The sequence below is a fragment of the Mercurialis annua genome, linkage group LG7, assembly GCF_937616625.2.
Source record: "Mercurialis annua linkage group LG7, ddMerAnnu1.2, whole genome shotgun sequence".
Lineage (NCBI taxonomy): Eukaryota > Viridiplantae > Streptophyta > Magnoliopsida > Malpighiales > Euphorbiaceae > Mercurialis > Mercurialis annua.
The window spans coordinates 22,664,809-22,736,897 of record NC_065576.1 but is presented as its reverse complement, the minus strand read 5'-3'; positions in this window follow the sequence as shown (position 1 = coordinate 22,736,897).

Genomic DNA, 72,089 nt, shown 5'->3' with positions numbered 1-72,089 from the left:
TTAAATCGCTAAAAGGTGAAACGTTTGGATTTGTTTTATAACGTTTGTAAACGGCTTGCTTAAATCGCTAAAAAGGTGAAACGTTTGTATTTGTCTCGTAAAATTTTAGACGTTTGGATTGGTTTCGTAACGTTTTAAACGTTTGGCTTAAATCGCTAAAAAGACGAAACGTTTGGATTTGTTTTGCAACGTTTCTAAATGTTTGGCTTAAATTGCTAAAAAGGTGAAACGTTTGGATTTGTTTCGTAATGTTTGTAAACTTTTGGATTAAATCACTAAAAAGGTGAAACGTGTGGATTTGTTTCGTGACGTTTTAAACGTTTGGATTGGTTTCATAACGTTTTAAACGTTTGGCTTAAGCCGCTAAAAAGGTGAAACGTTTCAATTTGTTTCGTAACTTGTGTATACGTTTGGCTTAAATCGCTAAAAAGAGGAAACATTTGGATTTGTTTCGTAACGTTTTAAGCGTTTGGATTGGTTTCATAATGTTTTAAAGGTTTGGCTTAAATTGATAAAAGTAGAAACGTTTGGATTTGTTTAGTAACGTTTCCAAATATTTGGCTTAAATCGCTAAAAAGGGGAAACATTTGGATTTGTTTCGTAACATTTTAAACATTTAGATTGGTTTCATAACATTTTAAATTTTTGGCTTTGTAATACCTCGTGTTTCCAGTCACGTTTCTTGATGGTTTCGAGTTCATTTTCCTCGTGGTTTGATTTGTTTTGGGTCTTATTTTTGTTTCGGGTTGCTTCGGGTTTGTTTGGGCGTCGAACCCGCCCTTTTCGGACTAGATCCAGAGGTGTGCGACCGCACACTAGGGTTGTGCCCACACACATCACTTAGGATGTGTGCGCCCGCACACCCCCGTTTTTCCGTCGTGCTGATATGTATATAAATAGACATGTTCAGCGACGTTCCTTTTCTTTTTTCTAAAACCCTAATATTTACACAAACCCTAGCCAAACTTTTCATTCAAAAACACTCAGCAACATCAATCCTTTCATTCCTTTCCAAATCATTCTCTAATCCTGTAAGTATTTCACGTTGCTTTTCTACATATTTCAATATTGTATCGTAACGCGGCTTAATAACTTTTGTTCTTGGTTGTACTAGTGTCGATCTGAGATCATTTTCTTCGTTTATCGGTCCTTATCACCCTCGATCAACCTCGCGTGTTAATTTATAAATTGGTACATTGAAATCCTTTCGTTTAAGAGCCGTGCGGTTCCTCGCTTCTCATTCGTGATTACTGCCATCCCTTGTTGTTCATGTTGCTGCTGTTATTTGGGTAATTGTTGGATGTTATAATTTTCGTTGCTATTCTTAAACTGAATCGTTAGTGTACGAGATTGAATTACATTCATTCTTCTTCATCCTTTGTCGTTCTTCTTGGCAGCATGAACATGGTAACATGACTCTTCATGTTTTGAATGTTTATGGGTATTTTGCTGATTAAGTTATATAAGCTGAGGTTTTCTTTGTTTAAGATCGAAGTATAGTTTACTATTAAGATTAACTTATCAATTCCTTGTGATTGATTGTGGGAGTGAAGTTTAGGATTCAAATGAATTGGGTATCTAGGTTGGTAATGATTTGTTACATACCATCTAGTTCATGCAAACCCTCATATTGTTTGGCTTTTGGAAATGATTTCCATATGATATAATGAATGATTGTATAGCTCATGCTTTGTTGAAATTTCAAATAGGAAACAGTTCCAATTCAAATCTATATGGCAATTTTTATTTCTATTATACTATGGTTAACGCTACTTTTCTAAACCTAAAGAAATTATGTTTGATGGGTTATAATTATATTTGTCCTCGTTGATAATTTCTATGTCGGGATGTTAATTGTTTTATAATCCTTAAATCGGATAATTACTTGGGTAATTGTCGTATTACAAAAGAATGGTTGATACACCAAAGTGGCTAAAGTTACATTTTAACTTTTAAAACTTTTTTTAACTTATTTAGTTAAGTATTTGATTGTAAATTGGGTTACTTGGTTTTAAAGTTATTGAGTTCCCTTTTTAAATTGATTATTATTTTATCAAGTTGTTTTTATAATTATAAACTATGGTTTATAATTTGGATAATATATTATTTTATCTAAGCGGTTTTTCGAATTATAAACTTGGGTTTATATTTTGGTATAGCTTTTGGGTTGGGTTAGACTTTGGTCGCCCAACAAGTGGGAAGAAGTTTGGTAGTTTTGATAACTCGGTTGACTCACCGATATGGATTTTAACTTGGGTTATTATTTAATAAATGTTTAAATAATATTTATTGAACAGACTTTAAAGTGAGAACTCAATAAGCTTGACCTGTTGATGACCGTACGATTGTTTGAGTATTGCGTTTACTCTGATTGGCATTACCCTAACTTGTTGTTTGTGCTAGTCTTATGTGGTGTCTAGTGTTCAATAGAGTTAGGGTCTGTTTTTAATAATTATTTGTATTTGTTTAGAATTGTCGACTGTTCATGCTTTTGAGGCGAACCGAGTTTAGGCTGCTTGCCAGGAGTTTTCACGTGGATTAGCAAGAAGTGATTTTATATCGCTATTTACCGCTTTATTAAGTAAATTGTATTTTTTCATATATATATATATATATATATATATATATATATATATATATATATATATATATTGCATAAAACAGCTTTCGAACAGTTTTCAGCATTATGGATCTAAATTGGAAAGGGCTACTCTATGGGCATCATCGAGACTGCGTGCGCACCGGTATGTGATTATATAGTCTTTGAGGTAGGTTAGAGATACGTCTCACATAGTGAGGTCGCCGATGGAAGATATGTCTCCTGGGACTCATGTATTTATTTTAGTGACAGTCGGGGATCGGTTATGGAGATACATTTCACCGACACGACAACTGGATTTAGATATTTGTGGTTTAGGGTTTCAATACTTATCCATATTGATAAATTGCTTTACAAATGTTTAAAGTGTTTTAAAGGTTTTCACTTAATACATGTAGATAGTTGTATGAACTCATCTCAGTATATCTGACCCTTTGTTTTCCCAACTTTTACAGGGTTATGATTTAAGCGAATCAGCTAGTCTCTGATTCTTTATTTCCTCAGAGGTCTTAATTTATTTTATTATAATTATTGAACTGATTTTACTCTTAGACCGCAGTAGTAATTAGAAGTCTTACTTGTTATAGTACTTGTTGTCAGATTAAGTCAATTGCATTATTTGATGTTTTGGCATTACTATAATAACTTGGGTTATTAAATATTTATGCCATGTTGGAGGCTTGGAGTTGATCGAGCATTTAATATATCATGTTGTATTTTATGAACTGCTAGAACTAGGCTGAAGTCTCGCTTGCCCCCAAGCATTGGTTTCTTGCAGGTTTATGTATTTGTAAGGATATCCGTAAGGCTAGCTACGGGTTTTGGTACACCCATACCCATACCCTAGCGCCGGTCGCCATCCATGAAAATGGGTCGTGACAGGCTTAAGTCGCTAAAAAGGTGAAATATTTGGATTTGTTTCGTAACGTTTCAAACGTTTGGATGGGTTTCGTAATGTTTTAAACGTTTGGCTTAAATCGCTAAAAGGGGAAACGTTTGGATTTATTTCCTAATATTTGTAAACGTTTGCCTTAAATCCCTAAAAAGGTGAAACGTTTGCATTTGTTTCGCAACGTTTTAAATGTTTGGATTGGTTTCGTAACGTTTTTAACGTTTGGCTTAAATTGATAAAAAGGTGAAACGTTTAAATTTGTTTCGTAATTTTTGTAAATATTTGGCTTAAATCGATAAAAAGGTGAAACTATTGGATGTGTTTCGTAACATTTTAAACATTTGGATTGGTTTCGTAACGTTTTAAATGTTTGGCTTAAATTCCTAAAAAGGGGAAACGTTTGGATTTGTTTTGTAACGTTTGTAAACGTTTGGCTTAAATCGCTAAAAAGATGAAACATTTGGATTTGTCTCGTAACGTTTTAAACGTTTGGATTGGTTTCGTAACGTTTTAAACATTTGGCTTAAATCGCTAAAAAGGGGAAACGTTTGGATTTGTTTCGTAACGTTTCTAAACGTTTGGCTTAAATCGCTAAAAAGGTGAAACGTTTGGATTTGTTTCGTAATGTTTGTAAACATTTGGCTTAAATCGCTAAAAAAGTGAAACTTATGGATTTGTTTCGTAACGTTTTAAACGTTTTAAACGTTTGGATTGGTTTCAAAACGTTTTAAACGTTTGGCTTAAACCGATAAAAAGGTGAAACATTTCGATTTGTTTCGTAAAGTTTGTAAACATTTTGCTTAAATCGCTAAAAAGGGAAGATATTTGGATTTGTTTCGTAACGTTTTAAACCTTTGAATTGGCTTTATAATATTTTAAACGTTTGGCTTAAATTGATAAAAGGGGAAACGTTTGGACTTGTTTTGTAACGTTTGTAAATATTTGGCTTTAATCGCTATAAAGGAGAAACTTTTGGATTTGTTTCGTAACATTTTAAACATTTGGATTGGTTTCGTAACGTTTTAAAAGTTTGGCTTAAATCGCTAAAAAGGTGAAATGTTTGGATTTGTTTCGTAACGTTTGTAAATATTTGGCCTATATCGCTAAAAAGGTGAAACGTGTGGATTTGTTTCGTAGCGTTTTAAACGTTTGGAGTGGTTTCATAACGTTTTGAAGGTTTAGCTTAAATCGCTAAAATGGTGAAACATTTGGATTTGTTTTGTAACGTTGTAATCGTTTGGCCTAAATCTCTAAATAGGGGAAACGTTTGGATTTGTTTCATAACATTTTAAACGTTTGGATTGGTTTCGTAACGTTTTAAATGTTTTGCTTAAATTGCTAAAAAGGTGAAATGATTGTATTTGTTTCATAACGTTATAAACGTTTGGATTGGTTTCGTAACGTTTTGAAGATTTGGCTTTAACTGCTAAAAAGGTGAAACGTTTGGATTTGTTTCGTTACGTTTGTAAACGTTTGTCTTAAATCACTAAAAAGGTGACACGTTTGGATTTGTTTCGTCACGTTTTTAAACGTTTGGCTTAAATCTCTAAAAAGGTTAAACGTGTGGATTTGTTTTATAACGTTTTAAATGTTTGGATTGGTTTCGTAATGTTTTAAACGTTTGGTTTAAACCACGAAAAAGGCGAAACGTTTATATTTGTTTCAAAACGTTTGTAAACGTTTGGTTTAAACCACGAAAAAGGCGAAACGTTTATATTTGTTTCAAAACGTTTGTAAACGTTTGGCTTAAATCGCTAAAAAAGGAAAACGTTTGGATTTTTTTCGTAACGTTTTTAAATGTTTGGCTTAAATCACTAAAAAGGTGAAACGTTTTGATTTATTTCATTTGGATTGTTTCATAAAATTTTAAACGTTTGAATTGATTTCTTAACATTTTAAACGTTTGGATTGGTTTCGTAACATTTTAAACGTTTGGCTTAAATTGATAAAAAGATGAAACATTTGGATTTGTTTCATAACTTTTGTAAATAATTGGCTTTAGTCGCTAAAAAGGTGAAATGTTTGGATTTATATCGTAGCATTTTAATCATTTGGATTGGTTTCATAACGATTTAAATATTTTGCTTAAATCGCTAAAAAGGTGAAACATTTTGATTTGTTTCGTAACGTTTTTAAACGTTTAGCTTAAATCGCTAAAAAGGTGAAACGTGTAGATATGTTTGGTAACGTTTTAAACATTTGGATTTGTTTCGTAACGTTTAGAAGGTTTGGATTAATCCGCTAAAAAGGTGAAACGTTTGGATTTGTTTCGTAACCTTTGTAAACGTTTCGCTTAAATCACTAAAAAGGTGAAACGTTTGAATTTTTTTCGTAACGTTTGTAAAAGTTTGGCTTAAATCGCTAAAAAGGTTAAACGTGTGGATTTGTTTCGTAATGTTTATAAATATTTGGCTTAATTCGCTAAAAAGGTGAAACGTTTGGATTTGTTTTGTAACGTTTTAAACATTTGGATTAGTTTCGTAACGTTTTAAATATTTGGCTTAAATTGATAAAAAAAAGTGAAATGTTTTGATTTGTTTCGTAACATTTGTAAACATTTGGCTTAAATCGCTACAAAGGTGAAACGTTTGAATTTGTTTCGTAATGTTTTGGATTGGTTTTGTAACGTTTTAAATGTTTGGCTTAAATCGCTAAAAAGGTGAAACATTTGGATTTTTTTCGTAACTTTTCGAAATGTTTGGCTTAAATCACTAAAAAGACGAAATTTTTGGATTGGTTTTGTAACGTTTTAAACTTTTGGATTGGTTTCGTAACGTTTTAATCGTTTGGTTTAAATCGCTAAAAAGGTGAAACGTTTGGATTGGTTTCGTAACGTTTTAAACGTTTGGCTTATATCTCTAATAAGGGAAAACGTTTAGATTCGTTTCATAACGTTCGTAAACGTTCGATTTAAATTGATAAAAAGGTGAAATGTTTGGATTTGTTTCGTATCATTTTAAACATTTGGATTGGTTTCTTAATGTTTTAAATGTTTGGCTTAAATCGCTAAAAGGTGAAATGTTTTTTTTTCCGTAACATTTTTAAACGTCTGGCTTAAATCGCTAAAAAGGTGAAACGTGTAGATTTGTTTCACAACATTTTAAACGTTTGGATTGGTTTCGTAATGTTTTGAAGGTTTGGATTAAACCGCTAAAAAGGTGAAACGTTTGTAAACGTTTGACTTAAATCGCTAAAAAGGTGAAATGTTTGGATTGGTTTCGTAACGTTTGTAAAAGTTTGGCTTAAATCACTAAAAAGGTTAAACATGAGGATTTTTTTCGTAAAGTTTGTAAATATTTGTCTTAAATTGCTAAAGAGGTGAAACGTTTTATTTGTTTCGTAACGTTTTAAACAGTCAGATTGGTTTCGTAACGTATTAAACGTTTGGCTTAAATTGATAAAAAGGTGAAATGATTGGATTTTTTTTCCTAATGTTTGTAAAGGTTTGGCTTAAATCGCTAAAAAGGTGAAATGTTTTAATTTGTTTCGTAACATTTTAAACGTTTGGAGTGGTTTAGTAACGTTTTAAACGTTTGGCTTAAATCGCTAAAAGAGTGAAACGTTTGGATTTGTTTCGTAACTTTTGTAAATGTTTTCCTTAAATCACTAAAAAGATAAAACGTTTGGATTTGTTTCATAACATTTTAACCGTTTGAAGTGGTTTTGTATCGTTATAAATTTTTGGCTTAAATCCTTAAAAAAGTGATACATTTGGATTGGTTTCATAACTTTTTAAAGTTTAGTTTATATCTCTAAAAAGGGGAACCGTTTGGATTTGTTTCGTAACATGTGTAAACATTTGGTTTAAATCGCTAAAAAGATGAAACGTTTGGATTGGTTTCGTAACGTTTTCAACATTTGGCTGAAATCGCTAAAAAGGTGTGAAACGTTTGGATTTGTTTCGTAACATTTGTAGACGTTTGGCTTAAATCGGTAAAAAGGGAAAACGTTTGGATTTGTTTCGTAACGTTTTAAACGTTTGAATTGGTTTTGTAACGTTTTAAACGTTTGGCTTAAATGCTTAAAAAGGTGAAACGTTTGGATTTGTTTCGTAACGTTTGTAAATTTTTGGCATAAATCGCTAAAAATGTGAAACTTTTGGATTCTTTTTGTAACGTTTTAAACGTTTGGATTGGTTTCGTAACATTTTAAATGTTTGGCTTAAATCGCTAAAAAGGTGAAACGTTTGGATTTATTTCGTAACGTTTGTAAACGTTTGGCTTAAACCGCTAAAAAGGTGAAAGGTTTGGATTTGTTTCATAAAGTTTTAATATTTGGATTGATTTCGTAACATTTTAAATGTTTGGCTTATATCGCTAAAAAGGTGAAACATTTGGATTTGTTTCGTAACGTTTGTAAATGTTTGGCTTAAATCGCTAAAAAGGGGAAACGTTTGGATTTGTTTCGTAACGTTTTAAATGTTTAGATGGCTTTCGTAACGTTTTAATCGTCTGGCTTATATCGCTAAAAAGGTGAAACGTTTGGATTTGTTTCATAACGTTTGTAAACAATTGGCTTAAATATCTAAAAAGGTGAAACATTTGGATTTGTTTCGTAATGTTTAAAATGTTTGAATTGGTTTCGTAATGTTTTAAACACTTAGCTTAAATTGATAAAAAGGTGAAACGTTTGGATTTATTTCGTAACGTTTGTAAACGTTTGGCTTAAATTGCTAAAAAGATTAAATGTTTGGATTTGTTTCATAACGTTTTAAACGTTTGGCTTAAATCGCTAAAAAGGTAAAACGTTTGAATTTATTTCGCAACGTTTGTAAACGTTTGACTTAAATTACAAAAAAGTTGAAACGTTTGGATTTGTTTCGTAACATTTGGAATGGTTTTGTAACGTTTTAAACGTTTCGCTTAAATCGCTAAAAAGGTTAAACATGTGGATTTCTTTCATAACGTTTGTAAATATTTGGCTTAATCGCTAAAAAGGTGAAACGTTTGGATTTGTTTCGTAACGTTTTAAATAATTGGATTTGCTTCGCAACGTATTAAACGTTTGCCTTAAATTGATAAAAAGGTGAAATGTTAGGATTTTTTTGTAACGTTTGTAAACGTTTGGCTTAAATAGCTCAAAAGGTGAAATTTTTGAATTTGTTTCGTAATGTTTTTACGTTTGGCTTAAATCGCTAAAAAGGTGAAATGTTTGGATTTTTTCGTAACTTTTCGAATTGTTTGACATAAATCACTAAAAAGACAAAAAATTTGGATTGGTTTCGTAACGTTTTAAATGTTTGGATTGGTTTCGTAACGTTTTAATCGTTTGGTTTAAATCGCTAAAAAGGTGAAACGTTTGGATTGGTTTCGTAACGTTTTAAAAAGTTTGGCTTATATCTCTAATAAGGGAAAGCTTTTAGATTCGTTTCATAACGTTTATAAACGTTTGATTTAAATTGATAAAAATGTGAAATGTTTGGATTTGTTTCGTATCATTTTAAACATTTGGATTGGTTTCGTAATGTTTTAAATGTTTGGCTTATATCGCTAAAAGGTGAAACATTTTTTTTTTTCGTAACATTTTTAAACGTCTGGCTTAAATCGCTAAAAAAGTGAAACGTGTAGATTTGTTTCACAACATTTTAAACGTTTGGATTGGTTTCGTAACGTTTTGAAGGTTTGGATTAAACCGCTAAAAAGGTGAAACGTTTGTAAACGTTTGGCTTAAATCGCTAAAAAGGTGAAATGTTTGGATTGGTTTCGTAACGTTTGTAAAAGTTTGGCTTAAATCACTAAAAAGGTTAAACATGTGGATTTTTTTCGTAAAGTTTGTAAAGATTTGGCTTAAATTGCTTGTCACGACCCATTTCCATGAATCGTGACCGGCGCTAGGGTATGGGTAATGTAGTACCAAAAACCGGTAGCTAGCCTTTCGGTTAACATACAATTATAATAAACCTGCAAGAAAACCAATGCTCGGGGGCAACCGAGACTTCAGCCTAATTCTAACAGTTATAATATATTCAACATTTAATATTATAAATACTCGTTCAACTACGAGTTTCCAATATGGCATAAATAGTAAACAGAGTAAACAGTATAAACATGCCAAAGCAATATATCCAGTCGGACCAATCCGACAAACAACTATTATAAAATAAAGACGTCTAGTCAACTACTACGGTCTAAGAACAAAACAGTTTGATAGTTTTACTAAAATAAATGAAACCCTCGAGGAAAGTAAACACGGAGATCATCAAACTCTCTCAGATCATAACCCTGGGAATAATTGGGAAATCAATGGGGTCAGATATACTGAGATCAGTTTATACCACTATTTACATTTATCAAGTGAAGAACCTTTCAAACCGTTTAAAACATTTAATAACGATATTACGAATAATAGTTGGAACCCTAATCCACAATTCTAAATAATAAACATAATCCATTAGGCCTGGTCCCGAGAGCTGAGCTACACCGAGTTACCACTGACCACACTTTTACCATATCCAGAGTCCCGAGAGCTGTGCTACACCGAGTTACTCTATTTGGTTCCGAGAGCTATGCTCACATCGAGTTACCACATTTCCATATATACCTTACCCAAATCATTACCGGTGCGCATGCAGTCCTAATGATGCCCATTAGGTAGCATGTTCCAACTAAGAGCCATAATATAAAAACAGTTCGAAATATACGTACAATATATATTCAATATTAAAATAACAATTTACTTAATAAAGCGGTAAATAGTAAGTACAAACTCACTGCTTGCTAATCCACGTGATAAACTGGCAAGCAACTACTCCTGGTTCGTCTCTGAAGCACGAACAGTCGACGGGTCTAGACAATATAAATAATTATTAAAAACAGACTCTAACTCTAGAGAGTACTAGACACCACATAGGACTAGCACAAATAACACGTCGGAATATAACAATCCAGAGCAAGACAAAATACCCAATAGGTAATAATGCCCAACTAATACAAGTCAATTGAGTTCTCGCTTAAAAATCCATTTCAGAAAATATTGCTTAAATAATAATTAATTTCAATCTCAAAATAATGGGTTAGCCGAGTTACCGAAACTGCCAGGCTAACCTCAAATGTCAGGCGACTCAAGTCTAACCTGACCCACACAATAATAATCCAAAATTATAAACCATAGTTTATAATTTAAAAATAATACTCATTTGATAAACAATAATTTAATTTCTTAAAACGGAACTCAATATCTTAAAATCCAAGTAAACAATAGTTACTAATAATTTACTTAACTAAAATAAGTTAAGAAAATTAACTTAAAGCTAAAACGTAAATTTGCCAAATTGGCACGCCAAATCTATAATTAAAAATTTAAACAATTACCCAAGTTATTATTCATTTAAAAGATTATAATAGTTTAATATAATATAAATAAATAAAAATGATTTTATTTATAATCGATACTAATATTATTTTTTAGATTTAAAATAATATTATCAATTAGTAATTAGGAATTAAAACGATAATTGAAGGTCCGGTTTTAAATCGGTATTTAATCAATCAACAAACTCAAATTAAATATAATTTATCATTAAAAATATTTAGAAGGATTAATTAATTGGAAAATAGTGAGCAAATGGCCCACTCATCATTTGAATGGTAATCAATCTCGCCACTATTAACCTTGCCAGCACCAAACAATATGAAATCATCAAATAGCAGTACCATACAAAATATGAACAATCATATCTCAAAGTTCCTTCAGCCATAATAAACCCCAAACCAATATAATACCTAATCGGTTTTTAAAAAAAACAAAGCTCACAGAAACCAATCAATCCTTGCATCTCAAGACATCACAATCCCAGATACTTAATTAACTAAATTTGGACAGCAATAGAAAATAACCAAATATGGTAGCCGACAATGATGAGAAAACGAATTGATGGGATTATCACAACTAAAGCAATTTGATTAAACGATAACACATGATATTCTAACCTTAGAACAACATAAAATCATTGTCAAAACATCAAGAAAAATCGGCAGAAGTCAAACAATAACAAGGCAGCCACCGTGTTCAAAATGATAAATCGAAACGACGATGAAACGCGAGTTTGGTACGTATCGTATGGAGAACAACTAGCTTGACGATTGAGAGATGGGATGAGGTTTGAATTGACAAGCTAAACAGTGCCTAATATTAACAAAATTTCATGCTCATGAGATTTCCAGAAAACGGCAGTAACAAGAACACTAAGCGATGAACTAAACGGCATCAAAAACAAAGAGATTTCAACGTACCAATTTCATAATCAACACGTGAGGTTAATCTAGGGTGATAAGGACCGACGAAACGAAGAGAACGATCTCAGATTGATACTAGTTCAATGAAAACATAAGTTAATAAGCCGCGATACGGTATCGTATTGAAATATGTAAAAAGCAACGTAAAATAGTTACCAGATTTTAGGTGAATGAATGGAAAAGGGAAGTTATGATTCCTGAGATTTGTTTAGAGAAGGGTGGCGGCTGAGGTTTTGTAAAAGATAATGAAAGTTTAGGTTAGAAGAAGACCACGTGAAGCAGCAAAATAGCATGTTTAAATAAATAGGCTTGAAGGAGATGATTGCAGAATTAGCATAATTAAATAACAAATTGTATGGGCTTTCTTTATGGCCTTTTATGTTATTAATAAAAAAAATTGGGCCTAGTTACATGGATAATAAGGCATGGGGTTTTATTTTGCATGCCTGGATTATACATTCATTGATTTTATTAATACAAACCAAACACGAATCGAACCACGAACAAATTAACGAACGACTCAAATAAAATTAAATAAAAGTATTTAATAGTAAAAATAAATTATTTAAAACTTGACGGAATGCAAAAATTATATTTAAAAATGAAAAAAAAAATAATTTAAAAATACGAGATATTACATTTTTCCCAACTTATTAAAAATTCGTTCTCGAATTTAAAACAAAAATACTGACGTATAACATAACGAAAAGTTTTTGTAACAAGCTGAACAAAACGCACCTAATCATCGTGAAACCTCAAAATATTCTTCCACTAAGTAATCACAAAAGGAAAACCATAAAGTAATTTAAGCCCTATTGAGTTCCATTTAAAAACATAGTCCGGAAATTTTTTCAAACTATTTTGTAAAACAACTTAAAAGAAACAAAATGGTACTTAGCCGACTCAACCAAGACTTCCAAGCTTACATCATGTATCGAGCGACCAAGTCTATCCTGACCCAAGAAAACACAATATAAACCAATGTTTAAAAACCAGAAATTCATTTTATAAAACAACATGAAGTTTGAAAAGCAACGAAACGCAGCATTACTAAACTAATCAACAATTTTCCATATAACGATCGATCTTACAGATCACCAAAAGCCTCAATACTAACTTCCTCTTAATCATAAAACAATAACCTTTCCAACTGAGATCACAATTACTCTTTACCGGAATGGTTTTCCAAAACCAGTTCGAAACTCATCTAATACAAGATCAAGCACCAAGCTCGACTACAGTTTTTACAACTATAAATCCTATCATCAAACAAGAATACTAAAAAACACCAGTTGATAAATTCTTGCGTTCTACAACATTTAATTACTTCCATTTATAAAATCTCCATAACAAAATAATCGATAACAAAACCTAATAAACTTCAGATAGTATTTCAGTTCCAAAACAAACATTATAATAACCATCTAATCCTAACGATTAGTACCAACTCGATAATACCATTAACTTGTGAATCATAAAACACAAAAACTCATATCGCAATTCAAAGAAAATCGAACCTCTCCCATGATAACAAAATTTCTAAATCAGTGATAAACAATATCCATCAAATGACTCTCCCAATCACTCAGAAACATAACGCTACGACTACATTGAAGATTGACTGCATCTGACAACTTAAAAATTTTGTCTCTCACAACAAGGGCTCAACCATGATTAGAACGATATACAAACATTACAATAATACCATCAACCAACAAAATCGACCGACCAATCTTGGCTGTCGAAACCTATTAACCACGAACCTCGATTCTCAAATCACCTAGCTCATATATCCAAACCAAACTTAAATTCACAAAACTTATTGTTCAATCAATGACTATAACCTCATATACAACGAAAGATCACTACGACCAAATCACCTCGATCAGATGGTTGGTTATGCTCAATACCTACTCCTGGGGGTATAAAATCTTTTTATACACAAAACATTTTATACTCAATTTTCCACCCTGTTTAAAAGACTCTACGTCCTACACCTCTCTTTTCATTCAAAATTGAAATACCATTACTGTTGAAAAACCATCGGTTTTGCAAACCCTTGAAAATTTCCAAAATATCTACATTTTAAATTCGAAATGTTTCCTTATTTTTCAGTAAGTTTGCAAATTTATAAGACTGTTCGACTGGCAAAATTGATGTTCTCTTTAACCAAACTTGCTAAAACACTTTTTAAATAGTTCATACTTTTCTCGCAAAAGTCAAATTGTGGCAAAATCCTCCATATTCGAAATACATATAAATATATCAAGATATTAAAATTTAAATCGTATCTAAATTTTTTGCTCTTAAACAACAACACAATTGAAGAAATCGCTCAAGCGAAAAATTTATTATCTCTTTTTGAATCAATTTTGACAAAATTTCTCCCTTTCCTTAGAAAGGTAAAATAAGCAATGTAAATCTCTTGTTTATAAACAAACCTTTATATCAATACACCAAAATACTTTGGACAATTTTAATTCTGGAAAAATAAAGTTTCTTTTAAAAACATAGTGTGTACACGCACATTAGCATAACTAATATCCTTAATCCATAAATCCTTTAATCACAAATCGTAAATTATGAAAGCTTTCTATCCTAAAATACTCTATACCGTACTTAGCACAACTATATCTCGAGCGCAACCTCAAAATCGTTCTTACTCATAACCACAAGATTCTGATTCTACAGACCAATAGCTCACAACGTAAACGTCCAATAACCATCACCATCATCACACAGTATTTGTCTAGCTACCTTTCGGTAACAGTTTCAAAATCATTTGAAATCCGACAACTTTATAAATACATTTATCACAATGTGACTCGCGAGCTCGTTTCAAAACATATTTCTCAAAACACTTTATCGATAAAATCCGTTTTACATAATTGTGCGCCAGGGTGATGACATCTCTCATCCCCAAAGAGTTTCATCCAAACGTAATCATTTCTATGCACGTGATGAATGTACTATTATGTATGTATCAATTTTTTTGTTTATCTTTTATTTAGTGAACATACTAAGTGCTCAATGCAATCCTATTCGTGACATTCAAAATGCATGTTCTTGATATGTCTGGGCACAATTACATGTTGAAAATATTTCAAATATTTAAAAATTCAACCTTTGAAATCAGCTTCTCAATAAAATATTTGCTAGACGTTACACTATGTGAGATGTGCACTCGATAACCTCAAAATATTTCTCAAATTCCTTACTTGTAACCTAGCAACACTCGATGTTATATAACAATTCAACCTAAAAATTCTGTTACAACTCTTCCGCATAAATATCCGACCAACCTCAACTCTAATTACAAATCATTCCCAAGGAAATAACACATCAAATACGTTCCTATTAAATTTTCCGCCAGCTCCTGCATCGCATCCTCAGACTTTGATGGAAACACCAGTGTATTAATACACTGGTCTATCTTGTCGGTTCAGAGTTTCCAATTTCCGTTTTCGGATAATCAGAAATCATCAGCCAAAACGAGGGAATATTTTCTTCATCTTCCTCGATATCAAAATTCAAAGATTTTGATCCATAACAACAAAATAGCAAACCCAGCTTATCCCCAGTTGATACTATATCAAAACGGGGACTGAACAAAGTTCGACTCACAATCAAACCAAACATCAGGTATTTATATCATAACCGTATGAAATAAATCATCTCACGTGCTTCTTCGCATGAAGAGACGAAAAAAATACACTTAACTTGTCCAACAAGTAAGCGAATTATACAATGCAAATCAAAAGCAAAAAAATATTATGATTGCTACAAATCATAAACCACATAAGTGTTGCCATTAAGCAAAAATTTACCCAATCATATTTTATGGACGAAGTTAGGACATGTTACAATAAGCTTGAATCCTTATATTAAAATCTACTTGCAATAATATCATCTTTTAAGAATACACTTCAAAATTCATTTTGAAATTTAAAGTCACTAATAAAACTTCCAAACCTTGTTGAGCCCCACGGTTAAAACAAAACCACAATTTGTAAAAGTCTCTTCTTATTAATCAGTTGCTTTAAAACGGATACCCAAATATCTCAAACAATAAAATCATCGAGCTAGCCGAGTCATTACAAATACCAAGCTCAAGTCCTAAATTGGGTGACCCAAGTCGAACCCAAAACAATCGTTTATAAAACGTATTCAAAATATTTGTAAATTTGGAAAAATATTTTAATAAAATTTTCCATCCTAAAAAAAATTAGAGATCAACGTAAACCAACTCTAAACGGTAAATTAAAAAAAAAATTCAAGTGAGAAATTTTTGATCTCGAACAACCATTTTGTAAATCCCAAAGATTCAAAATACATTAAAAAAAATCCTCTTTACTAGCAACTTAACTAAAAATTAAAGTTTTAAAGAATTAAACTCAAATTTCTCTTTAATTCTGTGCCAAAACACAAATCAAATAAAACTAATTTCCTCAATGAAAATCCTTAAAGCAACATGTGGTAAAACAATGGATGACCCTCAAACACGTTTTATGGCTTAACCCAAAATCCCTTTAATAGAAAAATAAGGCTAACGCCCAACATACGATCACATTTAAAATCAACAATCGAGGTCAAAGCCAAGATGTACTTTATTAATTAGGCAAAAGCAATTCAACGCATCATGTAAAATAACTGTAACCATACCATATATTCTAAATCGTTTCAGGCATAAACGCCAAAGTTTATCAACCAACATCATACCTAAGTATGAGTTTTAGAAAAAATTACCAACCTAAGATTTCCCGAGAAATCGAAAGAAATAGTAATCACCCAAGTAAAATAACCTCAGAAATATAATACAACAATTAACATCCAAGTGAAATAAATAGTCAATCATAGCATCAATACTAATCAAAGACTGACAGACATCACCAATAGCATGTAGGCTGAAAGTTTAAAAACAAAAGATGACGTTTTAAAAGACAAGACACAACTCCTACTTCCGCAGTAGTTCTTAAGACACGACATCCACTTATCATGCCAAAACACAAAACATATAACATGCATAAGGCCTTGGTTTGAAACTAAAGCTCTAATACCAAGTTTATCACGACCCATTTCCATGAATCGTGACCGGCGCTAGGGTATGGGTAATGTAGTACCAAAACCCGTAGCTAGCCTTTCGGTTAACATACAATTATAATAAACCTACAAGAAAACCAATGCTCGGGGGCCACCGAGACTTCAGCCTAATTCTAACAGTTATAATATTCAACATTTAATATTATAAATACTCGTTCAACTACGAGTTTCCAATATGGCATAAATAGTAAACAATATAAACATGCCAAAGCAATATATCCAGTCGGACCAATCCGATAAACAACTATAATAAAATAAAGACGTCTAGTCAACTACTGCGGTCTAAGAACAAAACAGTTTGATAGTTTTACTAAAATAAATGAAACCTCCGAGGAAGGTAAATACGGAGATCACCAAACTCTCTCAGATCATAAACCTTGGAAAAATTGGGAAATCAATGGGGTCAGATATACTGAGATCAGTTTATACCACTATTTACATTTATCAAGTGAAAAACCTTTAAAACCGTTTAAAACATTTAATAACGATATTACGAATAATAGTTGGAACCCTAATCCACAATTCTAAATAATAAACATAATCCATTAGGCCTGGTCCCGAGAGCTGAGCTACACTGAGTTACCACTAACCACACTTTTACCATATCCAGAGTCCCGAGAGCTGCGCTACACCGAGTTACTCTATTTGATCCCGAGAGCTATGCTCATACCGAGTTACCACGTTTTCATATATACCTTACCCAGATCATTACGGTGCGCACGCAGTCCTATTGATGCCCATTAGGTAGCATGTTCCAACTAAGAGCCATAATATAAAAACAGTTTGAAATAAACGTACAGTATATATATTCAATATTAAAATAACAATTTACATAATAAAGCGGTAAATAGTAAGTACAAACTCACTGCTTTCTAATCCACGTGTTAAACTGGCAAGCAACTACTCCTGGTTCGTCTCTGAAGCACGAACAGTCGACGGGTGTAATACCCCGTAAATTTTTATTAAAACTTTACGTGAAGTTTTAGTACAATTCGGATCGTTTTCGGTTTCGGTGTTTTGATTTTGGTTGATTAAGATAGGGTTAGTTCAATTCTTGATTACGCTTGATTTAGATTTTTTTTTAAAATAAAAAAAAAGAATTATTCTTGTTTTGGTTTAAGGGTCTCGTTTGAGACCCTTAAACAAAACGTATGGTCTTGTACGAGACAAAGGGTCTCGTACGAGACCCTGTGAAAAATGTGGGCTTCTCGTACGAGACTGAGTGTCTCGTACGAGACCTTAGGCTCAGCCTTGTTTCTTTGCGTTTTAAAACGTTGAAACTCAGCCCTTCCTCCATCTATATTTAAACGTACAACTTCACGTTTCTTCCTTGTTTTCTCTTTAAAACCTAAAGCTTCATCGTTAAAGCAACCTCAGCTGCCACCCTTTTCCCTTTCAAACTCAGAGATCATAACCTTCATCATCCAATCCCCATTAGATCCAAGTTACAGTAAGTTGTTCTTCTATCTTTCAACTTGTTCTTTGTTTTCGATATCGTCAAAAACGGTTCTTGAATTCTTTCTCGTTGAATTAGCTTAAGTCCGATTATTCTTTGACGGTTCGCATCGACTCAACGTTCTCTTCGATCCCTACATTTCAGAATCATATACGGTACGTAAAAATTCCTCCGTTTGTCGTCGTTTCGATGTCGGTTTGTTCATGCTTTAACTGCCGTTCCTTGGGTCTGTTATGGCTGATCCTTTTTATGATTTACTATGAATTTTTCTGTTTGTATTTCGTGGTGGATTAGTAGTTAGTAATCGAGTTAAGCTTGTGGTCGTCGGATTCGACCATAAAAATCTATCGTCACCGTGAAATTGCCATTGACTGTGACATGTTCTTGATCTCATTCTTGATAAATACGTGATGTTCTAAGGATGGTTACATGTGATTATTTAGAGCAATCTTGACCTAGGTTTACTTGTTTGTTTCTTTGTGATTCATGGTTTAAATTGATAGCATATATGATTCTAGTTCATGATTCTAGTTCGTGGTTGTTGGCGGGATGATATTCTGTTGAAGAAGAAGAGGATGGCCAATTGGCCAAGTTAGTCACTAAATGATTTCCTTAAAAACAAGTAAATCCCTTAAGTTGATTCTAGCTATGTTATTATTTAATAATAATTTTTCTAATGTTTCAATTTAAAATTACCACTTGAATACGATAATTATTTTTATAATCTAAATTAATATAATTACTCGGGTAATTATATTTAATTTCGATTGATATGTCAATTTGGCTAATTTGCGGTTTAACCCCTAAAAGTTTCAAAAAAAAACTTATTCAAGTTAAGTTTTACCTATTGGATAACTTTTTGGATTTTACTTATCCTATAAATCAGTATATCGGAAAACGAGCAATTAAATTAATTTCGAATATCGAATTAGCATGAATTTGGCTAAATTACAATTTAACCCCTGAACGTTTTTATAACTTATTTAAGTAAGTTTTTGGGTTAGTAACTTTATACTTTGTTTTAATTATAACAAAAGTAAATAATTTGATTTCGGGTATCTAATTGGCTAAAGTACAGTTTAGTCCCTAATTGGCTAAAGTACAGTTTAGTCCCTAAACTTTATAAGACTTATTTGATCAAGTTTTGGGTTGTAACTTAGGTTACTTAATTTGCAAGATATTGAATTCCACTTTAAAATGGATAATTATTTTATTAAATTATTTTAATTTATAAACTCGGGTTTATAAATTTAATAAGTTTTATTTTGGGTTAGACTGAGGTCGCCCGACAAGTGGGAAGAAGCTTGGTAGTTTTTAATAACTCGGCTGACTCACTAATATGGATTTTAACTTGGGTTAATTTAAATTATTTTACGAATCTATTTAAATATGTTTCTATGATTTGTACTCTATAACTGGGGTTATATTTAGAATGCATTTAACATAAGTGTTTATTAAATGTGGCTTGATATTGTGTTGTGCTAGTCCTATATGTGGTGTCTAGTACTCCTTAGAGTTAGGCTCTGATTTTAATGATGATTTTAATATTTTATTTAGACCCGTCGACTGTTCGTACTTCAGAGGCGAACCAGAGTTAGATTGCTTGTCAAGTTTCACGTGGAATAGCAAGCTGTGAGTTTATATCTCTATTTACCTCTTCATTAAGTAAATATTATATTTTGTAAATATATATGTACAAGCAGCTTTTGAACTGTTATCGGCATTGTGGATTTGATTTGGAACGTGCTACTCGATGGGCAGCATCGGGACTGCGTGCGCACCAGTAATGATTATGGTATTGAGGTAGGTTTGAGATACGTCTCACCTTAGTGAAGGCAGCGGTGGAAGATACGTCTCCTGGGCTCACTATTTATTAAGTGATAGTCGGGGATCGGTTATTGAGATACGTCTCACCGACATGACAATGGATTTAGAATTATGGTTTAGGGTTTCACTGATAATCCATAATGAAAATGTTTTATTAAACGTTTTAAAAGGTTTTTAACTTAATAAATGTAAATGTTTATATAAACTCTACTCAGTAAATCTGACCCTGTTGTTCTCCCAAATTTTTCAGGTTTATGATTTGAGCTTTGGTCGATCTCCGTTTCTTCATTCTCGGAGGTTCTTATTTTATTTTCAGAATAAAAGAGTTGAACTATTTTAAACTCTTAGACCGCAGTAGTAGTATCAGTTTAATCATGTCTTAGTCTTTTATTTCTATTTTAAACTATTGTTTGTTGGATTGGTCCATCTATTATATTATCAGCTTTGGCATGATTACAGTGTTTATGGTATTTTATATATTGCCATGCTGTTGAGATTATTTGAGATAAGCGTACTTTAAATATATGTTCCTTATATGTACTGCTAGACTAGGTTGGAGTCTCGGTTGCCCCCGAGCATGTGGTTTTATGCAGGTACATTGTTGTATATGATATTTGTCTGTTATCTGCAAGGCTAGCTACGGGTTTTGGTACGACCATACCCATACCCTAGCGCCGGTCACGATTCATGAAAATGGGTCATGACAACGGGTCTAGACAATATGAATAATTATTCAAAACAGACCCTAACTCTAGAGAGTATTAGACACCACATAGGACTAGCACAATGTACCTGCTTTTGCCTTAAATTGATAAAAAGGTGAAACGTTTGGATTTGTTTCGTAACGTATTAAACGTTTGCCTTAAATTGATAAAAAGGTGAAATGTTAGGATTTTTTTGTAACATTTGTAAACGTTTGGCTTAAATAGCTAAAAAGGTGAAATTTTTGAATTTGTTTCGTAACGTTTTAAACGTTTGGCTTAAATCGCTAAAAAGGTGAAATGTTTGGATTTTTTTTCGTAACTTTTCAAAACGTTATGCTTAAATCACTAAAAAGACGAAATTCTTGGATTGGTTTCGTAACGTTTAAAACGTTTGGATTGGTTTCGTAACGTATTAATCGTTTGGTTTAAATCGCTAAAAAGGTGAAACGTTTGAATTGGTTTCATAACGTTTTAAACGTTTGGCTTATATCTCTAATAAGGAAAAACGTTTAGATTCGTTTCATAACGTTCGTAAACGTTTTATTTAAATTGATAAAAAAGTGAAATGTTTGGATTTGTTTCGTATCATTTTAAACATTTGGATTGGTTTCGTAATGTTTTAAATGTTTGGCTTAAATCGCTAAAAGGTGAAACGTTTTTTTTTGGTAACATTTTTAAACGTCTGGCTTAACTCGCTAAAAAAGTGAAACGTGTAGATTTGTTTCGCAACATTTAAACGTTTGGATTGGTTTCGTAACGTTTTGAAGGTTTGGATTAAACCGCTAAAAAGGTGAAACGTTTGTAAACGTTTGGCTTAAATCGCTAAAAAGGTGAAATGTTTGGATTGGTTTCGTAACGTTTGTAAAAGTTTGGCTTAAATCACTAAAAAGGTTAAACATGTGGATTTTTTCCGTAAAGTTTATAAATATTTGGCTTAAATTGCTATAGAGGTGAAACGTTTGTATTTGTTTCGTAACGTTATAAACAGTCGGATTGGTTTCGTAACGTATTAAACGTTTGGCTTAAATTGATAAAAACGTGAAATGATTGGATTTTTTTCCTAATGTTTGTAAACGTTTGGCTTAAATCGCTAAAAAGGTGAAATGTTTTAATTTGTTTCGTAACGTTTTAAACGTTTGGAATGGTTTAGTAACGTTTTAAACATTTGGCTTAAATCGCTAAAAGGGTGAAACGTTTGGATTTGTTTCGTAACTTTTGTAAACGTTTGCCTTAAATCACTAAAAAGACAAAACGTTTGGATTTGTTTCATAACATTTTAACCGTTTGAAGTGGTTTTGTATCGTTATAAAACTTTGGCTTAAATCCTTAAAAAGGTGATACATTTGGATTGGTTTCATAACGTTTTAAAGTTTAGCTTATATCTCTAAAAAGGGGAAGCGTTTGGATTTGTTTCGTAACATTTATAAATATTTGGTTTAGATCGCTAAAAAGGTGAAACGTTTGGATTGGTTTCGTAACGTTTTCAACATTTGGCTGAAATCGCTAAAAAGGTGTGAAAAGTTTGGATTTGTTTCGTAACATTTGTAGACGTTTGGCTTAAATCGCTAAAAAGGAAAAACGTTTGGATTTGTTTCGTAACGTTTTAAATGTTTGGATTGGTTTTTTAACGTTTTAAACGTTTGGCTTAAATGCTTAAAAAGGTGAAACGTTTGGGTTTGTTTCGTAATGTTTGTAAATTTTTGGCTTAAATTGCTAAAAAGGTGAAACTTTTGGATTCTTTTTGTAACGTTTTAAACGTTTGGATTGGTTTCGTAACATTTTAAATGTTTGGCTTAAATCGCTAAAAAGGTGAAACTTTTGGATTTATTTTGCAACGTTTGTAAACGTTTGGCTTAAACCGCTAAAAAGGTGAAAGGTTTGGATTTGTTTCATAACATTTTAAATGTTTGGATTGATTTCGTTACATTTTAAACGTTTGGCTTATATCGCTAAAAAGGTGAAACATTTGGATTTGTTTCGTAACGTTTGTAAACGTTTGGCTTAAATCGCTAAAAAGGGGAAACTTTTGGATTTGTTTTGTAACGTTTTAAACGTTTAGATGGCTTTCGTAACGTTTTAATCGTTTGGCTTAAATCGCTAAAAAGGTGAAATTTTTGGATTTGTTTCGTAACGTTTGTAAACAATTGGCTTAAATCGCTAAAAAGGTGAAACATTTGGATTTGTTTCGTAATGTTTAAAATGTTTGGATTCGTTTCGTAACGTTTTAAACATTTAGCTTAAATTGATAAAAAGGTGAAACATTTGGATTTATTTCGTAATGTTTGTAAACGTTTGGCTTAAATTGCTAAAAAGATAAAATGTTTGGATTTGTTTCGTAACGTTTTAAACGTTTGGCTTAAATCGCTAAAAAGGTAAAACGTTTGAATTTATTTCGCAACCTTTGTAAACGTTTGACTTAAATTACAAAAAAGATGAAACGTTTGGATTTGTTTCGTAACATTTGGAATGGTTTTGTAACGTTTTAAACATTTGGCTTAAATCGCTAAAAAGGTTAAACATGTGGATTTCTTTCGTAACGTTTGTAAATATTTGGCTTAATCGCTAAAAAGGTGAAACATTTGGATTTGTTTCGTAACATTTTAAATAATTGGATTTGTTTCGTAACGTATTAAACGTTTGCCTTAAATTGATAAAAAGGTGAAATGTTAGAATTTTTTTTGTAATGTTTGTAAACGTTTGGCTTAAATAGCTAAAAAGGTGAAATTTTTGAATTTGTTTCATATCGTTTTAAACGTTTGGATGGGTTTTATAACGTTTTAAAAGTTAGGCTTAAATCGCTAAAAAGGTGAAACGTTTGGATTTATTTTGTAACGTTTGTAAACGTTTGGCTTAAATCTTTAAAAAGATAAAACGTTTGCATTTGTTTCGTAACGTTTGTAAACGTTAGGCTTAAATCGCTAAAAAGGTTAAATGTGTGGATTTGTTTCGTAATGTTTTAAACGTTTGGATGGTTTTGTGACGTTTTAAATGTTTGGTTTAAACCGCAAAAAAGGTGAAACGTTTGTATTTATCTCTTAACGTTTGTAAACGTTTGGCTTAAATCATTAAAAAGGTGAAACATTTGGATTTGTTTCGTAACGTTTTAAAGTTTGGATAGGTTTCGTAACATTTTAATCGTTTTGCTTAAATTGATAAAAAGGTAAAACGTTTAGCTTTGTTTCATAACGTTTGTAAATATTTTGCTTAAATCGCTAAAAAGGTGAAACGTTTGGATTTGTTTCGTAAAGTTTTAAATATTTGGATTGGTTTCGTAATGTTTTAAATGTTGGGCTTAAATCGCTAAAAAGGGGAAACATTTGGATTTGTTTCGTAACGTTCGTAAACGTTTGACTTAAATCGCTAAAAAGATGAAACATTTGGATTGGTTTCATAACATTTAAAACATTTGGATTGGTTTCGTAACGTTTTAAACGTTTAGCTTAAATCGCTAAAAACGTGAAACATTTGGATTTGTTTCGTAACGTTTCTAAACGTTTGGCTTAAATTGCTAAAAAGGTCAAACGTTTGGATTTGTTTCGTAACCTTTGTAAACGTTTGGCTTAAATCGCTAAAAAGGTGAAACTTGTGGATTTGTTTCGAAAAGTTTTACACGTTTGGATTGGTTTCATAACGTTTTAAACGTTTGGCTTAAACCACTAAAAAGGTGAAATGTTTGGATTTATTTCGTAATGTTAATAAACATTTGGCTTAAATCGCTGGAAAAGGGGAAACGATTGGATTTGTTTCATAACGTTTGAAACGTTTGGATAGGTTTTGTAACGTTTTAAACGTTTGGCTTAAATCGCTAAAAAGTGGAAACGTTTGGATTTGTTTCTTAACGTTTTCAACGTTTGAATTGGTTTCGTAATGTTTTAAACGTTTCGCTTAAATTGATAAAAGGTGAAACGTTTGGATTTTTTTAGTAACGTTTGTAAATATTTGGCTTAAATCGCTAAAAAGGTAAAATGTTTGGATTTGTTTCGTAACATTTTAAACATTTGGATTGGTTTCATAACATTTTAAATTTTTGGCTTTGTAATACCTTTCCGGTCACGTTTCTAGATGGTTTCGTGCTCACTTTCCTCGTGGTTTGATTTGTTTCAGGTCTGATTTTTGTTTCGGGTTGCTTCGAGTTCGTTTGGGCGTCAAACCGACCCTTTCCGGACCTGGTTTAGAGGCGTGCGACCGCACACTAGGGTTGTGCGCCCGCACACATCACTGAGGATGTGTGCGCCCGCACGCCCCGTTTTTTGTCGTGCTGATAGATATATAAATAGACATGTTCAGCGACGTTCCTTTTATTTTTTCTGAATATTTACACAAACACTAGCCGAACTTTTCATTCAAAAACACTCAACAACATCAATCCTTTCATTCCTTTCCAAATCATTCTCTAATCCTGTAAGTATTTCACGTTGCTTTTCTACATATTTCAATACGGTATCGTAACGCGGCTTAATAACTTTTGTTCTTGGTTGTACTAATGTCGATCTGAGATCATTTTCTTCGTTTATCGGTCCTTATCACCATCGATCAACCTCGCGTGTTAATTTTTAAATTGGTACATTGAAATCCTTTCGTTTAAGAGCCGTGCGGTTCCTCGCTTCTCATTCGTGATTACTGCCATCCCTTGTTGTTAATGTTGCTGCTGTTATTTGGATAATTGTTGGATGTTATAATTTTCGTTGCTATTCTTAAACTGAATCGTTAGTGTACGAGATTGAATTACATTCATTCTTCTTCATCCTTTGTCGTTCTTCTTGGCAGCATGAACATGGTAACATGACTCTTCATGTTTTGAATGCTTATGGGTGTTTTGCTGATTAAGTTATATAAGCTGAGGTTTTCTTTGTTTAAGATCGAAGTATAGTTTACTATTAAGATTAACTTATCAATTCCTTGTGATTGATTGTGGGAGTGAAGTTTAGGATTCAAATGAATTGGGTATCTAGGTTGGTATTGATTTGTTACATACCCTCTAGTTCATGCAAACCCTTATATTGTTTGGCTTTTGGAAATGATTTCCATATGATATAATGAATGATTGTATAGCTCATGCTTTGTTGAATTTTCAAATAGGAAACAGTTCCAATTCAAATCTATATGGCAATTTTTATTTCTATTCTACTATGGTTAACGCTACTTTTCTAAACCTAAAGAAATTATGTTTGATGGGTTATAATTATATTTGTCCTCGTTGATAATTTCTATGTCGGGATGTTAATTGTTTTATAATCCTTAAATCGGATAATTACTTGGGTAATTGTCGTATTACAAAAGAATGGTTGATACGCCAAAGTGGCTAAAGTTACATTTTAACTTTTAAAACTTTTTTTAACTTATTTAGTTAAGTATTTGATTGTAACTTGGGTTACTTGGATTTAAAGCTATTGAGTTCCCTTTTTAAATTGATTATTATTTTATCACGTTGTTTTTATAATTATAAACTATGATTTATAATTTGGATAATATATTATTTTATCTAAGCGGTTTTTGGAATTATAAACTTGGGTTTATATTTTGGTAAAGCTTTTGGGTTGGGTTAGACTTTGGTCGCCCAACAAGTGGGAAGAAGTTTGGTAGTTTTGATAACTCGGTTGACTCACCGATATGGATTTTAACTTGGGTTATTATTTAATAAATGTTTAAATAATATTTTCTGAACGGACTTTAAAGCAAGAACTCAATAAGCTTGACTTGTTGATGACCGTATGATTGATTGAGTATTGCGTTTACTATGATTGACTTTACCCTAACTTGTTGTTTGTGATAGTCTTATGTGGTGTCTAGTACTCTATAGAGTTAAGGTCCGTTTTTAATAATTATTTGTATTTGTTTAGAATCGTCGACTGTTCGTGCTTTTGAGGAAAACCGACTTTAGGCTGCCTGCCACGAGTTTTCACGTGGATTAGCAAGCAGTGATTTTATATCGCTATTTACCGCTTTATTAAGTAAATTGTATTTTTGCGCATATATATATATACTGTATAAACAGCTTTCGAACTGTTTTTGGCATTATGGATCTGAATTGGAACGGGCTACTCGATGGGCATCATCGAGACTGCGTGCGCACCGATATGTGATCATATGGTATTTGAGGTAGGTTAAAGATACGTCTCAAATAGTGAGGTCGCCGGTGGAGGATACGTCTCCTGGGACTCAAGTATTTATTTTAGTGACAGTCGGGGATCGGTTATGGAGATACGTCTCACTGACACGACAACTGGATTTAAATATTTGTGGTTTAGGATTTCAATGCTTATCCATAATGATAAATTGCTTTACAAATGTTTTAAGTGTTTTAATGGTTTTCACTTAATAAATGTAAATAGTTGAATGAACCCATCTCAGTATATCTGACCCCGTTGTTTTCCTAATTTTTCCAGGGTTATGATTTGAGCGAATCAGCTGGTCTCTGATTCTTTATTTCCTCAGAGGTCTTACTTTATTTTATTAAAATTATCAAACTGATTTTATTCTTAGACCGCAGAAGTAATTAGAAGTCTTACTTGTTATAATACTTCTTGTCAGATTAAGTCAATTGGATTATTTGCTGTTTTGGCATTACTATAATAACTTGGGTTATTAAATATTTATACCATGTTGGAGGCTCGGAGTTGATCAATCATTTAATATATCATGTTGTATTTTATGAACTGCTGGAACTAGGCTAAAGTCTCGGTTGCCCCCAAGCAATGGTTTCTAACAGGTTTATGTATTTGTAAGGATATCCGCAAGGCTAGCTACAGGTTTTGATACAACTATACCCATACCCTAGCGCCGGTCGCCATCCATGAAAATGGGTCGTGACAAGCTTAAATCGCTAAAAAGGTAAAACATTTGGATTTGTTTCGAAACGTTTCAAACGTTTGGATGGGTTTCATAGCGTTTTAAACGTTTAGCTTAAATCGCTAAAAAGGGACGTTTAGATTTATTTCGTAACGTTTATAAACATTTGGCTTAAATCTCTAAGAAGGTGAAACGTTTGCATTTCTTTTGTAAAGTTTTAAACATTTGGATTGGTTTCGTAACGTTTTTAATGTTTGGCTTAAATTGATAAAAAGGTAAAACATTTAGATTTGTTTCGTAACGTTTGTAAATATTTGGCTTAAATCAATAAAAAGGTGAAACTTTTGGATGTGTTTCGTAACTTTTAACATTTGGATTGGTTTCAGAATGTTTTAAATGTTTGGCTTAGATTCCTAAAAATGGAAAACGTTTGGATTTGTTTCGTAACCTTTGTAAACGTTTGGCTTAAATCGCTGAAAAGGTGAAACGTTTATATTTGTCTCGTAATGTTTTAAACGTTTGGATTGGTTTCGTAACGTTTTGAATGTTTGGATTAAATCGCTAAAAAGGTGAAACATTTGGATTTGTTTCGTAACTTTTCTAAACGTTTGGCTTAAATCGCTAAAAAGGTGAAAGGTTTGGATTTGTTTCGTAATGTTTGTAAACGTTTGGCTTAAATCGATGAAAAGGTAAAACATGTGGATTTGTTTCGTAACGTTTTAAACGTTCGGATTGGTTTCATAAGGTTTTAAACGTTTGGCATAAACCGATAAAAAGGTGAAATATTTGGATTTGTTTCGTAACGTTTGTAAACATTTGGCTTAAATCGCTAAAAAGGGGAGATATTTGGATTTGTTTCGTAACGTTTCAAACGTTTGGATTTGTTTTGTAATGTTTGAAACGCTTGGCTTAAATAGATAAAAGGGGAAACATTTGGATGTGTTTTGTAACGTTTGTAAATATTTGGCTTAAATCGCTAAAAAGGTGAAACGTTTGGATTTGTTTCGTAACGTTTGTAAATGTTTGGCTTATATCGCTAAAAAGGTGAAACGTGTGGATTTGTTTCGTAACGTTTTAAACGTTTGGATTAGTTTCATAACGTTTTAAAGGTTTAGCTTAAACCGCTAAAAAAGTGAAACATTTGGATTTGTTTTGTTACGTTTGTAATCGTTTGGCTTAAATCTCTAAAAAGGGGAAACGTTTCGATTTGTTTCATAACGTTTTAAACGTTTGGATTGGTTTCGTAACGTTTTAAATGTTTGGCTTAAATTGTTATAAAGGTTAAACGTTTGTATTTGTTTCGTAATGTTACAAATGTTTGGATTGGTTTTGTAACGTTTTGAAGGTTTGGCTTTAACTGCAAAAAAAGTGAAACGTTTCGATTTGTTTCGTAACGTTTGTAAACGTTTGGCTTAAATCGCTAAAAGGGTGACAAGTTTGGATTTGTTTCGTAACGTTTGTAAATGTTTGGCTTAAATCGCTAAAAAGGTTAAACGTGTGGATTTGTTTTGTAACGTTTTAAACGTTTGGGTTGGTTTCGTAATGTTTTAAACGTTTGGTTTAAACCATTAAAAATGTGAAACGTTCGTTAAAAAGGTGAAACGTTTGGATTGTTTCATAACATTTTAAACGTTTGGATTGGTTTCGTAATATTTTAAATGTTTGGATTGGTTTCGTAACATTTTAAACGTTTGGCTTAAATTGATAAAAACATGAAATGTTTGGATTTGTTTTATAACGTTTGTAAATATTTGGCTTAAATCGCTAAAAAGGTGAAACGTTTAGATTTATTTCGTAGCATTTTAAACATTTGTATTGGTTTCGTAACGTTTTAAATGTTTGGCTTAAATCGCTAACAAGGTGGAACGTTTTGATATCGTAACGTTTTTAAACGTTTGGCTTAAATCGCTAAAAAGGTGAAACGTGTGGATTTGTTTTGTAACGTTTTAAACTTTTGGATTGGTTTCGTAACGTTTTTAAGGTTTGGATTAAACCGCTAAAAAGGTGAAACGCTTGGATTTGTTTCGTAACGTTTGTAAACGTTTCGCTTAAATCGCTAAAAAGGTGAAACATTTGGATTTGTTTCGTAACGTTTGTAAAAGTTTGGCTTAAATCGCTAAAAAGGTTAAACGTGTGGATTTGTTTCGTAACGTTTGTAAATATTTTAGCTTAAATCGCTAAAAAGGTGAAACGTTTGGATTTGTTTTGTACCGTTTTAAACATTTGGATAAGTTTCGTAACGTTTTAAATGTTTGGCTTAAATTGAGAAAAAAAGCTGAAATGTTTGTATTTGTTTCGAAACGTTTGTAAATATTTGGCTTAAATCGCTAAAAAGGTGAAACGTTTGAATTTGTTTCGTAATGTTTTAAACGTTTGGATGGTTTCGTAACGTTTTAAACGTTTGGCTTAAATCGCTATACAGGAGAAACGTTTGGATTTGTTTCGTAACTTTTCTAAACGTTTGGCTTAAATGACTAAAAAGACGATTTTTTTTTATTTGTTTCGTAACGTTTTATACGTTTGGATTGGTTTCGTAACGTTTTAAACGTTTGGTTTAAATCGCTAAAAAAGTGAAACGTTTGGATTGGTTTCGTAACGTTTTAAACGTTTGACTTATATCTCTAAAAAGGGGAAACGTTTGGATTTGTTTCATAACATTTGTAAACGTTTTGTTTAAATTGCTAAAGAGGTGAAATGTTTGGATTTGTTTCGTATCATTTTAAACATTTGGATTGGTTTCGTAACGTTTTAAATGTTTGGCTTATCGCTAATAGGCGAAATGTTTGGATTTGTTTCGTAACATTTTTAAACGCTTGGCTTAACTCGCTAAAAAGGTTAAATGTGTGGATTTGTTTCGTAACATTTTAAACGTGTGGATTGGTTTCGTAACATTTTGAAGGTTTGGATTAAACCGCTTAAAAGGTGAATCGTTTGTAAATGTTTGGCTTTAATCGCTAAAAAGGTGAAATGTTTAGATAGGTTTTGTAACGTTTGTAAAATTTGGCCTAAATCACTAAAAGGTTAAACATATGGATTTTTTTTGTAACGTTTGTAAATATTTGGCTTAAATTGCTAAAAAGGTAAAACATTTGGATTAGTTTCTTAACGTTTTAAACAATCGGATTGGTTTCGTAACGTATTAAACGTTTGGTTTAAATTGATAAAAAGGTGAAATGATTGGATTTGTTTCGTAATGTTTGTAAACGTTTGGCTTAAATATCTAAAAAGGTGAAATGTTTTAATTTGTTTTGTAACGTTTTAAACGTTTGGATTGGTTTCGTAACGTTTTAAACGTTTGGTTTAAATCGCTAAAAGGGTGAAACGTTTGGATTTATTTCATAACTCTTCTAAACGTTTACCTTAAATCACTAAAAACACGAAACGTTTGGATTTGTTTCGTACCATTTTAACTGTTTGGAGTGGTTTTGTATCGTTTTAAATGTTTGACTTAAATCCCTAAAAAGGTGATACGTTTGAATTGGATTCGTAACTTTTTAAAGTTTGGCTTATATGTAATACCCCAATTATTAAGTCGATCCACGTGTCGTGAATTCCGATAAATTAAATTAAGAATAATTTAATTTAATTATATCGGGAATTCAGAATAATTTTTATTAAGTGAATTAACGGGATTTAAGGAAATAACTTCGAAAATTAAAATAAAATAAAAAATAAATCCCGTGACGGAAATTATTTCGCCAAAGTCCGCGAAATATTTTATAATATTTGTGGTAAAAAATTTGAGTCAATCGAAGACCGTTTAAAATTTGGACGCAGATAGGTTTTGGACTAAATCGAAACTTTTGAAAAGTTTCAAGGATAAAAGTACAATTTAGCCAATATATATATATATTACCTTCAGATGAAGGAAAGAAACCTCCAGAACCTTATTTCATCTCTTTTTCCTTCGTTCGTCAAAAATCTATCGGTTCCGTCGCTCGATCTCTGTTTCTTGTCCGTTTGTGACGTTCTATATCTTGAAACGATCGTATTTCAGTGGCGAATCACGGTAAGCTTGACGTTTTATCGTTTGAATGGATGAATTTCTTGATATATCGAGTTAAAGTTTTAGGCCACGAAACCATTATATTGTTTTAACGGTTTCAGAATTGAATATGGATGTTTTGAGTTTAGATTTAGCGCTTTTGATGTGTTTGGATTTCATTTATTCGAAATTAGGCGTATAGCACGTCGGAAAACCCCGGAAACGGATTGCAGGGGCCGTGAACGAGGTGCACGAGCGTGCACATGAGGGGAACGAACGTGCACCATCAATGGTGCACGAACGTGCACCAACATGTGGTGCACGACCGTGCACCAGCAGGAGGTTCACGAACATGCACCACAAGGCATGACCGTGCACATAAAACGTTTACTCGACTGTTCTGTTTTGAGACCTCGTTTCGTATTCGCGCATCGAGGTTAAAATCGATTGATTATCGCTTGATTGAATCGTTAACCTAATGAGGTTAACGTGAATTGGTTTAGAAATGATGTTCGATCCATAAACGAGTTAGAAACCGTTTATCGGGATATACGTGAGAAGCACGACGGTTAATAAGTTTAGCGTATCGTGTCTCGAGTCTAGAGTCAATATTAGAATAGGATTCTGATATGAGTGAAATGTTTTGAAATAGTTTTAGATCCAGCGAGGCAAGAGGCAGCTGGACCAGGAGCTTGAGAAGCTCGACGTTTCGGAGCCCCGACGTGTTTTTGGATAAGCGTTTTCAGTGAGATTATATAATTTACTTTTAAAGTATTTACACAAGTAAATATTTTATATTGCTTTACATTTGATTGGTTTCGTAACGTTTTAAACGTTTAGCTTAAATCGCTAAAAAGGTGAAACATTTGGATTTATTTCGTAACGTTTCTAAACATTTGGCTTAAATCGCTAAAAAGTTAAAACGTTTGGATTTGTTTCATAACGTTTGTAAACGTTTGGCTTAAATCGCTAAAAAGGTGAAACGTGTGGATTTGTTTCGAAACATCTTAAATGTTTGGATTGGTTTCGTAACATTTTAAACGTTTGGCCTAAACCTCTAAAAAGGTGAAACGTTTGGATTTGTTTCGTAACGTTTATAAACATTTGGCTCAAATAGCTGAAAAAGGGGAAAACTTTGGATTTGTTTCGTAATGTTTTAAACGTTTGGATAAGTTTCGTAACGTTTTAAACGTTTGGCTTAAATTGATGAAAGGGGAAACGTATGGAACTCTTTTGTAACGTTGGTAAATATTTGGCCTAAATCGCTAAAAAGGTGAAACATTTGGATTTGTTTCGTAAAGTTTAAAACGTTTGGATTGGTTTCATAACGTTTTCAACGTTTAGCTTAAATCGCTAAAAAGGTAAAACGATTTTTTCGTAACGTTTCTAAACGTTTTGGTTAAATCGCTAAAAAGGTGAAACGTTTGTATTTGTTTCGTAACGTTTGCAAACGTTTAGCTTCAATCGCTAAAAAGGTGAAACGTGTGGTTTTTTTCGTAACATTTTAAACGTTCACTACTAAAAAACAGCCATTTAGCGACGGATTTTTCCGTCGCTAAATGGCTAAATTCCGTCGCTAAACGAGTTTAGCGAGTTGTCCGTCGCTAAATATCTGGTCGCCAATTTTGCAGCGACCGAATACTTTTTTTTGCGACGGATTTAAAAAAAATTGCGACGGATTTAAATCCGTCGCCAATTTTTAAAAATAAAAAAATTATTTTTTAATTAAAATCGTAAAATGAAATATTATTTAAACGGTCAACCACCGTCACACACTCACTGGCTATACAACACACACCCACCCGCACTGACTCGCAAATATTGCAAATTTTCCAACTTCTAAGTAGGTCACCCATCCTTCACATTACTCCCATCCACTCCTCTTTAACTTTGTAGTTCCCCCGCGCGTGACTCCAACTTATCCAGCTCAGATTCTTATTTTATATCTATGTATATTATATTTAAATATAACAAAAAGGTACTCCCGCAATTTACTCACATATTATATAAAATAATTATTTTTTCATACTAATTATTTTTAAATAAAATAAATTATTTTTTAATAATTATTTTAAATAAAAAAAATATTAATACTATTACACTTTACTCCCACATTCTAATATAATAATTTTGTTATAAATAATTATTTTATTAATAAATAATTATAATAAATAAATAATTATAATAAATAAATAATTATTTTTAAATAAATAATTATTTTATTAATAAATAATTACAATAAATAATTTTTTAATAAATTGTTTTATAATTAATATTGTTTTTATTAATAAATATTTGTTTTAATAAATATATTTTTTAATTATAATTTTTTTAATAAAAATAATACTTTTAGCAACGGATTTAGTAATCCGTCGCTAAAAGTAAGCATTTAGCGACGGATGTGGTATTCCGTCGCTAAATGTATTACTTTTAGCGACGGATTACAAAATCCGTCGCTAAAAGTGAAAAACAAATTGGCGGGATGAATCCCGCCAATTTTCTCTAGGATTTAGGGACGGATTTTGAATCCGTCGCTAAATCCGTCGCAAATTTTGATTTTAGCGACGGATTTGAAATCCGTCGCTAAAATCCGTCGCAAATCGACTGTTTTCTAGTAGTGGGATTGGTTTCGTAACGTTTTAAACGTTTGGCTGAAACTGCTAAAAAGGTGAAACATTTGGATTTGTTTCGTAACGTTTGTAAACGTTTAGCTTAAATCGCTAAAAAGGGGAAACGTTTGGATTTGTTTCTTAATATTTTTAAGTTTGGATTGTTTTCGTAACGTTATAAACGTTTGGCTTAAATTGATAAAAGGGGAAACGTTTGGATCTATTTTGTAACGTTTATATATATTTGGCTTAAATCGCTAAAAAGGTGAAACGTTTGGATTTGTTTTGTAACTTTTTAAACATTTGAATTAATTTCGTAACGCTTTAAATGTGTGGCTTATATCGCTTAAAAGGTGAAACATTTGGATTTGTTTCGTAACGTTTGTAAATGATTGGATTAAACCGCTAAAAAGATGAAACATGTAGATTTGTTTCGTAATGTTTTAAACTTTTGGATTGGTTTCGTAACGTTTTGAAGGTTTGGCTTAAACCGCTAAAAAGGTGAAACATTTGGATTTGTTTTGTAACCTTTGTAAATGTTCGGCTTAAATCGCTGAAAAGGGGAAACGTTTGGATTTGTTTCTTAACGTTTCTAACGTTTGGATTGGTTTCATAATGCTTTAAATGTTTGGCTTAAATTGATAAAAAAGCAAAACGTTTGGATCTGTTTCGTAACGTTTGTAAATCGCTAAAAAGGTGAAACATTTGGATTTTTTAGTAACGTTTTAAAAGTTTAGATTGGTTTCATAACGTTTTAAACGTATGACTTAAATCGCTAAAAAGGTGAAAATTTTAGATTTGTTTCGTAACGTTTCTAAACGTTTGGCTTAAATCGCTAAAAATCTGAAACGTTTTGGATTTGTTTCGTAACGTTTGTAAACGTTTGGCTTAAATCGCTAAAACGATGTAACGTGTGGATTTATTTCGTAACGTTTCAAACGTTTGGATTGGTTTCATAACGTTTTAAACGGTTGGATTAAACCGTTAAAATGGTGAAACATTTGGATTTGTTTTGTAATGTTTGTAGACGTTTGTCTTAAATGGCTAAAAAGGGGAAACGTTAGGATTTGTTTCGTAACGTTTTAAACGTTTTGATTGGTTTCGTAACATTTTAAACGTTTGGCTTAAATTGATAAAAAGGTGATACATTTGGATTTGTTTTGTAACGTTTTAAACGTTTGGCTTAAATTGCTAAAAAGGGGAAACGTTTGGATTGGTTTTGTAACAATTTAATCGTTTGTCTTAAACCGCTAAATAGGTGAAATGTTTGGTTTTGTTTTATAAAGATTGTAAACGTTTGCCTTAAATAGCTAAAAAGGTTAAACGTTATGATTTGTTTCGTAACGTTTAGCTGAATTCCCTAAAAAGGTGAAACGCTTGGATTAGTTTCATAACGTTTGTAAACGTTTGGGCTAAATCGCTAATAGGGTGAAACGTTTGGATTTATTTCATAACGTTTTAAACGTTTGGAATGGTTTCGTAACGTTCTAAACGTTTGGTTAAAATGCTTAAAAAGGTGAAATGTTTGGATTTGTTTCGTAATGTTTGGCTTAAATTGATAAAAAGGTGGAACGTTTGGATTTTTTTCGTAACATTTTAAACGTTTGGATTGTTTTCGTATCATTTGAAACGTTTGGCTTAAATCGCTAAAAAGGTGAAACGTTTGAATTTTTTTCGTAATGTTTGTAAACGTTTAGCTTAAATCGCTAAAAAGGTGAAACATTTGGATTTGTTTGGTAACGTTTTAAACGTTGTTTCGCAACGTTTTAAATGTTTGGCTTAACTCTCTAATAATGTGAAACGTTTGGATTTGTTCCGTAACGTTTGTAAACGTTGGCTTAAATCACTAAAAAGGTGAAACATTTGGATTTGTTTCGTGACGTTTGTAAACGTTTGGCTTAAATCGCTAAAAAGGTTAAACGTGTCGATTTGTTTCGAAACGTTTTAAACATTTGGATTGGATTCGAAATGTTTAAACATGTGGTTTAAACCGCTAAAGAGGATAAACATTTGGATTTGTTTCTTAACATTTGTAAAGGTTTAGCTTAAATTGCTAAAAAGGTGAAACGTTTGGATTTGTTTCATAACGTTATAAACGTTTGTCTTAAATCGCTAAAATGGTAAAACTATTGCATTTGTTTCGTAACATTTGTAAGCGTTTGGCTTAAATCACTAAAAAGATGAAACATTTGGATTTGTTTCGTAACATTTGGAATGGTTTTGTAACATTTTAAACGTTTGACTTAAATTGCTAAAAAGTTGAAACGTTTGGATTTGTTTCGTAACATTTTAAACGTTTGGATTGGTTTCGTAACATTTTTGTTGTTTGGCTTAAATCTCTAAAAAGGTGAAACGTTTGAATTTGTTTCGTAATGTTTGCAAACGTTTGGCCTAGATAGCTAAAAAGGTGAAACATTTGGATTTGTTTCGTAACGTTTTAAATGTTTTGATTAGTTTCGTAACGTTTTAAACATTTGGCTTAAATCGCTAAAAAGGTGAAACGTTTGGATTTGTTTCGTATCGTTTGTAAATATTTGGCTTAAATCGTTAAAAAGGTCAAATTTTTGGATTTGTTTCGTACGTTTGTAAACGTTTGGCTGAAATTTTTAAAAAGGTCAAACTTGTGGATTTGTTTCGTAACGTTTTAAACGTTTGGATTGGTCACGAAATGTTTTCAACGTTTGGTTTAAACCGCTAAAAAGGTGAAACGTTTGTATACGCTTGCCTTAAATCGCTAAAAAGGGGAAACGTTTGGATTTGTTTGGTAATGTTTTAAACGTTTGGATTGGTTTCGTAACGCTTTAAACGTTTGGCTCAAATTGATAAAAAGGTGAAACGAATGGATTTGTTTGTAAACGTTTGGCTTAAACCGCTACAAAGGCGAAACATTTGGATTTGTTTCATAACGTTTTAAACTTTTGGCTTAAATGCATAAAAAGGTGCAATATTTGAATTTATTTCGTAACATTTGTAATCTTTTGGCTTAAATCGCTAAAAAGGTGAAACGTTTGGATTTATTTCGTAATGTTTTCAACGTTTGGATTGGTTTCGCAACATTTTAAACGTTTGGCTTAAATCGCTAAAAAGGTGAAACGTTTGAATTTGTTTCGTATTAATTGTAAACGTTTGGCTTAAATCTCTAAAAAGGTGAAACATTTGGATTGGTTTCGTAACGTTTTAAACGTTTTGATTGGTTTCGTAACGTTTTAAACGATTAGCTAAAATCGCTAAAATGGGGAAACGTTTGGATTTTTTTCGTAATGTTTGTAAATGTTTGGCTTAAATCGCTAAAAAGGATAAACGTTTGGATTTGTTTCGTAACGTTCGTAAATGTTTGGCTTAAATCACCAAAAAGGTTAAATGTGTGGATTTGTTTCGTTACGTTAAACGTTTTGATTGGTTTTGTGACGTTTTAAACGTTTGGTTTAAAACGCTAAGAAGGGAAACGTTTGGATTTTTTTCGTAACGTTTGTAAACGTTTGGCTTAAATTGCTAAAAAGGGGAAACGATTGGATTTGTTTCGTAATGTTTTAAACGTTTGGATTTGTTTCATAACGTTTGTAAATATTTTTCTTAAGTCACTAAAAAGGTGAAACGTTTGGATTTGTTTTGTAACGTTATAAACATTTGGATTGCTTTCGTAATGTTTTTAATGTTTGGCTTAGATCGTTAACAAAGGGAAACGTTTGGATTTGTTTCCTAACGTTTGTAAACGTTTGGCTTAAATCGCTAAAAAGATGAAACGATTGTGTTTGTTTTATACCATTTAAAACGTTTGGATTGGTTTCGTAACGTTTTAAACGTTTACCTTAAATCGCTAAAAAGGTGAAACGTTTGGATTTGTATTGTAACGTTTCCTAACGTTTTGTCACGACCCATTTTCATGAATTGCGACCGGCGCTAGGGTATGGGTAATATAGTACCAAAACCCGTAGCTAGCCTTTCATTTAACATATAAACACGTAAACCTGTAGAAAACCAATGCTCGGGGGCAACCAAGACTTCAGCCTAAATCTAGCAGTTATAATAGTCAACAAATAAAATAACATGCTTTCCAATAATAGTATTTAATCGGCTTAACATAAATAATTCGGAATAATCGTTTAACATGCCAGAGCAATAAATAATCAGTCAGACCAATCTGACAAAAACTATAATAATAATAAAGACGTCTAGTTACTACTACGGTCTAAGAATAAAACAGTTTTACAATTTATCAAAAATAAATGGAACCTCCGAGGAAAAGTAAATGCGGAGATCACCAGACTCTCTCAGATCATAACCCTGGGAAAAATTGGGAAAACAACGGGGTCAGATATACTGAGATGAGTTTATACCACTATCTACATTTATTAAGTGGAAAACCTTTAAAACCTTTAAAACCGTTTAAAACATTTAATAACGATATTACGAATAATAGTTGGAACCCTAATCCACAATTCTAAATAAATAACATAATCCAATAGGTCTGGTCCCGAGAGCTGAGCTACACCGAGTTACCACTGACCACACTTATACCAGAGTCCCGAGAGCTGAGCTACACCGAGTTACTCTACTTGGTCCCGAGAGCTATGCTCACACCAAGTTACCACATACCATAATTTCCTTACCCAGATCATTACCGGTGCGCACGCAGTCCTAATGATGCCCATTAGGTAGCATGTTCCAACTAAAAGCCATAATATAAAACAATTCGAAATATACGTACAGTATATATATTTAATATTAAAATAACAATTTACTTAATAAAGCGGTACATAGTAAGTACAAACTCACTGCTTGCTAATCCACGTGAAAACCGGCAAGCAACTAATCCTGGTTCGCCTCTGGAGCGCGAACAATAGACAGGTCTAGACAAATAAAATAATTATTAAAAACAGACCCTAACTCTAGAGAGTACTAGACACCACATAGAACTAGCACAAATAACACGTCGTAATAAAACAAGCCAGAACACACAAAAATACCTAATAGATAATAAAGCCCAATTAATAAAAGTTTATTGAGTTCTCGTTTAAAATCCGATTTACAAATATTGTTTAATAATCTATAAATAATAATTAATTTCCAAATAGTGGGTTAGCCGAGTTATCATTAACTACCAAGCTAACCTCACTTGTCGGATGACCCAAGTCTAACCCGACTCAAAACGTTTATCAAATATAAACCCGAGTTTATATTTATAAAATACTTCCATAAAATAATAAACCATTTTAAAAGCAGAACGCAATAACTTAAATTCCAAGTAACCCAAGTTACAACCCAAAAACTTAATTAAATAAGTCTTATAAAAGTTTAGGGACTAAATTGTACTTTAGCCAATTAGGGACTAAACTGTACTTTTTCCAATTAGGGACTAAATTGTACTTTAGCCAATTTGATACCCGAAATCAAATTAATTACTCTTGTGTATAAGTTAAACAAAGTATTAAGTAATCAACCAAAAATCCACTTAATTAAGTTATAAAATAAGTTCAGGGGATAAATTGTAATTTAGCCAATTTCATGCCAAATTGATATACTTATTTAAATACGATTACCCGAGTAATTATATTAACTAAATTTATAATTATCTATCGTTTTCACTATTTAATTTATAATCAAAATAAAACCGAAGTTATTAGTTAAAGTTTAACCTTAAGGATTAATTTGGTTTAAGTAAAAGACTTTGGTGATCATAATGGTTATTTGACCATCATCTTCCTTTTAAATCAAACATCATTCCCCGCCTAACATGAACAATCCAATAGTCAAAATCTCAAACCCGGTCTTAATGTTTCATTACCAAAATCAACCAACCTATTCCTAAAGATAATAATTCACCAATGTAATCAACAAGTAAAGTGATGAACATTAGAAACCTAGAAATAAAACAACACAGTAATTGATTATCAACGAAACCGAGAATCATTAAAAATGATGGGTACGAAATGATGGATTCAATCCACAACTGAAAGCTTAAATACAAATAACTAACATCCCATGATTCATAATCATGATTATAGCAAAATAAAGCCAAAGGAAAGATGGAAATATTCGGCAGAATCATTCATCTTGGCATGAAATAGTTTATATAAACATTAAAGCGATAACCGTACGGCGATTGAAATGAAATCGATTGCGTACCGTTCAACGAAATCAAGGTTGGGAATCGTAGGTATGTGAGTCTAGAACGTCTGAGATCAAACGGTTTTGATTTCGATCTAGAAACGAATGAGAACGATCAAAATTACGTAATGCCGTTCAAAACCGAAAACTGAATTCATTGGAGTTATGAACACTTACCGGGACAGCCACTTTGAATGATGATTTCAGCAGCGTTTCTTAGCGAAAATGAATGTTAAAGGTGGCTAGGGTTTGCTTGTAGTGTGGAGAATAGACTAGGTTTAAAAGTTATGTATTTAAGTAGGTCGATTAGGTTAGAAATGATTGACGAAAGTGCCCCCACGCAAGGGTTGAAGTAGTTTCGAACGAGAACAGCCTTTCAGGCCTGTTTCTCATTCGAAACTGGCCTGGTCTCGAACGAGACCAGGCCCCAAACACGATTCTCGTTCAAGAATCTTAAGATTCTCGAATGAGAATTGATCTTCTATTATTATTATTATTTTTGTTTGGGTTAATTTCTAAAAAAATCACGAACTTTACTTGAAGTTTCATTTTAATCATGAACTTTAAAAGGTTTCATTTAAAGGCACGAACTTTCATTTTGTTTCAAATCTATCGCCAAAGTAAAATCCGGTTTATTTTATCGAACCAAAAATTCCTAATCCTATATACTCTAACTAAAAGATAATAAGATTTAATGTCGATTTATAATTTGGGTCTTTCATTAATGGTTTATTGAAGAATTTAGTCAACAAAAATACATTGAAATGATAGATTTGAAACAAAATGAAAGTTCGTGCCTTTAAATGACAACTTTTAAAGGTCATGATTAAAATGAAACTTCGTGTAAAGTTCGTGATTTTTTTAGGAATTAACCCTTTTTGTTTTTTATAATTAATATTAAAATGGTTGAACCTAGATCAACCCTAATCCCGAAACAACTCTAATCAAACCTCTATCTTCGAAGTTACTTCAAAACGACCAAAAAATCGTCGGAATTTATCGAAAAATAAATGTAAAATTTTACGGGATATTACATTCTTCCCAACTAATTAAAAATTCGTCTTCGAATTTAACACAACAACCAATTAACACCAGAAAAACACGTACACAAATAAAAACTCGCAAAATCACATGATATCAAAATATCGTACCTCACGGGAAAAGAAAAGGATAGCGATTTCGCATATCCAACTCGGTCTCCCAAGTACATTCTTCAACGGTATGATTGTGCCAGAGAACTTTGACCATCAGAATCTCTTTGTTCCGCAATTTACGCACTTGCGTATCAACAATCTCAACTAGCTGTTCCTCATAGGACAGCTCTTGGTCAATCTCAACACTCTGAGGCACAATCACGTGCGAAGGATCAGAAATGCAGTTTCTCAACATAGAAATATGAAACACAGGATGTACTAACGACATGTCTGGCGGCAGAACCAGACGATAAGCCACAACTCCAATCCTCTCTGAAATCTCATAAGGACCAATATACCTCGGTGCGAACTTTCCCTTGACACCAAAACGAACCACGTCTTTCATAGGCGAAACCCAAAGAAACACGAAATCACCAACATGAAACTCAATGTCTTTCCTCTTCGGATCAGCATAACTCTTACGCCGACTAAAAGCAGTCTCTAACCTCCGCTTAATCAACGGTACCTTCTCTGAGGTAATCTGAATAATCTCTGCACCTGAGATTTTACGCTCTCCAACCTCCTCCCAACAGATAGGAGATCTACACTTGCGCCCGTACAAAGCCTCATACGTCGCCATTTCAATACTCGCGTGGTAATTGTTGTTGTAAGAAAACTCAATCAACAGCAAATGAGCATCCTAGCTACCCTGAAAATCGAGAACACACATCCTGAGCATATCCTCCAATGTCTAAATAGTCCTCTCAGACTGACCGTCAGTCTGAGGATGAAAAGCTGTACTGAAATCCAACCGCGAACCCAAGGATTCCTGTAACGCTTTCCAGAACCTCGAAGTAAACACAGAACCTTTGTCTGAAACAATAGAAATCGGTACACCATCCAAACTGACAATCCTGTCGATGTACAACTGAGCCAACCTCGAAGCAGTATACGAAACCTTGATCGGTAGGAAATGAGCTGACTTGGTTATACGGTCAACTATCACCCAGATTGAATCGTACCCCTGTCCAGTACGTGGTAAACCAACCACAAAATCCATGACAATCCGCTCCCACTTCCACTCTGGAATAGGTAGTGGCTGCAGATAACCAAATGGTCTATGATGCTCCAGCTTTACCTGCTGGCAAGTCAGACACTTAGAAACGTACTCAGCTACATCCTTCTTCATCCCGCTCCACCAGTAGGTACCCTTAAGATCATGGTACATCTTAGTAGAACACGGATGAACACTATAAGCAGACTTGTGCGCTTCCTCCAGAATCTGGTTCCTCAAACTATCTGAATCTGGAACACACAGTCTCGAACCATGTCTCAGAACACCATCCACAAAAGTGAACTCAGAGTTACCGTCCCGCTGAATCTCCTCAATAATCCGTTTCAACTGTGGATCCTCAGCTTGTAAAGCTTTGATCCGATCAATCAAAACGGGTTGCACTTGTAACTGTACAAACAAACAACCAGTCTGAGAAACCTGAAAACCATAGCCCGAAGATATCAAACTGTGCCGCTCTCTAACCATGGGTCTACGCCCAATCTCAGAAATATGAGCCAAACTGCCCGAAGACTTGCGACTCAACGCATCGGCTACCACATTAGCCTTACCAGGATGATACTGAATAGTACAGTCGTAGTCTTTCAGCAACTCTAACCACATCCTCTGTCTCAAGTTCAACTCTCTCTGATCAAAGATATATTTCAGACTCTTATGATCAGTGAAAATCTCACAAGTAGCACCATACAAATAATGTCTCCAAATTTTCAGCGCAAAAACCACAGCCGCCAACTCTAAATCATGAGTAGGGTAATTCACCTCATGCTTCTTCAACTGTTAGGAAGCATAGGCAATCACCTATCCATGTTGCATCAGAACTCAACCCAAACCAATCCGAGACGCATCACAATACACTATGAAACCGTCAATGCCAGAAGGCAATGCCAAAACCGGAGCTGTAGTCAAAATCTCCTTGAGCTTTTCAAAGCTCGCCTCGCACTTGTCAGTCCACTCAAACTTAACACCCTTCTGTGTCAGTTTAGTCAACGGTGCAGATATTCTGGAGAAATCTTGCACGAACCGACGATAGTAGCCAGCTAAACCCAGAAAACTCCTAATCTCGGTAACTGACCTCGGCCTCTGCCAATCTATAACCGCCTCAATCTTCTTCGGATCAACCTTGATCCCATCTTTCGACACCACGTGTCCTAGAAACGTAACCTGATCCAACAAGAACTCACATTTTGAGAACTTAGCATACAACTGATGCTCACGCAACGTCTGTAGTATAGTCCTCAAATGATAAGCATGCTCCTTCTCACTCCGAGAATAGATCAAAATGTCATCAATGAAGACGATAACAAATCGATCCAAAAACGGCTTGAACACTCTGTTCATGATATCCATAAACGCTGCTGGTGCGTTAGTCAGACCAAAGGACATAACCAGAAACTCAAAATGTCCATACCGCGTTCGAAAAGCGGTCTTAGGCACATCTATATCACGGATCCGAAGTTGATGATACCCAGACCTTAAATCAATCTTGGAAAAACACTTCGCACCTTGCAACTGGTCAAACAAATCATCGATGCGAGGAAGAGGATATATGTTCTTGACAGTAACCTTGTTCAATTGTCTATAGTCGATACACAGTTGAAAGGAACCGTCTTTCTTTTTCACAAACAGAACTGGAGCACCCCATGGAGAACTACTCGGTCTGATGAACCTGCTATCCAACAACTCTTGTAACCGGTCCTTCAACTCTTTCAGCTCTGCAGGAGCCATCCGATACGGCGGTATCGAAATCGAAGTTGTACCAGAAACCACATCAATGTAAAACTCAATCTCACGATCAGGTGGTAATCCAGAAAATTCCTCTGGAAACACATCAGTGAACTCATTCACTATCGGAACACTATGCATATCACCACTATCAATCTCCAAATCACGAACCACAGCAAGAAAACCCTGGCAACCCTTGCCTAACATCCGCTTCGCCTTGATGGCGGAAACCAGATTCTTAGGTGTCTCCGCCTTTTCTCCCTGAAAGAAAAAAAGTAGATCACCTGGAATTCTTAACTCGATTGACTTCCCTCGACAGTCAATAGAAGCATAATGGCGCGACAGCCAATCAATCCCCAAAATCATGTCAAAAGAAAGCACGTCAAGCAAAATCAAATCAGCACATAATTCTCTACCCTGAATAACCATCTGGACAAGAAGGGTAAACGACGTCCACTACTACATCTTTCAGACATAGGTGTAGACAAGGCTAGAGGTTCACTCAAAACAAATGGTGCAATACCCAACCTTTCCGCAAAATAAGTAGAAACAAACGAATGGGTTGCACCCGCATCAAATAATACCAAAGCACCAGTAAAAGAAATCGGAATGGTACCTTGCACCACAACATTTGATGCACGCGCATCCTGAGGAGTAAGTGCGAACACTCTGGCCTGACCCTGCGGCTGCTGCTGAGAACTCTGCCCAGTCGCATAACTGTTGGAACTTCTGCCACCGTTACCACGGCCACCAAAACCTCTACCACCAGAATCACGGCCCCGCTGGCCACCAAAAGATGCTGCAGGTTGAGAGTACCCTACAGACTGTGTAAACGCAGGTCTCTGCTGCTGGTAAGATGACTGCGCCACACTGGAGTTAGACATCTGCTACCCAGATGTCGGACACTTCCTAGAAAAATGACTCGGCTGGCCACAAGAAAACAACCTCCATGAGCTAACTGACACTGACCATAGTGCCTGCGTCTGCAATTCTGGCAAAACGGAATGTTCGATCCACCACTGTACCCGTGTCCTGAACCACGGTTACTCCCACTGCTACTAGAACTGTACGGAGCACTCCTAGCACTATGCCTCCCTTTGTTGTGAGTATGGCGACTCCCCTTATTGTCCTGAGAAGAGCCACTGTAGTAGTTCCCACTACCATGCTGCACTGGGGCATGTTGCCCTTAACTAGGAAGATCACTCTTTCCCTTCTGATTCTGGAAAGGGTCAGAGATCGTCCCAAACTAAATCAACGAATTCTCCATCCGTAGAGCACTATCCACTACCCGAGCAAACTCCATGTCTGCCCCTATCAGCAAAGGGAGAAATTCCGAGCCTAAACCCCTAATATAGCGGTCATTCACTCGCCCTCGATGTCACGACCCATTTTCATGAATCGTGACCGGCGCTAGGGTATGGGTATGGTTGTACCAAAACCCGTAGCTAGCCTTGCGGAAGACCAATTTATAACATTTAAAATAATGTACCTGCAGAAAACCACATGCTCGGGGGCAACCGAGACTTCAGCCTAATCTAGCAGTACAGAATAACAACATATATTTAAAGTACGCTTGTCTCAAAATAATCTCCAACAGTATGGCAATATAATATAATACCATAAACAATGTAATCATGCCAAAGTTGATAAAATAATAGTTGGTCCAAACCAACAAACAATAGTCTAAAATATAAATGTAAGACTATAACATGAATACTTTGATAATGCTACTGCGGTCTAAGAGTTTAAAACAGTTCGACTCTTTTATTCTGAAAATAAAATAAAAACCTCCGAGAAAGAAGAAACGGAGATCGACCAAAGCTCAAATCATAAACCTGGAAAATTTGGGAAAACAACGGGGTCAGATTTACTGAGTAGAGTTTATATAACCATTTACATTTATTAAGTTAAAAACCTTTATAACGTTTAATAAAACATTTTCATTATGGATTATCAATGAAACCCTAATCCACAATTCTAAATCCATTGTCGTGTCGGTGAGACGTATCTCAATAACCGATCCCCGACTATCACTTAATAAATAGTGCACCCAGGAGACGTATCTTCCACCGGTGCCCTCACTAAGGTGAGACGTATCTCAAACCTACCTCAATACCATAATCATTACCGGTGCGCACTCAGTCCCGAATATGCCCATCGAGTAGCACATTCCAAATCAAATCCACAATGCCGAAAATAATTCAAAAGCTGCTTATACATATATATTTACAAAATATGACATTTGCTTAATAAAGAGGTAAACAGAGATATAAACTCACTGCTTGCTATTCCACGTGAAACTTGACAAGCAATCTAACTCTGGTTCGCCTCTGAATTACGAACAGTCGACGGGTCTAAATAAAATATTGAAATCATAATTAAAATCAGACCCTAACTCTAAAGAGTACTAGACACCACATAGGACTAGCACAACGCAAAACCAAGCCACATTTAATAAACACTTATATTAAATGCATTCCAGATATAACCCAAGTTATAAAGTACAAATCATATAAACATATTTAAAATGGTACGTAAAATAATTTAAACAAATCCGAGTTAAAATCCATATTAGTGAGTCAGCCGAGTAATTAAAAACTACCAAACTTCTTCCCATTTGTTGGGCGACCACAGTCTAACCCAAACCAAAACTTTATTAAATTTATAAACCCGAGTTTATAATTTAGATACTTAATAAAATAATTATCTATATTAAAATAGAATTGAATATCTTATAATTCAAGTAACCCAAGTTACAACCAAAACTTAATTATTTTAAGTTTAAAAAGTTTAGGGACTAAACTGTACCTTAGCCAATTAGGGACTAAATTGTACTTTAGCCAACTAGGGACTAAATGGTACTTTAGTCAATTGGATATTTAAAATCAAATTAATTTCCCATTCTTAATTTACTAAATAATAAATCAATTAGAAGTCCAAAAGTTATAACTTAACTAAAATAAGTTTTTTAGAAACTTTTAGGGGCTAAATTGCAAATTAGCCAAATCGACAAATTAAATAAAATTGAATATAATTACCCGAGTAATTATAATTAAAATTGTAAAATACTTATCATTTACACTTTACTAATTTACAATTCAAATCTAAAATTCAAAGTTAAGTTCAAAACAAAAATATTAAATAAAGATATCTTGAGGGATTTCAAATAGTCTACTAAAACAATTAAGGGACTAATCTAGCCTATTAATCATCATCTTCATTTCAAAAAGAAACCACCCCCCCGCCATCACCAATGCTGCAACCTTTCAAGAAATTCAAAGCCAAATTATAAACCTAGATCATGATCCTTTAAGCAACTAAACCTTAAGGCATCATCTAATTGTTATGTAAAGGATTCCTAACTAGATACAGAAACCATGGCAGCAAGACACCATCAACGGCAGCCACAACTCAAGACACGGCGGCGAGAAAACTCGACAACGGCGATTCGAAACGATCACAAACGGAAGCTAAGGTTTAACTACAACACTCATAACACGATTCACACGCAAGAATGACAGTAATAAATAACAACATGAATGGCAGTAACTATAAGGCAAAACAGAACAACACCACGCAAATTTACGATGAAACGACGGCGACTATATCGTATTGAATTACGTACCGTTTTGGCGAAGACAAAGATGAGAATTGAAGAGGCGTGTGTCTACAATCTCAGCGACGAAACGGAACTGGATTCGATCAAGAAACGAAGGAGAACAAATCAAAATACGGAAAGACGTTCAAAGCCAAAACTGAAATTACAAAACAAACTTACCGATGAATTTTCAGTCAACTTCGGAAGGGATTTCAGATAGCAATTTCTCAGCGAAAAAGAAAGGGAAAGACGGCTACGGATTGTCTGATGTGTGGAGAATAGATTAGGTTAGAAAATTTTGTATTTAACTAGGTCGGAATAGGTTAGAACAAAGGACGAACATGCCCCCTCGCAAAGGTTGAAGGTCTCGAACGAGAACAACCCTTCAGGCCTGTTTCTCGTTCGAGACTGGCCTGGTCTTGAACGAGACCAGGCCCAAAACACGATTCTCGTTCGAGAATCATCAGATTCTCGAACGAGAATTGATTAAAAGTTATTTTTTTATTTAAAAATTAAACAAATCAATTTAAAACTTTAACCAATCTAAATTTACTCGGACAACAAACGAAAACACCGAAATCGAAAACGAATCGGATTTTTACTAAAAACTCGTCGGAAAATTTTAGACATTTTTACGGGGTATTACATTCTCCCCAACTAATAAAAAATTCGACCACGAATTTAAACACAAACAAATAAACATAACAATATAACAAGCACCGAAACAATCAACTAAAATACATATGCAACGATACACGTACCTCAAGAAAAGAGGAAAGGATAACATTTCCGCATATCGGACTCCGTCTCCCAAGTGCACTCCTCAATAGAATGATTCCGCCACAGAACTTTGACCATCGGAATCTCCTTGTTCCGTAACCTACGCACTTGGGTATCTACAATCTCAACTGGCTGTTCCTCATAGGACAACTCCTGGTCAATCTCAACGCTCTGAGGCACAATCACATGTGAAGGATCTGAGATGCACTTTCTCAGCATAGAAACATGAAAAACAGGATGCACTAACGACATGTCTGGCGGCAGAACCAGACGATAAGCCACAGCTCCAATCCTCTCTGAAATCTCATAGGGACCAATGTACCTCGGTGCCAACTTTTCCTTGACACCAAAACGAACCACGCCTTTCATAGGCGAAACCCTAAGAAACACAAAGTCTCCCACCTGAAACTCGATGCCTTTCCTCTTCGGATCTGCATAACTCTTATGCTGACTAAAAGCTGTCTCCAACCTCCGTTTTATTAACGGTACCTTCTCTGAGGTAATCTGAATAATCTCAGCACCAGACAACTTCCGCTCGCCGACCTCTTCCCAGCAGATAGGAGATCGACACTTGCGTCCGTACAGAGCCTCATAAGGTGCCATCTCAATGCTCACATGGTAACTGTTGTTGTAGGAAAACTCAATCAACGGCAAATGAGTATCCTAGCTACCCTGAAAATCAAGAATGCACATCCTGAGCATATCCTCCAATGTCTGAATAGTCCTCTCAGACTGACCGTCAGTTTGAGGATGAAAAGCTGTACTGAAATTCAAACGAGAACCCAAGGACTCCTGTAACGCTTTCAAGAACCTCGAAGTGAAAACAAAACCTCTGTCAGAAAAAATCAAAACCGGTACACCATGCAAACTGACAATCCTGTCGATGTACAACTGAGCCAACTTCGAAGCAGGATACGAAACCTTGATCGGAAGGAAATGAGCTGACTTGGTCATACGGTCAACTATCACCCAGATGGAATCGTACCCCTGTCGAGTACGTGGTAAACCAACAACAAAGTCCATGGCAATCCGCTCCCACTTCCACTCTGGAATAGGTAGTGGCTGCAGATAGCCAAAAGGTCTTTGATGCTCCAGCTTCACCTGCTGGCAAGTCAGACACTTAGAAACGTACTCAGCGACATCCTTCATCATCCCGCTCCACCAGTAGGTACCCTTAAGATCATGGTACATCTTAGTAGAACCCGGATGAACACTATAAGCAGACTTGTGCGCTTCTTCTAGAATCTGGTCTCTCAAACCATCTGAACCCGGAACGCACAGTCTAGAACCAAACCTGAGAACTCCGTCAACAAAAACAAACTCGGAATTCCCATCCAGATGGATCTCTTCCATAATCCATTTCAATTATGGATCCTCAGCTTGTAAAGCTTTGATCCGATCAATCAAAACGGGTTGCACTTGTAACTGTACAAACAAACAACCAGTCTGAGAAACCTGAAACCGGTAGCCCGAAGCTATCAAACCATGCCACTCTCGAACCATGGGTCTACGCCCAACTTCAGAAATATGGGCCAAACTGCCCGAAGACTTGCGACTCAACGCATCGGCTACCACATTAGCCTTACCAGGATGGTACTCAATAGTATAGTCGTAGTCTTTCAGCAATTCTAGCCACCTCCTCTGTCTCAGATTCAGCTCTCGCTGATCAAAGATGTACTTCAAACTCTTGTGATCAGTGAAGATCTCTCAAGTCACACCGTACAAGTAGTGCCTCCAGATCTTCAGAGCAAAAACCACAGCAGCTAACTCCAAGTCATGTGTAGGGTAATTCACCTCGTGCTTCTTCAGCTGACGATAAGCATACACGATTACCTGTCCATGTTGCATCAACACGGAACCTAAGCCAATCCGAGAAGCATCGTAGTATACAGTAAAACCCTCAATGCCAGAAGGTAATGCCAAAACAGAAGCTGTACTTAGAATCTCCTTCAGCTTCTCGAAACTTGCATCACACTTGTCGGTCCACTCAAACATAACACCCTTTTGTGTCAACTTAGTCAAAGGTGCAGATATTCGAGAGAAATTCTGGACGAACCGACGATAGTAGCCAGCTAATCCAAGAAAACTCCTGATCTCAGTAACAGACCTCGGCCTCTGCCAATCCATAACCGCCTCTATCTTCTTCGGATCAACCTTGATCCCATCCTACGACACCACGTGTCCTAAGAAGGTAACCTGTTCCAGCCAAAACTCGCACTTTGAGAACTTAGCATACAACTGATGCTCTCGCAAAGTTTGTAAGCATGTTCCTCCTCACTCCGAGAATAAATCAGGATGTCATCAATGAAGACGATAACAAACTGATCCAAAAACGGCTTGAAAACCCGATTCATCATATCCATAAACGCCGCTGGTGCGTTAGTCAACCCAAACGACATGACTAGAAACTCGAAATGCCCATAACGCGTTCTGAAATCAGTCTTAGGCACATCGACGTCCCGAATCCGAAGTTGATGATACCCGGATCTGAAGTCAATCTTGGAAAAGCACTTCGCACCCTGGAACTGATCAAACAAGTCGTCTATGCGAGGAAGAGGATATCTGTTCTTGATGGTAGCCTTATTCAACTGCCTGTAGTCGATTCAAAGCCAAAAGGAACCATCCTTCTTCTTAACAAACAGAACTGAAGCACCCCACGGAGAAGTACTCGGTCTGATGAAGCCACTGTCCAACAGTTCTTGTAACTGCTCCTTCAACTCCTTCAACTCAGGAGGAGCCATCCGATACGGCGGTATCGAAATAGGACCAGTTCCAGGAACAACGTCAATGCAGAACTCGATATCCCGATCAGGTGGTAATCCAGGCAACTCCTCTGGAAAAACGTCAGTGAACTCATTCACTATAGGGACAGTGTCCAAACTGCCCATCTCAGCATCCATATCTCGAACCACAGCTAAGAAGGCTTGACAACCCTTACTCATCATCCGCTTTGCCTTGATCGCAGAAATCAAATTCTTCGGTGTCTCCGCCTTTTCCCCTTGAAAAGAAAAGGGTAGATCACCTGGAATCCGAAACTCAACAGACTTCCCACGATAGTCGATCGAAGCATAATGGCGTGCCAGCCAATCCATCCCCAAAATCACGTCAAATGAAAGAACATCCAAAACAACTAAATCAGCACGCAAGTCTCTTCCATGGATAACCACGGAACACGATGGATAAACGTTTGGATTGGTTTCGTAACGTTTTAAACGTTTGGTTAAAATGCTTAAAAAAGTGAAATGTTTGGATTTGTTTCGTAATGTTTGGCTTAAATTGATAAAAAGGTGGAACATTTGGATTTGTTTCGTAACATTTTAAACGTTTGGATTGGTTTCGTATCATTTTAAACGTTTGGCTTAAATCGCTTAAAAGGTTAAACGTTTGAATTTTTTTCGTAATGTTTGTAAGTTTAAATCGCTAAAAAGGTGAAACATTTGGATTTATTTGGTAACGTTTTAAACGTTTTTTTGTAACATTTTAAATGTTTGGCTTAACTCGCTAAAAATGTGAAACGTTTGGATTTATTCCGTAACATTTGTAAACGTTGGCTTAAATCACTAAAAAGGTGAAACATTTGGATTTGTTTCGTAACGTTTGTAAACGTTTGGCTTAAATCGCTAAAAAGGCTAAACTTGTCGATTTGTTTCGTAATGTTATAAACATTTGGATTGGATTCGAAACGTTTTATACGTTTGGTTTAAACCGCTAAAGAGGGGAAACTTTCGGATTTGTTTCGTAACGTTTGTAAACGTTTGGCTTAAATTGCTAAAAAGGTGAAACGTTTGGATTTTTTTCGTAACGTTATAAACGTTTGGCTTAAATCGCTAAAAAGGTAAAACTATTGCATTTGTTTCGTAACGTTTGTTAACCTTTGGCTTAAATCACTAAAAAGATGAAACATTTGGATTTTTTTCAAAACGTTTGGAATGGTTTTGTAACATTTTAAACGTTTGGCTTAAATCGCTAAAAAGGTGAAACGTTTGGATTTGTTTCGTATCGTTTGTAAATGTTTGGCTTCAATCGTTAAAAAGGTCAAATTTTTGGATTTGTTTCGTACGTTTGTAAACGTTTGGCTTAAATTTTTAAAAAGGTCAAACTTGTGGATTTGTTTCGTAACGTTTTAAATGGTTGGATTGGTTTCGAAATGTTTTCAATGTTTGGTTTAAACCGCTAAAAAGGTGAAACATTTGTAAACGTTTGCCTTAAATCGCTAAAAAGGGGAAACGTTTCGATTTGTTTCGTAATGTTTTAAACGTTTGGATTGGTTTCGTAACTCTTTAAACGTTTGGCTCAAATTGATAAAAAGGTGTAACGATTGGATTTGTTTGTAAACGTTTTGCTTAAACCGCTACAAAGGCGAAACATTTGGATTTGTTTCGTAACGTTTTAAACGTTTGGCTTAAATGCATAAAAAGGTGCAATGTTAGGATTTATTTCGTAAAATTGGTAATCTTTTGGCTTAAATCGCTAAAATGGTGAAACGTTTGGATTTATTTCGTAATGTTTCAACGTTTGGATTGGTTTCCTAACATTTTAAACGTTTGGCTTAAATCGCTAAAAAGGTGAAACGTTTGAATTTGTTTCGTATCAATTGTAAACGTTTGGCTTAAATCTCTAAAAAGTTGAAACATTTGGATTTGTTTCGTAACATTTTAAACGTTTTGATTGGTTTCGTAACGTTTTAAACGTTTAGCCAAAATCGCAAAAATGGTGAAACGTTTGGATTTTTTTCGTAACGTTTGTAAATATTTGGCTTAATTCGCTAAAAAGGATAAACGTTTGGATTTGTTTCGTAACGTTCGTAAATGTTTGGCTTAAATCACTAAAAAGATTAAATGTGTGGATTTGTTTCGTAACGTTAAACGTTTGGATTGGTTTTGTTACGTTTTAAACGTTTGGTTTAAAACGCTAAGAAGGTGAAACGTTTACATTTGTTTCGTAACGTTTGTAAACGTTTGGCTTAAATTGCTAAAAAGGGTAAACAATTGGATTTTTTTGTAATGTTTTAAACGTTTCGATTTGTTTCGTAACTTTTGTAAATATTTTTCTTAAATCACTAAAAAGGTGAAACGTTTGGATTTGTTTTGTAACGTTTTAAACATTTGGATTGCTTTCGTAACGTTTTAAATGTTTCGCTTAGATCGCTAACAAAGTGAAACGTTTGGATTTGTTTCCTAACGTTTGTAAACGTTTTGCTTAAATCGCTAAAAAGGTGAAACGATTGTATTTGTTTTATACCATTTAAAACGTTTGGATTGGTTTCGTAACGTTTTAAACGTTTAACTTAAATCGCTAAAAAGGTGAAACGTTTGGATTTGTATTGTAACGTTTCCTAACGTTTGGCTTCAATCGCTCAAAAGGGGAAACATTTGGATTTGTTTCTTAAAGTTTGTAAACGTTTGACTTAAGTTGCTAAAAAGGTGAAACATGTGGATTTGTTTCGTAAAGTTTTAAATGTTTGGATTGGTTTCGTAAAGTTTTAAACGTTTGACTTAAACCGCTAAAAAGGTGAACGTTTTGATTTTTTCGTAACGTTTGTAAACATTTGGCTTAAATCGCTAAAAAGGGGAAACGTTTGGATTGTCGTAACGTTTTAAATGTTTTGATTGGTTTCGTAACGGTTAAAACGTTTTCCTTAAATTGATATAAGGGGAAACGTTTGAATTTGTTTTGTAACGTCAGTAAATATTTGGCTTAAATCGCTAAATAGGAGAAACATTTGGATTTGTTTCGTAACGTTTTAATCATTTGGATTAGTTTCGTAACGTTTTAAATGTTTGGCTTAAATTGCTGTAAAGGTGAAACGTTTGGATTTGTTTCGTAACGTTTGTAAACGTTTGGATTAAATCGCTAAAAAGGTAAAACGTGTGGATTTGTTTCATAACGTTTTAAACGTTAGGATTTGTTTCGTAACGTTTTGAAGGTTTGGCTTAAACCGGTAAAAAGGTGAAACGTTTGGATTTGTTTCGTAACATTTGTAAACGTTTGCCTTAAATGGCTAAAAACGGGAAACGTTTGTATGTTTTTCGTAACTTTTTAAACGTTTGGATTGGTTTCTTAACGTTTGGCTTAAATTGATAAAAAGGAAAAACATTTGGATTTGTTTTGTAACGTTTGTAAATCGCTAAAAAGGAGAAACATTTGGATTTGTGTCGTAACATTTTAAAAGTTTGGATTGGTTTCGTAACGTTTTAATGTTTGGCTTAAATCGCTAAAAAGGTGAAACGTTTGGATTTGTTTCGAAACGTTTCAAAACGTTTGGCTTAAATCGCTAAAAAGCTGAAATGTTTTGGATTTGTTTCGTAACATTTGTAAATGTTTGGCTTAAATCGCTAAAAAGGTGAAAAGTGTGGATTTATTTCGTAACGTTTTATACGTTTGTATTGGTTTCGTAACGTTCTAAATGTTTGGAGTAAACCGCTAAAAAGGGGAAACGTTTGGATTTGTTTCATAAAGTTTGTAAACGTTTGACTTAAATAGCTAAAAAGGGAAAACGTTTGGATTTGTTTCGTAACGTTTTAAACGTTTGGACTAGTTTCGTAACATTTTAAACGTTTGGCTTAAATTGATAAAAAAAGCCATACGTTAAGATTTGTTTCGTAACGTTTGCAAACGTTAGGCTTAAATCACAAAAAGTTGAATCGTTTCGATTTGTTTCGTAACGTTTACAATATTTGGAATGGTTTCGTAAACTTTCCAACGTTTGGCTTAAACCGCTAAACAGGTTAAACGTTTGGATTTGTTTCTTAACGTTCGTAAATGTTTGGCTTAAATTGCTAATAAGGTGAAACGTTTGGATTTATTTCGTAACATTTTAAATGTTTTGATTGGTTTAGTAAAGTTTTCAACGTTTGACTGAATTCGCTAAAAACGTGAAACGTTTGGATTTGTTTCGTAACGTTTGTAAAAGTTTGGCTTTAATCGCTAAAAAGGGGAAATGTTTGTTTTGTAACGTTTTAAACTTTTGGATTGGTTTCGTAACGTTTTAACGTTTGGCTTAAATGCATAAAAATGTGAAATGTTTGGATTTGTTTTGTAACATTTGTAAACGTTTGTCTTAAATAACTAAAAAGGAGGATCGTTTGGATTTGTTTCGTAACGTTTTAAACTTTTGGATTGGTTTCGTAACATTTTAAACGTTTGGATTAAATCACTAAAGAGGTTAAGCGTTTGTATTTGTTTCGTAACGTTTGTAAACATTTGGCTTAAACCGCTAAAAAGGTGAAACAGTTGGATTTGTTTCGAAACGTTTTATACGTTTGGATTGGTTTCATAACGTTTTAAACGTTTGGCTTAAATCGCTTAAAAGTGGAAACGCTTGGAATTGTTTCATAACGTTTTAAACCTTTGGATTGGTTAAGTAACGTTTTAAACGTTTGGTTTAAATTGATAAAAAGGTAAAACGTTTGGATTTGATTCGTAATGTTTGTAAATGTTTGGCTTAAACTGCTACAAAGGGGAAACATTTGGATTCGTTTAGTAACATTTTAAACGTTTGGCTTAAATGCTTAAAAAGGTGAAATGTTTGGATTTGTTTCGTAACGTTTGTAATCGTTTGGCATAAATCTCTAAAAAGGTGAAACGTTTGGATTGGTTTTGAAACATTTTAAACGTTTGGCTTAAATCGCTAATAAAAGTGAAACATTTGAATTTGTTTCGTAACGTTTGTAAACGTTTGGCTTAAATCGCTAAAAAGGTGAAACAGTTGAATTTGTTTCGTAATGTTTTAAACGTTTTGATTGGTTTCGTAACGTTTTAAACGTTTGGCATAAATCGCTAAAAGGTGAAATGTTTGGATTTGATTCGTAACGTTTGTAAGCGTTTGGCTTAAATCGCTAAAAAGGTGAAACGTTTGGATTTGTTTCGTAACGTTGTAAATATTTGGCTTAAAGCGCTAAAAAGATGAAACTTTTGGGTTTGTTTCGTAACGTTTTAAACGTTTGGATGGGTTTCGTAACGTTTTAAACGTTTGGCTTAAACCGCTAAAAAGGTGAAACGTTCGGATTTGTTTCGTAACGTTTTAAACGTTTGCCTTAAATTGCTAAAAAAGGGAAACGTTTGAATTTATTTCGTAACGTTTGTAAACGTTTGGCTTAAACAGCCAAAAAGGTGAAACGTTCGGATTTGTTTCGTAACGTTTGTAAATGTTTGGCATAAATCACTAAAAAGGGGAAACATTTGGATTTGTTTCATACCGCTTCAAACGTTTGGATTGGTTTCGTAACGTTTTAAACATTTGGCTTAAATTGAGAAAAAGGTGAAAGGTTTGGATTTGTTTCGTAACGTTTGTAAATATTTGGCTGAAATGGCTAAAAAGGTGAAACGTTTGAATTTGTTTCATAACGTTTTAAATGTTTGGATTGGTTTCATAATGTTTTAAACTTTTGGATTGGTTTCATAATAGTTTAAACGTTTGGCTTAAATCGCTAAAAAGGTGAAACATTTGGATTTGTTTCGTAACTTTTGTAAATGTTTGGCTTAAATCGCTAAAAACATGAAACATTTGGATTTGTTTCGAAACGTTCTAAATGTTTGAATTAATTTCGTAACATTTTAAACATTTGGCTTAAATCGTTTAAAAGTAGAAACGTTAGAATTTTTTCATAACGTTTTAAATGTTTGGATTGGTTTCGTAACGTTTTAAACATTTGGCTGAAATTGATAAAAAGGGGAAACGTTTGGATTGTTTCTTAACGTTTGTAAACGTTTGGATTATAGAGCTACAAAGGTGAAACGTTTGGATTGGTTTCGAAACATTTTGAACGTTTGGGTTGGTTTCGTAACATTTTAAACGTTTCGCTTAAATGCTTAAAAATCTGCAATGTTTGGATTTATATCGTAACATTTGTAATCATTTGGCCTAAATCGCTAAAAAGGTTAAACGTTTGGATTTGTTTCGTAATTTTTAAACGTTTGGATTGGTTTCGTAACATTTTAAACGTTTAGCTTAAATCGCTATAAAGGTGAAATGTTTGAATTTGATTCGTAACGTTTGTAAACGTTTGGCTTAAATCGCTAAAAAGGTAAAACATTTGGATTTGCATTGTAACGTTTTAAAAGTTTTGATTGGTTTTGCAACGTTTTAAACGTTTGGCTTAAATCGCTAAAAAGGTGAAGCGTTTGGGTTTGTTTCGTAACGTTTGTAAATGTTTGACTTAAATCCCTAAAAAGGTGAAACGTTTGGATTTGATTCGTAACGTTTTAAAAAATTGGATGGGGTTCGTAACGTTTTAAACGTTTGGCTTAAACTGCTAAAAAGGTGAAACGTTTGGATTTGTTTCGTAAAGTTTTAAACGTTTGGCTTAAACTGCTAAAAAGGTGAAACGTTTGAATTTGTTTCGTAATGTTTGCAAATGTTTGGCTTAAACCGCTAAAAAAGGGAAACGTTTGGATTTGTTTCATAACGTTTGTAAATGTTTGGCATAAATCGCTAAAAAGGGGAAATGTTTGGATTTGTTTCGTAACGTTTTAAACGTTTGGATTGATTCTGTAACATTTTAAACGTTTGGCTTAAATTGAGAAAAAGGTGAAACGTTTGGATTTTTTCGTAACGTTTGTAACCGTTTGGCTTAAATCGCTAAAAAGGTGAAACGTTTGAATTTGTTTCGTAACGTTTTAAATGTTTGGATTGATTTCGTAGCATATTAAATGTTTGGCTTAAATCGCTAAGAAGATCAAACGTTCAGATTTGTTTCGTAACTTTTGTTAACGTTTGGCTTAAATCAGTAAAAAGATGAAACGTTTGGATTTGTTGACGTTTTCAACGTTTGTATTGGTTTCGTAACGTTTCAAACGTTTGACTTAAATCGCTAGAAAGGTGAAACGTTTGGATTTGTTTCGTAACGTTTTAAACGTTTGGCTTATATCGCTAAAAGGGGAAATGTTAGGATTTCTTTCGTAACGTTTGTAAATGTTTGTCTTAAATCGCTAAAAAGGTGAAACACTTGGATTTGTTTCGTAACGTTTGTAAACGTTTGTCCTAAATCGCTAAAAAGGTGAAACGTTTTAATTTGTTTTGTAACGTTTTAAACGTTTGGATTGCTTTCGTAACATTTTAAACGTTTGGCTTATATCGTTAAAAAGGGAAAACGTTTGGATTTATTTTGGTAATGTTTGTAAACTTTTGGCTTAAATCGCTAAAAAGGTGAAACGTTTGGATTTGTTTCGTAACGTTTTAAACGTTTGGATTGGTTTCGTAATGTTTTGAACGTTTGGCTAAAACCGCTAAAAAGGGGAAACGTTTGGATTTGTTTCGGAACGTTTGGCTTAAATTGCTAAAAAGGGGAAACGTTTAGATTTTTTCGTAACGTTTGTAACTGTTTGGCTTAAATAACTAAAAAGGTGAAACGTGTAAAAAATTTTCGTAACGTGTTAAACGTTTGGATTTGTTTCGTAACGTTTTGAACATTTGGCTTAAACCGCTAAAAAGGTGAAACGTTTGGATTTGTTTAGTAACGTTTGTAAAAATTTTGCTTAAATTGCAAAAAAGGGGAAACGTTTGGAATTGTTTCGTAACGGTTTAAACGTTTGGATTGGTTTCGAAACGTTTCAAACGTTTGGCTTCAATTGATTAAAAAAAGGTGAAACGTTTGGATTTGTTTCGTAAAGTTTGTAAATATATGGCTTAAATCGTTAAAAAGGTGAAGCCTTTGGATTTGTTTCGTAACGTTTAAACATTTGGATTGGTTTCGTAACGTTTTAAATGTATGGCTTAAATCGCTGAAAAGGTGAAGCGTTTGGATTTGTTTCGTTACGTTTGTAAACGTTTAGCTTAAATCGCTAAAAAGGTGACACGTGTGGATTTGTTTCGTAACGTTTTAAACGTTTGGATTGATTTTGTAACGTTTTAAACGTTTATCATAAACCGCTATATAGGGGAAATGTTTGGATTTTTTTTCGTAATGTGTGTAAACGTTTGGCTTAAATCGCTAAAAAGGGGAAACGTTTGGATTTGTCTCGTAACGTTTAAATGTTTGGAATGGTTTCGTTTGGTTTTAGACGTTTGGCTTAAATTGATAAAAAGGGGAAACGTTTGGATTTGTTTGGATACGTTTGTAAATATTTGGCTTAAATCGCTAAAAATATGAAATGTTTGCATTTGTTTCGTAACGTTTTAAACATTCGGATTGGCTTTGCAATGTTTTAAAGGTTTGGCTTAAATCGCTAAAAAGGTGAAAAGTATGGATTTTTTTTATAACATTTGTAAATATATGGCATAATCGCTAAAAAGGTGAAACATTTGGATTTGTTTCGTAACGTTTTAAACGTTTGGATTGGTTTTGTAACGTTTTAAACGTTTGTAAATATATTGCTTAAATCGCTAAAAAGGTGAAACATTTGGATTTGTTTCATAATGTTTTAAACATTTGGATTTGTTTCGTAACGTTTTGAATGTTTGGCTTAAATCGCTAAAAAGGTGAAACGTTTGTATTTGTTTCGTTACGTTTGTAAACGTTTGGCTTAAATTGCTAAAAAGGTGAAATATGTGGATTTGTTTTGTAACATTTTAAACGTTTGGATTGGTTTTGTAACGTTTTAAACGTTTGACTTAAACCGCTAAAAAGGAGAAACGTTTGGATTTGTTTCGTAATTTTTGTAAACATTTGGCTTAAATCACTAAAAAGGGGAAATGTTTGGATTTGTTTCGTAACGTTTAAGCGTTTGGGTTGGTTTAGTTAGGTTTTAAACATTTGGCTTAAATTGATATAAAGGGGAAACCTTTGGATTTGATTCGAAACGTTTGTAAATATTGGGCTTAAATCGCTAAAAAGGTGAAATGTTTGGATTTTTGTTTCGTATCTTTTTAGACATTTAGATTGGTTTCGTAACATATTAATGGTTTGGCTTAAATCGCTAAAAAGGTGAAAAGTATGAATTTGTTTCGTAACGTTTATAAACGTTTGGTTTAAATCGCTAAAAAGGGGAAACATTTGGATTGGTTTTGTAACGTTTTAAACGTTTGTAAATATATGGCATAAATCGCTAAAAAGGTGAAACGTTTGGATTTGTTTGGTAACGTATTAAACGTTTGGATTGGTTTCGTAACGTTTTAAACGTTTGTAAATACATGGCTTAAATCGCTATAAAGATGAAACGTTTAGATTTGTTTCATAACGTTCTAAACATTTGGATTTGTTTCGTAACGTTTCAAATGTTTGACTTAAATCGCTAAAAAGGTGAAATTTTTGGATTTGTTTCGTTACGTTTGTAAACATTTGGCTTAAATCGCTAAAAAGGGGAAACATGTGGATTTGTTTCGTAACGTTTTAAACATTTGGGTTGGTTTCGTAACGTTTTAAATGTTTGACTTAAAACGCTAAAAAGTGGAAACGTTTGGATTTGTTTCGTAATGTTTGTAAACGTTTGGCTTAAATCGCTAAAAAGGGGAAACATTTGGATTTGTTTTGTAATGTTTAAAAGTTTGGATTGGTTTCGTTAAGTTTTAAACGTTTGGCTTAAATTGCTAAAAAGGGGAAACGTTTGGATTTGTTTCGAAACGTTTCTAAATATTTGGCTTAAATCGCTAAAAAGGTGAAATGTTTGGATTTTTTTCGTAACGTTGTAAACATTTTGATTGGTCTCATAATGTTTTAAATGTTTGCCTTATATCGCTAAAAAGGTGAAAAGTATGGATTTGTTTCGTAACGTTTGTGAACGTTTGGCTTAAATCGCTAAAAAGATGAAACGTTTGGATTTGTTTCGTAGCGTTTTAAATGTTTGGATTGGGTTCGTAGCGTTTTAAACGTTTAACTTAAATCGCTAAAAAGGTGCAACGTTTGGATTTGTTTCATAATTTTTCTAAACGTTTGACTTAAATCGCTAAAAAGGGGAAATTTTGGATTTGTTTCGTTGCTTTTGTAAATGATTGGCTTAAATCGCTAAAAAGGTGTAACGTGTGGATTTGTTTCGTAACGTTTAAATGTTTGGATTGGTTTTGTAATTTTTTAAACGTTTGGCTTAAACCGCCAAAAAGGCGAAACGTTTGGATTTGTTTCGTAGCGTTTTTGAACGTTTCGCTTGAATCGCTAAAAAGGTGAAACGTTTGGATTTGTTTCGTAACGTTTGTAAACAATTGGTTTAAATCGCTAAAAAGGTGAAACGTTTTAATTTGTTTCGTAACGTTTTAAACGTTTGGCTTATATCGCTAAAAAGGGGAAACATTTGGATTTATTTTGGTAATGTTTGTAAACGTTTGGCTTAAATCGCTAAAAAGGTGAAATGTTTGAATTTGTTTCGTAACGTTTTATATGTTTGGATTGGTTTCGTAATGTTTTGAATGTTTGGATTAAACTGCTAAAAAGGTGAAACGTTTGGATTTGTTTCGTAAACGTTTCAATTAGTTTCGTAACGTTTAAACATTTGGATTGGTTTCTTTAGGTTTTAAACGTTTGGCTTAACTTGATATAAAGGGGAAGCGTTTGGATTTTTTTCGAAACGTTTGTGTCACGACCCAATTTCATGGATCATGCCGGTAGCAAGCCTCGCAGATGAACACTCAGACATGTAAATAATAAAATAACTTAAATATAACTACTTACATTAAATAATGAATATCCAGAGTAAAAAAATTAATAAATGTGCCCAAGCATAAAAATAAAGTCAGTCAGACTAAACCGACAGACAAACTAGAATAATAAAGACTTCTAGTTTACTACTGCGGTCAAAGAATAAAGTCAGTTTAATAATTTATTACAATAAAATAAACCTCCGAGGAATAAAGATTCGGAGATCAGCTGACTCGCTCAAAATAATAAACCTGGAAAAATGGGGAAACAATGGGGGTCAGATATATTGAGATGAGTTCGCAATGCTATTTACATTTATTAAGTTTAAAAATCTTAAATCAAATCCTTTTATTCTAATATATTATATAATTATGGAATAACAATATTGAAATGATCCCAACATAAGTATGACATAATATGCTAAAAAACCCAATGTGGACGGGAACAAATCCTCGTCATATACCAGCGTAAGCAAGACATTAGTCTGCCGATCCCGGAGTACTTACTGGTGCACACAGTCTCGATACAAGCCTATCGAGTAGCTTGTTTCAATCCAGATCCATAATCCCTTAAAAACAGTTCGAAAACATTTATAATACTAAAACAAATTGCAGTACTTAATAAAGCGATAAATAGCACTACAAACTCACTTCTTGCTAGTCCACGTGAAAACCTGACAAGCGACAAAACCTGATGTGACTCTGAAGCACGAGTACTCGACGAGTCTAAGAACAGGGTAAAAACCAATATTAAAATAAATCCCTAATTCTAGAGAGTACTAGACACCACATATGACTAGCACAATACCAAGTGACACAAAATATAGGTAGAGCAGCAAGAATAAATAATTACATTGTGACCCAAGTAAAAATACGAACAACGTTGTGTAAACTCAATACTCAAATAAATAATAATACAAGTCTATTGAGTTCCCGTTTTTAAAATCTGATCCGGAAAATATTACTTAAGTAATATTTAAATAATAACTTAAATCAAATCCTCAAATAGTGGGTTAGCCGAGTTACCAATAATTATTAAGCTACCTCACATGTCGGGTGACTCAAGTCTAACTTGACCCAAAATATTTTATCAAAAATATAAAACAGAGTTTATAATTCCCAAACATAATAATTTTGATAAAATAATAAATCACAATTTAAAACGGAACTCAATAGCTTAAAACACAAGTAACAAATAGTTATTGACAAATTAGTTAACTAAAACAAGTTAAGAAAAATATTTAAAAGCTAAAATGTAAATTAGCCAAATTGGCACGTTAAACCAATAATAAAATAACTCATGATTACCCAAGTAAATATCCAAAAAAGATTTTAAATTAAATATTGTTTTCAAATTCATAATCTTCAAATCAATTTAGATTGGAATCGAAACTATATTATTTCCAAACTTAAAACAATATTATCGCTTAATAATCTAGCAATTCAGAAATCGAGACGGTAATCGAAGGTTCGGTTTTAAAACCGGTATAATAATAACATTCAAAAATTATGAACACTAACCAATAAGAATAAAATAATAAAATAACAAAATAATCAAACCTAACATTAAGCACATTATGGAAATCAAACTCAACACAAATATGAACACAACCTAACCAATCAAAATCCATAACCATACATTTATGGACAACAGCAAAGCTCATTTATTTAAAATACAAACTCCAACTAATTATGTAATCACGTAATTGAAATATCACATGGCAAAAAAAAAAACTTAATTAGTGGACAAGTAAAGCACACATTAGCATAGTTATCCTTTCCTGCCCATCAAACCAATTACTAATAATTCAAAAGGCCAAAGAACCATCTTGAACAATAGTAACAGTGAAATCATCAAATGCAGAATTCAAACAGACAGTAACCAAAATTCAACTAATCCATTAAACACAAAACTTCATAACTCGGTTAGTTAATTATCAAACAAACTTATTACTCAATATCCAAAATCCCATGGCAATCATCATAACAACAATCAAGACTCATGATAATGCAATAAGGATTCACTACATGAACCAAAAGTAAGAGCAACTGCTATCTAGTTATTAAATTGGGATAACATAAATAACAATAAAAAAGGAAGCATGAATTTGACAGCAACAATAATGAAGAACACGCAGTCAAGTAATAATGGAAGAACCGAAACGTAATTCAATAGGCTCAAAAGAAAATAATAATCAGTCGGTTAAACAATAATCTAGCATCATTGAATGACCTCAAAATAATAAGAATGGCATCACAATAAAAGAACTTATCGGCATGAAAATCCAAAACAAAACAGGGACCAAGAACAATGAACAAGCGATGAAATGACGGCGGCTAGTACGGAGAGATTAACGTATCAAATAACGAATTTCAAGCGTAGAATCGAAGAGTACTGAGTTCGCTACGGCATCAAACAAACAGATCTCGATTTGTGCTAAAACAAATGAGAACGGATCAAATACGATAGAGTCGAGAAAAGAAACTAAACTGAACGTAGGCAATGAATGCTTACCGATTTATAGAGCCGAAGAAGATGGATTTTGATGAATGATTCTAGTGAATAATGAGGAGCAGGAGATGGATAGGGTAAGAGAAAAGAGTTAGAAGAGATTAGGATTTAATATAACCTATATATATATGGAAGGAAAAGAGTAACATGCAGCACGTATGCTGGTGAAAACTATTGGGTCTCGAGCGAGACATAAGAGTCTCGATCGAGACTCAACAAAAACAATTAACGGGTCTCATTGGGACTTGATCAAAACAATACAGGGGCCTATAATTTGTCCAAGTCCAATACAGAATTCACATGGCCAAAATCAAAGAGAAAGCCTAACCCAAAAAAAAAATCAAAACTTTAATAGAACCACGAATCCACAACGATTCAAAAATTTACCAGAAAAACAACGGAAAAGCCATAAAATTTTACGGGGTATTACAGTTTGTAAATATTTGGCTTAAATCGCTAAAAAGGTGGAATGTTTGGATTTGTTTCGTAACGTTTAAAACGTTTGGATTGGTTTCGTAACATTTCAAATGTTTGGCTTAAACCGCTAAAAAGGTGAAACGTTTTGTTTCGTAATATTTTAAATGTTTGGCTTAAATCGCTAATAAGGTGAAAAGTTTGGATTTGTTTCGTAACGTTTGTAAATATATGGCTTAAATCACTAATAAGGTGAAACCTTTTGGATTTGTTTCTTAACGTGTTAAACATTTGGATTGGTTTCGTAACGTTTTAAATGTTTGGCTTAAATCGCTAAAGAGGTGAAACGTTTGGATTTGTTTCGTTACGTTTGTAAACGTTTGGCTTAAATCGCTAAAAAGGAGAAATGTGTGGATTTGTTTTGTAACGTTTGAAACGTTTTGATTGGTTTCATAACGTTTTAAGCGTTTGAATAGACCGCTAAAAAGGTGAAACGTTTGGATTTGTTTCGTAACGTTTCGCAACGTTTGGCTTAAATCGCTAAAAAGGGGAAACATTTGGATTTGTTTCGTAACTTTTAAACAGTTGGATTGGTTTTATTAGGTTTTAAACGTTTGGCTTGAATTGATAAAAAGGGAAACGTATGGATTTGTTTCGAAACGTTTGTAAATATTTAGCTTAAATCACAAAAAAGGTGAAATGTTTGGATTATTTTCGTAAGGTTTTAAACATTTGGATTGGTTTCGTAACGTTTTAAAGGTTTGGCTTATATCGCTAAAGAGGTGAAATGTCTGGAATTGTTTCGTAACGCTAATAAACGTTTGGCTTAAATTATTAAAAAGGGGAAACGTTTGGATTTGTTTCGTAACGTTTTAAACGTTTGGATTGGTTTCGTAAAGTTTCAAACGTTTACCTTAATTCGCTAAAAAGGTAAAACGTTTGGATCTGTTTCATAACGTTTCTAAACATTTGGCTTAAATCGATAAAAGGGGAAACGATTGGATTTGTTTCGTTGCGTTTGTAAATGTTTGGCTTAAATGGCTAAAAAGGTTAAATGTGTGGATTTGTTTCGTAACGTTTAAAACGTTTGGATTGGTTTCGTAACGTTTCAAATGTTTGGCTTAAACCGATAAAAAGGTGAAACGTTTTGTTTCGTAATGTTTTAAACGTTTGGCTTAAATCCCTAGTAAGGTGAAAAGTTTGTATTTGTTTCGTAACGTTTGTAAATATATGGCTTAAATCGCTAATAAGGTGAAACCTTTTGGATTTTTTTCTTAACGTGTTAAACATTTGGATTGGTTTCGTAACGTTTTAAATGTTTGGCTTAAATCGCTAAAGAGGGGAAACGTTTGGATTTGTTTCGTTACGTTTGTAAACGTTTGGCTTAAATCGCTAAAAAGGAGAAACGTGTGGATTTGTTTTGTAACGTTTGAAACGTTTTGATTGGTTTCATAACGTTTTAAACGTTTGAATAGACTGCTAAAAAGGTGAAACGTTTGGATTTGCTTCGTAACGTTTCTAAACGTTTGGCTTAAATTTCTAAAAAGGGGAAACATTTGGATTTGTTTCGTAACTTTTGAACATTCGGATTGGTTTTATTAGGTTTTAAACGTTTGGCTTAAATTGATAAAAAGGGAAACATATGGATTTGTTTCGAAACGTTTGTAAATATTTGGCTTAAATCACGAAAAAGGTGAAATGTTTGGATTTGTTTCGTAAGGTTTTTAACATTTGTATTGGTTTCGTAACGTTTTAAAGGTTTGGCTTATATCGCTAAAGAGGTGAAAAGTCTAGATTTGTTTCGTAACGCTAATAAACGTTTGGCTTAAATTATTAAAAAGGGGAAACGTTTGGATTTGTTTCGTAACGTTTTAAACGTTTGGATTGGTTTCGTAAAGTTTCAAACGTTTACCTTAATTCGCTAAAAAGGTAAAACGTGTGGATCTGTTTCATAACGTTTCTAAACATTTGGCTTAAATCGATAAAAGGGGAAACGATTGGATTTGTTTCGTTGCGTTTGTAAATGTTTGGCTTAAATGGCTAAAAAGGTTAAATGTGTGGATTTGTTTCGTAACGTTTAAAACGTTTGGATTGGTTTCGTAACGTTTCAAATGTTTGGCTTAAACCGATAAAAAGGTGAAACGTTTTGTTTCGTAATGTTTTAAACGTTTGGCTTAAATCCCTAGTAAGGTGAAAAGTTTGTATTTGTTTCGTAACGTTTGTAAATATATGGCTTAAATCGCTAATAAGGTGAAACCTTTTGGATTTTTTTCTTAACGTGTTAAACATTTGGATTGGTTTCGTAACGTTTTAAATGTTTGGCTTAAATCGCTAAAGAGGTGAAACGTTTGGATTTGTTTCGTTACGTTTGTAAACGTTTGGCTTAAATCGCTAAAAAGGAGAAACGTGTGGATTTGTTTTGTAACGTTTGAAACGTTTTGATTGGTTTCATAACGTTTTAAACGTTTGAATAGACTGCTAAAAAGGTGAAACGTTTGGATTTGCTTCGTAACGTTTCTAAACGTTTGGCTTAAATTTCTAAAAAGGGGAAACATTTGGATTTGTTTCGTAACTTTTGAACATTCGGATTGGTTTTATTAGGTTTTAAACGTTTGGCTTAAATTGATAAAAAGGGAAACGTATGGATTTGTTTCGAAACGTTTGTAAATATTTGGCTTAAATCACGAAAAAGGTGAAATGTTTGGATTTGTTTCGTAAGGTTTTTAACATTTGTATTGGTTTCGTAACGTTTTAAAGGTTTGGCTTATATCGCTAAAGAGGTGAAAAGTCTAGATTTGTTTCGTAATGCTAATAAACGTTTGGCTTAAATTATTAAAAAGGGGAAACGTTTGGATTTGTTTCGTAACGTTTTAAACGTTTGGATTGGTTTCGTAAAGTTTCAAACGTTTACCTTAATTCGCTAAAAAGGTAAAACGTTTGGATCTGTTTCATAACGTTTCTAAACATTTGGCTTAAATCGATAAAAGGGGAAACGATTGGATTTGTTTCGTTGCGTTTGTAAATGTTTGGCTTAAATGGCTAAAAAGGTTAAATGTGTGGATTTGTTTCGTAACGTTTAAAACGTTTGGATTGGTTTCGTAACGTTTCAAATGTTTGGCTTAAACCGATAAAAAGGTGAAACGTTTTGTTTCGTAATGTTTTAAACGTTTGGCTTAAATCCCTAGTAAGGTGAAAAGTTTGTATTTGTTTCGTAACGTTTGTAAATATATGGCTTAAATCGCTAATAAGGTGAAACCTTTTGGATTTTTTTCTTAACGTGTTAAACATTTGGATTGGTTTCGTAACGTTTTAAATGTTTGGCTTAAATCGCTAAAGAGGGGAAACGTTTGGATTTGTTTAGTTACGTTTGTAAACGTTTGGCTTAAATCGCTAAAAAGGAGAAACGTGTGGATTTGTTTTGTAACGTTTGAAACGTTTTGATTGGTTTCATAACGTTTTAAACGTTTGAATAGACTGCTAAAAAGGTGAAACGTTTGGATTTGCTTCGTAACGTTTCTAAACGTTTGGCTTAAATTTCTAAAAAGGGGAAACATTTGGATTTGTTTCGTAACTTTTGAACATTCGGATTGGTTTTATTAGGTTTTAAACGTTTGGCTTAAATTGATAAAAAGGGAAACGTATGGATTTGTTTCGAAACGTTTGTAAATATTTGGCTTAAATCACGAAAAAGGTGAAATGTTTGGATTTGTTTCGTAAGGTTTTTAACATTTGTATTGGTTTCGTAACGTTTTAAAGGTTTGGCTTATATCGCTAAAGAGGTGAAAAGTCTAGATTTGTTTCGTAACGCTAATAAACGTTTGGCTTAAATTATTAAAAAGGGGAAACGTTTGGATTTGTTTCGTAACGTTTTAAACGTTTGGATTGGTTTCGTAAAGTTTCAAACGTTTACCTTAATTCGCTAAAAAGGTAAAACGTGTGGATCTGTTTCATAACGTTTCTAAACATTTGGCTTAAATCGATAAAAGGGGAAACGATTGGATTTGTTTCGTTGCGTTTGTAAATGTTTGGCTTAAATGGCTAAAAAGGTTAAATGTGTGGATTTGTTTCGTAACGTTTAAAACGTTTGGATTGGTTTCGTAACGTTTCAAATGTTTGGCTTAAACCGATAAAAAGGTGAAACGTTTTGTTTCGTAATGTTTTAAACGTTTGGCTTAAATCCCTAGTAAGGTGAAAAGTTTGTATTTGTTTCGTAACGTTTGTAAATATATGGCTTAAATCGCTAATAAGGTGAAACCTTTTGGATTTTTTTCTTAACGTGTTAAACATTTGGATTGGTTTCGTAACGTTTTAAATGTTTGGCTTAAATCGCTAAAGAGGTGAAACGTTTGGATTTGTTTCGTTACGTTTGTAAACGTTTGGCTTAAATCGCTAAAAAGGAGAAACGTGTGGATTTGTTTTGTAACGTTTGAAACGTTTTGATTGGTTTCATAACGTTTTAAACGTTTGAATAGACTGCTAAAAAGGTGAAACGTTTGGATTTGCTTCGTAACGTTTCTAAACGTTTGGCTTAAATTTCTAAAAAGGGGAAACATTTGGATTTGTTTCGTAACTTTTGAACATTCGGATTGGTTTTATTAGGTTTTAAACGTTTGGCTTAAATTGATAAAAAGGGAAACGTATGGATTTGTTTCGAAACGTTTGTAAATATTTGGCTTAAATCACGAAAAAGGTGAAATGTTTGGATTTGTTTCGTAAGGTTTTTAACATTTGTATTGGTTTCGTAACGTTTTAAAGGTTTGGCTTATATCGCTAAAGAGGTGAAAAGTCTAGATTTGTTTCGTAACGCTAATAAACGTTTGGCTTAAATTATTAAAAAGGGGAAACGTTTGGATTTGTTTCGTAACGTTTTAAACGTTTGGATTGGTTTCGTAAAGTTTCAAACGTTTACCTTAATTCGCTAAAAAGGTAAAACGTTTGGATCTGTTTCATAACGTTTCTAAACATTTGGCTTAAATCGATAAAAGGGGAAACGATTGGATTTGTTTCGTTGCGTTTGTAAATGTTTGGCTTAAATGACTAAAAAGGTTAAATGTGTGGATTTGTTTCGTAACGTTTAAAACGTTTGGATTGGTTTCGTAACGTTTCAAATGTTTGGCTTAAACCGATAAAAAGGTGAAACGTTTTGTTTCGTAATGTTTTAAACGTTTGGCTTAAATCCCTAGTAAGGTGAAAAGTTTGTATTTGTTTCGTAACGTTTGTAAATATATGGCTTAAATCGCTAATAAGGTGAAACCTTTTGGATTTTTTTCTTAACGTGTTAAACATTTGGATTGGTTTCGTAACGTTTTAAATGTTTGGCTTAAATCGCTAAAGAGGTGAAACGTTTGGATTTGTTTCGTTACGTTTGTAAACGTTTGGCTTAAATCGCTAAAAAGGAGAAACGTGTGGATTTGTTTTGTAACGTTTGAAACGTTTTGATTGGTTTCATAACGTTTTAAACGTTTGAATAGACTGCTAAAAAGGTGAAACGTTTGGATTTGCTTCGTAACGTTTCTAAACGTTTGGCTTAAATTTCTAAAAAGGGGAAACATTTGGATTTGTTTCGTAACTTTTGAACATTCGGATTGGTTTTATTAGGTTTTAAACGTTTGGCTTAAATTGATAAAAAGGGAAACGTATGGATTTGTTTCGAAACGTTTGTAAATATTTGGCTTAAATCACGAAAAAGGTGAAATGTTTGGATTTGTTTCGTAAGGTTTTTAACATTTGTATTGGTTTCGTAACGTTTTAAAGGTTTGGCTTATATCGCTAAAGAGGTGAAAAGTCTAGATTTGTTTCGTAACGCTAATAAACGTTTGGCTTAAATTATTAAAAAGGGGAAACGTTTGGATTTGTTTCGTAACGTTTTAAACGTTTGGATTGGTTTCGTAAAGTTTCAAACGTTTACCTTAATTCGCTAAAAAGGTAAAACGTTTGGATCTGTTTCATAACGTTTCTAAACATTTGGCTTAAATCGATAAAAGGGGAAACGATTGGATTTGTTTCGTTGCGTTTGTAAATGTTTGGCTTAAATGGCTAAAAAGGTTAAATGTGTGGATTTGTTTCGTAACGTTTAAAACGTTTGGATTGGTTTCGTAACGTTTCAAATGTTTGGCTTAAACCGATAAAAAGGTGAAACGTTTTGTTTCGTAATGTTTTAAACGTTTGGCTTAAATCCCTAGTAAGGTGAAAAGTTTGTATTTGTTTCGTAACGTTTGTAAATATATGGCTTAAATCGCTAATAAGGTGAAACCTTTTGGATTTTTTTCTTAACGTGTTAAACATTTGGATTGGTTTCGTAACGTTTTAAATGTTTGGCTTAAATCGCTAAAGAGGTGAAACGTTTGGATTTGTTTCGTTACGTTTGTAAACGTTTGGCTTAAATCGCTAAAAAGGAGAAACGTGTGGATTTGTTTTGTAACGTTTGAAACGTTTTGATTGGTTTCATAACGTTTTAAACGTTTGAATAGACCGCTAAAAAGGTGAAACGTTTGGATTTGCTTCGTAACGTTTCTAAACGTTTGGATTAAATTTCTAAAAAGGGGAAACATTTGGATTTGTTTCGTAACTTTTGAACATTTGGATTGGTTTTATTAGGTTTTAAACGTTTGGCTTAAATTGATAAAAAGGGAAACGTATGGATTTGTTTCGAAACGTTTGTAAATATTTGGCTTAAATCACGAAAAAGGTGAAATGTTTGGATTTGTTTCGTAACTTTTGTAAATATTTGGCTTAAATCACTAAAAAGATGAAACATTTGGATTTTGTTTCGTAACGTTTTAAACGTTTATATTGGTTTCCTGACGTTTTCAATGTTTGGCTTAAATATCTAAAAAGGTGAAACGTTTGGATTGGTTCTGTAACGTTTTAAACGTTTGGCTTATATCGCTAAAAAGGGAAACGCTTGGATTTGTTTCGTAACGTTTGTAACTGTTTGGCTTAAATTGCTAAAAAGGTGAAACTTGTAAATTTATTTCGTAACGTGTTAAATGTTTGGATTGGTTTCGTAACATTTTGAACGTTTGGCTTAAACCGCTAAAAAGGTTAT